At 46.3% G+C, this 71,404-nt stretch overlaps 2 protein-coding genes, 1 long non-coding RNA gene and 2 pseudogenes across 7 annotated transcripts; 4 read left to right on the plus strand and 1 right to left on the minus strand.

Annotated features, from left to right (window-relative positions):
• The first annotated feature begins 12,189 nt into the window (after positions 1 to 12,189).
• LOC123825813 lies at positions 12,190 to 25,105 on the plus strand (annotated as a pseudogene).
• Positions 25,106 to 29,409: 4,304 nt separating this feature from the next.
• On the plus strand, positions 29,410 to 33,218 carry LOC123825820 (annotated as a pseudogene).
• A 9,173-nt stretch (positions 33,219 to 42,391) lies between these two features.
• LOC123826268 (ret finger protein-like 4A) lies at positions 42,392 to 45,503 on the plus strand. The gene is made up of 2 exons (XM_045850256.1): positions 42,392 to 42,677; positions 44,938 to 45,503. The coding sequence occupies exons 1-2, from the start codon at positions 42,392 to 42,394 to the stop codon at positions 45,501 to 45,503; spliced, it is 852 nt and encodes a 283-aa protein (XP_045706212.1).
• Positions 45,504 to 46,306: 803 nt separating this feature from the next.
• On the minus strand, positions 46,307 to 53,867 carry LOC123826277. The gene is made up of 4 exons (XR_006787028.1): positions 53,732 to 53,867; positions 50,927 to 51,028; positions 47,603 to 47,712; positions 46,307 to 46,432 (listed from the first exon to the last, which is right to left on the minus strand). It is a non-coding gene; the product is annotated as an uncharacterized LOC123826277 (long non-coding RNA).
• Positions 53,868 to 61,154: 7,287 nt separating this feature from the next.
• On the plus strand, positions 61,155 to 64,306 carry LOC123825288 (HLA class I histocompatibility antigen, B alpha chain-like). Of its 5 annotated transcripts, none has more exons than XM_045848708.1 (8): positions 61,155 to 61,270; positions 61,433 to 61,818; positions 62,108 to 62,270; positions 62,847 to 63,122; positions 63,220 to 63,330; positions 63,761 to 63,793; positions 63,903 to 63,950; positions 64,110 to 64,306. In XM_045848708.1, exons 1-8 carry the CDS (start codon positions 61,189 to 61,191, stop codon positions 64,112 to 64,114), a joined length of 1,104 nt encoding a protein of 367 aa, XP_045704664.1. In that variant the 5' UTR covers positions 61,155 to 61,188; the 3' UTR covers positions 64,115 to 64,306. The 5 variants fall into 5 exon arrangements, with proteins under 5 accessions (XP_045704664.1, XP_045704650.1, XP_045704643.1 ...); XM_045848694.1 differs by having other exon boundaries at positions 61,433 to 61,759; positions 61,995 to 62,270; positions 63,195 to 63,330; XM_045848687.1 differs by having other exon boundaries at positions 61,433 to 61,759; positions 61,995 to 62,270.
• Positions 64,307 to 71,404: the final 7,098 nt, after the last annotated feature.

The raw sequence follows: 71,404 nt of genomic DNA on the forward strand, positions 1-71,404 counted from the left end.
AGGTGGCATTTAAGGCTTTCACCATAGCACAGGCTAACCTGCTTATTTCTATATTTAAATAAGTTACCATGGTTAGCATCACAAATATAGTTAAAGACACATATTCAGCAGGGCTAAAGAGGCGTAAATCACTGATGCAATCAGGTGCAAGGGAGATATCCCATCAAACCCGGGTTAAGTGGGGCTTCTGAGGCATAAACACCGTCAGTCTTCCCAGAGAGCACAGTCCCCCAGAGCTGTTTGCTGGAACATAAGAATAGACTGTCATTCCACAAATCAGAAATGATCCTGTTGGCAGCTTAACATGAGCATAAGCATAAGATACATCAGTAGTAGTGGAAAAATTCATTTTTACACCTGCTGAGAGCACAATACAGTTTTTAGTGCAGTTGACAAAAATTACACATTCTCTAGCTGGGGCTACATTAGCGACCTTCAATGAAAACATCTCCCTGTCTTTTATATTTACCAAAGGTCCCTAATTATAAATGTCAGAGTAGGTCATTCTCTTTTCAATACACTTAAACATAGTATAGTTTCTAAGGCTTTCTAAAGGGGCACAGATGCCTATAAGACATGAAGTGAAAGTCTGTTCTACATAAGTTCCTCCTGCAAGACTAAAGTCAGAAATATTCAGGACATTTTTTTGCCAAGTATACCCAGATGTTTTCAGTCCATTTGAATGGAATAAGTTGTCCATAACAAGGGGTCAAACAGGAGGTAATGAAGAGAACATAAGTCACTGTATTTCAAAGATGACTTTCAGATCTTCTTCCTGTGCTTTCTTTATTCTGGTGTGATGAATCCAGGGTTTTATCCCTGCCAACTTCACTGCAGTTGGGGTGGTGAGGAGTATATCCCAAGGTCCAGTCCACTTTTCTTCTAGTTGATTTTCTGGGGATCCTGTCCTCCAAATCTTGAGCAGCACCTTATCTCTTGATTTGAACAAATGCAGTGGACCTGTGGGAGAGAAGTCCCTAATAAAGGCAAAGTTATTCATCACAGCTAAGGTCTGATTTAAATATTGCACATATTTTTTTCTTACCTTCAGATTTTTATCTCTATACATATCTTTCACCCCAATTGTGACCTGAAATGGCTATCTGTACACAATTTTATAGAGACTCAACTGAATCCCACTTCGAGGAGCCACCTTTACCCTGAGCAGGGCAATAAGTAAAGCTTGATCCCAATGAAGATGAGCTTTTGACACTTTGGCTATATTTTTCTTCAAGGTGTGGTTCATCTTTTCTACTTTCCCAGAAGCCTGGGGTCTCCATTCCATATGGAGTCTCCACTTAATTCCTAGGATTTTACTAACCTTCTATGTGATTTCTGAAACAAAAGCAGGTCCGTTATTGCTCTGAATGCTGTCAGGGAGACCAAAGCGAGGGATTATTTCCTCTAATAATGCTTTTACTACTTCTGAAGATTTCTCTGTTCTAGTGGAATAGGCTTCTACCCATCCTGAAAAGGTGTCCACAAAGGTTAACAAATATTTCCACCCTCGGAGCTTTGGCACCTGGGTAAAGTTTATTTGCCAGTCCTCAAATGGGCACTGTCCTTAATATTGCTTTTTTCCTTTCTTTTGGTGGGGTTCTGATTTGGGGTTGTTCTTTTGGCATACAACACATCTAGCAGTTGTTTTTCTTATTGCTTTAGAAATTTCAGAACCTGTGAGCCACAATTGACATAGGTGGTTGATGAGTCTTTTCCACAGTGTGTGGCCTCGTGCAAATGCTTTATGACTGGCTCTACTAAATGTTCAGGAAAACAGTATAGCTTCTTTCTTATTCTTTTCTATTGGCTATCAGGACCTTCTTCATTAAAACTCCATTTCTTAACTTTGCTAAGTCTGCAGTCAAATATTCAGGGTCAAATTTTGACAAGTCCAGAACAAGTACTAATGACATTATAAATATTTCTTTAGCAGCCTCTTTTGTTGCCCATTCAGCCAGATTGTTTTCTTTAGCCACTTCAGTTCCCTCTCTTGGATGCCCTGGGCAGTGCATGACTGCCACCTGTAAGGGTGCCTGGACAGCCTTTAATAACTTTAGAATTTTGGCTGCATGCTTAATTTCCTTTTTATTGGAGGTTAACAGTTTTTTTTTTTAGATGGAACCATGTGCATGCAAAATCAAAAAGCTTACCTTGAGTTGATACACACATTTACTCTCTTTCCATGAGATAATTCCAGCACCCTTGTCAATGCAGCCAATTTAGCCTTCTGGGCAGAGGTTTCTGGCAGCAAGGCCTTGGCCTCCACTACTCCTTGAAGAGTCACAACGGCATATCCAGCTTTTCTGCTTCCTTTGTTTATATAACTGCTTCCATCTGTACAGAGAGTCCAGTCTGCTTCTTCTACAGGATGGTTCTATAAATTAATTTTGCTAGAATATACTTCATCAGTTATTTCAGCACAGTTATATATTAGTGCAGCCGAGTCAGGGTCTGGGAGAAAAAGGCAAGAATTACTTTACTTACAGTTTTGAGGGAGACATTGGGATTGTCGAGAAGAAAGGGCTTTGTACCTGCCCATTCTTTCAGCAGCCAGCCACATATTTCCCTTTTGCTCCAGCAGGCTCAACACTTGCTTCGACACATAACTGGCATAGGCTGCCCCAAGGCAAACTTTTTCAGTTTCCTCCAAGAGCTCGCAGGTGGTTGCCACTCTCAAGCAGGCTGGCCACCCCAAGACAGTGTGATTTAATATCCTTGACAATTATGCGATGGATTGCAAATGCCACTAAGCATTTGGGTGAGGAATTCTAGGGCAAGGCCCTGTTTCTCACACACATATCATTGAAAGGGCTCCAGTAGGCTTGAAAGCCCCAAGGCTGGTGCTGAAGCCGGTTGCACTTTCAGAGACTCAAAAGCCTGAGTGCGTTCCATTGTCCACTCTAAAGGGCTATATTCTGGTTCCTTTAGAGCCTCACACAGTGGATTAGCAGTGAGCCCAAAGCTTGGAATTCAAATGCAGCAGTCACTTGCCATCCTCAGGAATCTCCTTAACTGTTTCTTAGTGTTGGGAGGAGTTCTCTGTGGACTTTTGTTGCACAGCCTGCACTTACTCAGACTTTCTGTTCAGGGATGCCTTTCCCATTCCCTCAAGGAGGCATCTCTTATAATGCTTTAAGAGAGAAAGGCCATTCCCTTAAGGGTCCCAGTTGGGCTCAGTTATAGGTATTGCCCTGGGAAGGCCCAGAGCCCCATCTGGATTTCCTTGGTGTAACCTCCCAGCCTCTTCATTTGCCTTATCTAACATCAGCCTCTGCTCATCCCCCATACTGAAGCAAAGAATTCATTAAGGCTCCTATGTCTGCCCAATTGAGATAATAAGTGGCAAAAAAAAAAAAATGGCACGATCAAATCAGTCATTGTAGCAGGGTTATGTCCATAAGAAGGGTTTGAGCTTTTCCAGTTTAACAGATCCAATGTACAAAACAGAGTATGTGCCAGATAACATCTAGCAGATTGGCCTTCTGGCCTTACTCTCACAGAAAAAAGTCTTCAAAAAGGATATTGCCCTGCCCCGGTAGCGGCTTTTCCTCCACGGAATCTGGTTTCTTGACCTATTCAAGATAGCGATGCCAGTTCAGGCGCACTTTTTCCATATCACTCACAGGAGTGGATCCCCTGGGGCTGCAGGAACTCTAACCAGCCTGCAGCGGTTTTAATACCTAGAGCTTCCTGGCCCCTCTCCTCTGACCTATCTTTCATATGTAAATTCCATTTTCTCTGAGCTATTAACTGACTTTCCTCTCTTTCCTTTTTAACTCTGCATGCATCTTTATCATGTAAACCCAAACACTTCTGGGTAAGGCAATTTGTTCTACCCTGATTTTGACAAAACAACTTTAGTTACAGCATAATACAGTAATTTAAAGACCCATTCAGTGACCAGCACTCTCCTGAGTCTAAATTATACAGGACACAAACAGAACAGTACTACAACAAAACAGCATACGCCTCCGATATACGCTCATACGTTGATTAATTTACCAGAACCCACCCCAGCGGGCTGTTTTTCGGAACAGAGGGTCCCCCCTCCCATATTACCAGACGGAACTCCATGGAGCTCCACACAGACACCCCTTTCGGGACCAGACCAGATGTCCTTGTGGACCAGACGGAGCTCCAAACAGACGGTACCCAAACAAAACAGATAACTTAAGTTGTGACCCGGGATTTCAACCTGAATCAGAAAGCGCAACGATTCAATCCAGTGTGATGCACAACGAGAGGTGCTGGGAACAAGGGGTGAGAATCCCCAAGTGAAATCACTTCGCAGCTGCTTGGGATTCTCTGGCTCCAAGCCCCCAGGGCCCCTCAGTCCAGGCAGCCAATGGGACTCCCCGCCAAACACCCAAACTTACCGGAGAGTCCCAAAGTCTGTCCCGGCACAGAGTCGCCAAAATATGTGACCGGAAAAGACACCGGCGTTCAGGCTGCCTGTCACTACCAAATCCAATAAGCAATGGCAGTGATTGAATCTTTTATAGGCGCTTTATTCAGATGGCCGGCAATCCGAGAAGATGGCGGGTTCATACCCTAACAAACCATCTCCCTCTTTCTTTCCTGGCCAGATCTTTTATAAGGGGGTTGGGGGAGGGCAAACAAGGTGTCAGCGAAAGCCTTTGAAATTCAACAGTTGCCTCCAAGGGGGAAGGGTAGTCGCTTGGTTCTTCCTGGTACAGAAGTCTCCAGATAAGGTAATCCCCAGTCAGTGGCCCAGGAGGTCAACTGCTTAAAATTTAGGCTCCAGGATGGGCCTTATCTGTAGTTGCTGAAACAAAAACTTAACATACACATTACTTGCTAGATTTATGACTATTTACCTTAAGTTAAATTTTCCCAAGTCTTAAACCCCTATCAGTTTTTCTGGTCTTGCTGGCTTCAGCAGGCTGAGGGGTGATTGGAATGTTTTTCACCCTTTCCAATCAGCACTCAGTCAGTCTCTGGCTTACTGTCCCCAGGGCTAGCTGCGCGCTCTCCCAGGCCTGGCCTGATGCCTCTCCACAGGGCCCTGGGTGTGGGTCAGGGCGCTCCCAAGCACTCTCTCCAGAGCTCACCGCTGCAGGCTCCCAGGCTCCGGGGTCGCGCAGACCACCCACATCTTTTTTGGGTTCACAGTGTAAGCCCCGAGAATCCCGAGGGGGCACGACTTCACGGTGTAAGCCCCGGGGTCCAGAGGGAGTGCACACTTCACAGTGTAAGCTCCCTATCTCTGGGTTGGGGGTGTGGTCGCATGGCCAGGCCGCCCTTAATCACGCAGGCTGGGGCATTCACTGTTCCCAGGGCTATGTGTGGGTGCTCGCAGCCCCTGTGTGATTGTCTCTCAGTCCTCCCTGCTCCCCTCTCTGTGCCTTCACACAACAAGTCCTACCCACCCCCCGCCCCGCCCCTGCACCCCGCTGCTCAATCCTTGTTTGGCCAAGAAGGGAGTGGTTGACCCAGATCTCTCCCGAGTGCCCTGAAGCAGACTCGGGAGCACTGGGCCTGGGGCCTGCAGCCTCCCTTGTCCCCGCCCTTATTATCCTGAGGCAGTCTCCTTACTGTCTGGTTTTTCAATGTCCGCTATAATTTTTGATCTCCTATTTTCATAAATGTTGTGATATTGTTGGCCCCTTGCTCTCTTCCTGCGCAGATCAGCCAGATTCTCTACCATGCCAAGGGGGAAGGGAAATACAGTCCCTCCTGCCACATCACCACCTTCCTCTCCCAATCTTTATTTTAAGTTACAATACAACTGACACACAACCTTCTGTAAGTGTAAGGTGTCCAGGATGTTTATTTCATGCACTTGAATTCATTCATGTGCCGCCTAACAGTGGTGATCCACCCTGAGAAAGGTGTGGTTGTGAGATGCTGTGGTTGTGCAAACAGCAGAAAGGCACTCACACCTGGATGGTCTCACTACTGCTCACCTACACTGCAGGGCTCAGCCTATTACTTCTGGGCTACAAGCCTCCATAGCACGTTGTTGTACAAAACAACTTGTACAATAAATCAAAACAAGACACAATGAGGCCATCAAGAGACCCGATAAACATATGTGTGAAGCTGCTGCAGCCATAACAAAGCATACTTTTCTACTGTAAGCCTTTAAAAAAAACTATCACCCAAGGCTATGTTAATTTATTTGAGAGAAAGAGAGTGTGTGTATGAGAGAGAGAGAGAGAAAGAAAGTCAATATTCCAACCCTAGGCACTCAGACCAGGGATCAAGCCCACAACATTTGGGTACTTGTGATGACACTCTAACCAACCGCACCACCTGGACAAGGCAGGCATAAATTCTTTGGTGAGGGTCTGTTTAGAATTGTGATCAATTTGTATTGAGTTATTGTTATCTTATTGTTGAGTTTCAGCATTCTTATCAATATTCTAAAAGAATCAAATTACACGTAATTCTCCTAGTCTGTGGCCTGACCTCTTTTTACACACATAACAGCAACATTAATGCACAGATAGATTTTCCTGGGAAGACAAATTAAAAGTGACTCACTGAGATGGTTTCTCGGTAGAGGACTTAGGTGACTGAGGGGGCAGGGGGACAATGTGACTCATTTATTTTGTGTATTCTGGAGTGTCTTTTGAATACTCTTGTATGTGTATGAATAATGTTTTCAAAGAACAAATTACATAAAATCCCTTCACTTATAAATCTCCTGACAGACAATCATCATGTCACAATTTAAGATTCACACTCTGATCCTCTTCTCTAGGACCAACCATTTGCCTTAGAAATTCCAGTTCTGACAAACTTGGCTGGACTCTATCGACAAATACTCCCATTTCAGAAAACAGCTAAAAATGCCATGTGTAAGACAAAAACTGACTTCTGAAAAGCAACAGGGAGTTAACTAGATACAAATGACCACACCTCAAAAGCAGAAAGACCCAGCTTGGCCTCCACAGAGGGCAGCGCCCTGAGTGAGCAATGGGGGAAGGTGTGCAAGTTCATCATTGTCCAGAGCCCAGACATGGAGCCTAGCACTGTCAGCCCTGAGCTGAGCTCTTCACTTTCCTCTCCATCGACCTTTTCTTTTACACATGTCAACAAAGCTTTTTAAGTCAATTATGTGTAGGTGGATAATATACAATTTATTTGATGAATGCACATTCACTATAAAAATTATAAAATGTTGAGGTATCAATGACAAATTCTTACTAAATTAAAGGAGTTGATTCACCTGTGCACATTCAAGCCCAATCCAATGCAAACAGCAGTTTACAGCAAAGAAAGTAAAGGTTTAGCCCTGGTAAGTATGGCTCAGTTGGTTGGAGAATCATCCCATGACCTAAAGGTTGCAAACTGATTCCTGCTAAGAGCACACACCTAGGTTGTGAGAATGATCCCTGGTCTGCGTGCCTGTGGAAGGAAATCAGTTGATGTTTCTCTCTCACATCAATGTTTCCATCTCTCCCTTCCTCTCTCTCTGAAAGTAATAGAAAAAACATGTCCTCAGTTCAGTATAAGAAAAAGAAAGAAAGTGAGGGTTTATTTAAGGAAGTGGCACCAAACCTGGAGTCACAGGTGAGTTGTTTTTCATAGACCTGATGGCTTCTAGGGGATGTGTTGCATGAGGGATGGAGGGACTTAGGATCCAGGTCTCCACTGATTGGTCAGCACTAGGGTAGGGGGAGGTCTGTCACTGCTTCTGGTCCTATGTCAGTCGTAGGGCCGTTCTGTCTGGTTTCAAATGTTCATTCCACTACTTTCCCACAGTCTAAATCTTCATGAGCATGTTTTTGAACACATCAGATATTCAACCACTTTCACCTCTGCAGACACCTGTCCAGAGCCTTAGCTCTGGCCACAGGTGTACTGGGTCTTTGCAGACCAGGAGCCAGGTGTCCTTCACCTCATCTCAGGCAGCCCTGGCCTCTCTTGTTCTGGCTCCCCTGTCACCTGGATCCCACATATTCCTCTTGTTTGGTTTACTTCCTGATTTTCTCCACTCTTCTTGGTAGTATTTTCCAAAAGAGAACATGCAAACTTAACTATGAAAACTCTAAACACATGAGGAAACTTTAGACTTTCTTAGCCCTTATTCACACCTTGACTTGATATAGAAATCTGTTTTGCAAATATTTTTCTCTCCAGAAATGGCAAATCATTGCTTCCAGGTCTTCTGGTCTCCAGGTCCATATTTGCTGCCTCTTGAAGTTTTCAAGGTCTCTTCCATCCCCTTTCTGCAATTCCATCATGATGTGTCTGGATGTGAGTCTGTTTTTATTGGCTGTAGTGAGAATATAGTTAGGCAACTCAAACTGTAAACTTTATTCTGTAAATGTCAAGAAATATTCTTGGAAAATTCTGAAGTCATTTCCTACTCATTGTGTTTATTTTTATTTTCCCATACTCTTTTAAATCTGTCATTATTAACTTGTTGGAATCCCTTGATTGACAGATTAATAGGTGTTTTCTCCAGCTTGCCCACAAATTTCCATTTATATGGCTCAGTAAGAGTACACCTCAATCTTCTAGTTCACCTATTGAATTATTCATTTCTATGATGATATTTTTGATTTCCAAGGGAACTTTCCTGTTCTATGATTGTGTATAATTGTTCTGTTTCAGACACCATTATCTTTTACTTCTTTCAGATAATACTGAGACCACAGAAAGGGGACCCATAGGTCTCCTGGTTATCTGCTTCCACAATATCAGGAAACTTTCCCTCACAGCACTGGGTCATGATGACATTTCTCTGTGTCATTTATGCTAATGGCACATCTCCACTATAAGAGTCAGAGTCACAGAGCCAGGGTCCTACTCTGGCTCTGAATTCTGTCTCTAGACTCTAACTAATCCTGAGAGAGTGGAGGCCTTGAAACCCATGCTGGGTGATGAACTTGACTGTGGTCTGGATGGCTAAGGTAAACAGCCCCTTGATGTCCTCTTCAGCTCTTAGCCAAGCAGCCTCCTATCACAGAACATTCTAGAACATTACAACAGTTCACTTGCATGGAGTGCAGAGTCACAGCGAGGCAGGATAGTAAAAAGCTAGGAAAATTCCTGGGCCAAAGGAATGGGGAAACTGAAGCAAGAAAATTAAGCAAGGCCAAAGAGTCTGAAGAACTTACAGTCAGCTGGTGCATTGCAAGACCTTATCTCCCCTAACCAAGGACACTCCAGAACAAAAGCTTGTACTTGTCCTTCACCAAAGAATAAGTAGGTTAAATCACCTTGATCAGGAAAAATATACAACAGAGATCCAAATGAGCCCATTTGTGCCAGATGAACCCTAGGACAGCTGAACTGGTAACTTAGGAGGAAAATATGAGCAGTAAAATGATAACAAATTCACAGCTATCAACAACTGATCCTAAAAACAAAAACAAAAATGAACTAAGCAAACAACTGGAACAGGAACAGAATCCCAGAAATGGAGATACATGGAGAATTATGGGTGGGGAGGGTTATCGGTGGGGAGGGAGATGGGGGAAGAATGGGGGAAAGGTACAGGGAATAAGAAGAGTAAATGGTAGGTACAAAATAGACAGGAGGAGATTGAGAATACTATAGGAAATGGAGAAACCAAAGAACTTCTATGTATGACCCATAGACATGAACTAAGGTAGGGAAATGATGGTGGGGTGGGTACAGGGTGGAGGGGAATAAAGGGGAGAAAAACTGGGACAACTCTAATAGCATAATGAATAAAATATATTTTAAAAAATTAACAAAATAAAATAAATATAGCCTTATTAGAATAATATGTACATAATAAAAGAGGGGTCATTTATGTTTCTGTTTTTATTTTTCAGACAGAGGGGAAGGGAGGGAGAAAGGGAGGGAAACATCAATGTGAGCGAGACACGTCCATCAGTTGCCTCTCTCTCTGTGACCAGGGATCCAACCGACCTTGTTTTGCTTTGCGGGATGACACTCAACCAGCTGAGCCACACCACTCAGGACACAAAAGAGGTTTAAAAGGCCAGTTGTGGGCTACAACACCATCAAATCTCACTTATATGTAGAATCTGATAAACAAAATAGACCTGCAGCCCCAAACAGGGGCCCTCAGGCCAAATACCCTCCCAACCTTGTTTAATCCTGCCTGGCACCTTTTTTCTACCTGGTGGCAGTGCTGAGATCCTTGCCCCTAGTTAGGAAGTAGTTACATCTCTACAGTCCTAAAATCACATTCGGCCCTTTGGAGGCAACACGAGGCTGATGTGGCCCCTGGTGAAAATGAGTTTCACACTCTGAAATGGATAGAGGCATGGACACATGGAACAGACTGACAGCTGGAAGAGGGGAGGAAGGGAGGGGATGGAACAAGGTAAAGGGATTAGCCGAGACACAGACGACCTCCTGCTGAGGCCCAGAGGGCAGGGAGTTGAGCTCAGGGGTGAAGTGAGAAAAAGTGGGAAATGAGACACCCGAAACAAACTAAACAATTAAAGTAGTTAAAAAAACAAAATAAATAAATGAGGTAGTGTGAGTTCCTGGTGATTCTCAGGTGATGCTACTACCATCCACAATCCAGTGATTCCAAACATTTTTAGGCAAATCGGTCACCAACATTCCAAAGGATCCCATTTTAAAATTGAGAGAGAAAATTTTGTCAATTTTGATATTCATTTCCCTAGTGAGGACGAGAAATAATATTCAGGATCTAGTCTACAATGATTTCATGGCAGTATTTTGTTCACGTTTATTTACAAATAACTTTCATACACAACTATGTCCTTTGTTCCTGGTAAGTTCTCTCTGTGGGGTGAGAAAATCTCATTACCTGGGTGGAAATCTTATTGGAATGAGTGACACAGACAAGAAGTGAGTCAGGTGGGAGGAGGGGCCTCCCTGATAAAAGGGGCTTGCTGGTCCACCTCACTCCTGAGCTGAGGCAGCAGGGGAAACAGCTGGAGACCAGAAGAGGACCTAGTGCACCAGAGGTGAGTCCATGGTTTTGACTTTCCAGTTTCGGCAAAAGGTTCAGCAAGTGCTCTCTGAGGCCAGCTCAATGCCAGGCATGGGGTGGACATCTAGGGATGAATTCCTTTGATGGGAAGAGTGGGCAGAACTTAGATGTTTAATACCAGGTGACAGAAATAACATGGTCGTCTTTACGCTGAGTCAGATCTGAGATGGGTGAACCCTGGCAGGTAGTGAGTGGAGTGTCAGCCACTGGCTTACTCCACCCCTCAGGTTCTGCTGTGGGTCTCAGCCACACTCACCTGGGCAGTTGTAGGATTTCTGCGTCTCAACCAGCACTGTCCACTGGATATATAAAGTCACACAGAGATGTCATCGTAAATGAGGGGTTTTTTATTTTATTTTTTTTAAACTTACTGATGTGAAGGAGAAAGAACCACAGATTTGTTGTGAACTCCTTTATGAATTCACTGATTGTTTCTTCTCTGCGCCCTGATCTGGATTTGAACCTGCAACCTCAGGACAATGCTCTAACCAAGTGAGTTCCCCAGCCAAGGCTAACCTCATTTTTGAGAAGCCACATATGCAAAGTAAAAACAAACAAACAAACAAAAAACAAGCCTTTCATTATAAGTGGCAAAAGGCAGTGATTCAACATTTGATCAATTTCAGTTCTTTGGGAGGTGGCTTATATTCTCCTCTCCTGTGATGTCTTTAAATTCGAGGGTATATCTTATGCTGAACACCTTTCAAGGTGGATAAGGCCCATCCCACTGGCTCAATAGCCACTCTAGACTACAGGCTGCCACAGGAGACATACAGGTAGCCCTGGCCGGGTGGCTCTGTTGGCTTGATCGTCATCCCATATTACTGAGGGTTAACAGTTCAGCTCCACTTAGGGTGTGTACAAGAAGCAACTGATCTCACTCTCTCTTTCTCACTCTCAGATTCTCTCTCTTGCTCTCTCTATCCCAGTGTCCACTTATTCTCTGTCTCTAAAACCAATAAAAACCTGTCCTTGGCTGAGGATTGAAAAAAAAAATCACAAGTAGAGTAGAGACCATCTCACCCCCCTAACTTACAGCCCCAGGATAAAGCTTATCTTCATGCTAACTAGCATTTCAAAATCAGAAATTCCGGGCCATGAGCTATTGATGTTTATACTTGGATTGCATCTTGATTGCCTGGGACTGGTGAGTACAGGCCGCTATTCACAGAAACAGGTTGGAGTCCCAGAACCCATCAGTCCTTGTCACTCACAGTGTTCTAATGGCGTGTCCCTTCCCCCAGACAGCAAGCATGGCCCAACATTTTAAAGATATAAGCAGTTGCTATGTCTGCCTGAGCTACCTGGAAGACCCCGTGAGCCTGAAATGTGGGTTTATCTGCTGCCTCAAGTGTGTCAACTCACTGCCGAGGGGCCCTGGAGGACACGGTATTATGTGCTTCACCTGCCCTGAGGTTTCTCAGAAGAGCGACATCAGGCCCAATCGCCAGCTGGCCAGGCTGGTGTCAGAAGTCAGGGCACTGGAGCCCCAGCTGAGAGCCATCCTGAGGATGAACCCGAGGCTGCGGAGGTTCCAAGGTGAGGTCTGGGGCCACCAGCCCTCACCCCATGGAAAACAGCCACTTGTCAAAGCCCTCCAGTCAAGGTGCTTTACCTGGGTTCTGGCACCTGAAATGTTCGTTCTTTCCCCATGTGCCAACCTGGAAGTCTGCATTAAAACCATCTGTAGGTTTTCTTTCTTTTTTTAAGATTTTATTTATTTATTTTAAGAGAGGAGGGAAGAGAGTGAGACATGGTCAGAAACACTGATACAAGAGAGAAACATCGACGGATTGTTTCTGGTAATGACCCCGACCCAGGACCCAATACACAATCACCCCCATGTCCTGACCAGGAATAAAAGCAGTTTCCTGTTGCTTGGCACAATGTCTCTCAACCAAGGCCCACAGGTCAGAGCCATCTGCAGGTATCCAAGAAAATATAAGATTTAGCCATGCCTGCTGTGACTCAGTGGACTCAGTGCCAGCCTTAGGAACCAAAGGATAGCCAGTTCTATTCCCAGTCAGGGCACATTCCTGGGGTGTGGGCCAGGTTCCCAGTAGGGGGCCCGGGAGAGTCAACCACACATTGAAGTTTCTCTCCCTCTCTTTCTCCATCCCTTCTCCTCTCTCTAAAATCATAAAACAAAAGAAAATCTTAAAAAAAAAAAGAAAAAGGACATAGTCATGTACTTGACCTATCCTATCCTGTATTTTCAGTAGCCACACAGGTGGTCACCTGGAACTGGAGGCTGATGGAGTAGAAATTTGATTGATTAAGTAGAAATCGGAGGTTGGGTGTTCCATTGCCTGTATCCCTAAAATCCATCCTTTCCGATTCTTAATTGTATTTAATGCATTGGTAAACTATTTTCATTTTTAAATATGTTTGAATTTAATTACTGAATTACAGTTGCCACACAGCATTACAGTAGTTTAAAATCACAGCATAGTAATTAGATATTCATATACTTCAAGAAGTGATTCCCCATGATCAGCCTAGGCCCACCTGGCACCATGCACATTACCCCAGTATTACTGACTATATTCCCTGTTCTTCCCACTATGACCCTGGGCCTGTTCTGTTACTGCCCATCTGTACTTCCCAACCCCTTCCCCTGTTTTACCTCATACCCCAAACCCCCTCCCATTTGGCAAACATCAATTATTTTTCACTGTTTTCAACTCTAGTTGCATTCAATATTATTTTCTATTGTACACCAACTGTAACTGAAACTTAAAAAATTGTTTTAAAAATTAAAGAGCCCTGGAGGTGGCTCAGTTGGTTAAAGTGGTTCCTGGACACCACAAGGTTGCAGGGTCAATTCCCACCAGGGGGCGCACGTGAGGCAACCAATGGATGTCTCTCTCCTTCCCAACACCTCCCTTTCCTCCCTGTGCAAAATCATTAAAAACATATCCCCAGGGAAGGAAAAAAAATTAAAATTAAATTAAAAAAGGAAAAAAGAGATAAAAAAACAAAACAGGGATTGAGGAGTTTTTACTCCGGAAGGTGTCTTTCTTTCTTTTTATTTTTTAATTTTGTTAATCATTGTTCAAGTACAGTTTTCTGCCTTTTACTCCCATTCCAGCCCACCCACTCATCCCTCCCCACTTCACTACCATTACTAACCGCCCCCCCCCCAGTTTTTGTCCATGTGTCCTTTAAATTTGTTCCTGTAAACCCTTCCCATTCTCTCCTGAAATTCCCTCTTCTCTCCCCTCTGGTCACTGTCAGCCTGTTCTCTATTTCAGTGTTTTTGACTATATTTTGCCTGTTTCTTTGTTTTGTTGTTTAGGTTCCTGTTAAAGGTGAGATCATATGGTATTGGTCTTTCACTGTCTGGCTTATTTCGCTTAGCATAACGCTTTCCAGCTCCAACAGCTCCATGCTGTTGCAAAGGATAGGAGCTCCTTCTTTCTTTCTGCTGCATAGAATTCCATTATATAAATGTACCGTAGTTTTTTGATCCATTCATTTACTAGTGGGCATCTAGGTTGCTTTTAGCACTTAACTATTGTAAATTGTGCTGCTATGAACATCGGGGTGCAAAGGTTCTTTTGGATTGGTGTTTCAGGGTTCTTAGGATATAGTCCCAGCAGTGGAATTGCTGGGTCAAAAGGCAGATCCATTTTTAGTTTTCTGAGGAAGTTCCATACTGCTTTCCATAGTGGTTGTACCAGTCTGCAATCCCACCAACAATGCACTAGGGTCCCCTTTTCTCCACAACCTCTCCAACTCTTGTTTGTTGCTTTGTTTAGGATGGCCATTCTGACTAGTGTAAAGTGGTATCTCATTGTGGTTTTAATTTGCATCTCTCTGATAGCTAGTGATATTGAACATCTTTTCATGTGTCTCTGGATCCTCTGTATGTCCTCCTTGGAGAAGTGTCTGTTCAAGTCCTTTGCCCATTTTTTAAATTGGGTTGCTTGTCTTCTTAGAGTGGAGTCGTGTAAGTTCTTTATACATTTTGGAGATTAAACCCTTGCCTAAGGTATCATTGGCAAATATGTTTTCCCATACAGTTGGGTCTCTTTTCATTTTGATGCTGTTTTCTTTAGCCGTGCAGAAGCTTTTTATTTTGATGAGATCCCATTTGTTTCTTCTTTCCTTTATGTCCCTTGCTCTAGAGAACATTTCAGTAAAAAAGTTTCTGCATGAAATATCTGAGATTTTCTTACCTATGTTCTCCTCTAGGACTTTAATGGTGTCATGGTTTATATTTATTATATTTGGGCAGCTCTGTGCCCGAATCAGAGTCGGAGGGAGGCGGCGCTGCTGTCCAGGGTCCGCTGCTCCGTGTTCGGGCTCCTCTGGGTGCTGCCCCACTGAGCTGCTGTCCAGGTTCCTGCTAAGGTGCCAGCGCAGCCTAATGTCAAGAATCATAGAAAAAATACATATATACACATATATTTACAAATATATGTACAGATCTATATATTTATATATTTACATATAAATATATTATATATATGTATATATATAATTTTAATATAATTTAGACAGGGAGAGAGAGGAAACAGAAAGCTTTGATGTCAATTTTATTCTGCAACAAGTAGAATATTCTCCATCCTTTGAAATGCCTAGTTCAGGGGTATGTGTGCACAGAATCTGTGATAATTTGTATGCTAATTTTGAAAACATGAAGCAGTCATGGTCTCTTTTTCCATACGGAGTCCACACTAAAAGAAAAAAAGTCCTTAATCAACTAAGCAAAGAGCTTAATGTAGAGAGAATGTCTGTCGTGACCAAGGGCCAGTTCCAATGATAACCATTCCTTGTGTCCATGAAATCTGATGTAATTAGGGACCAGGGAAGTTCCCCAGGAAAATCTGAGATGTGGAGTAGAAGACAAGAAAGTGAATGAGTCATGTGGGTCCCTTAGGTGGCCCAGAGAGTTAGGGACAGAGCTGATGCATTATTTCTCTTTCCACAGTGGATGTGACCTTGGATGTGGACACAGCCAACAACCACCTCTACATCTCTGAGGACCTGCGGCAAGTCCGCTGCATGTACGTGGAGCAGAAGCGCAGGGTCTGTCCTGAGAGGTTCAGCGCCTCCTTCTGTGTGCTGGGTTCCCAGCTACTCACCTCTGGCCGGCACTACTGGGAGGTGGACGTGGGCACCAGCGCAAAGTGGAACCTGGGCGTCTGCAAGGAATCTGTTCCTCGACAGGAGAATGTCGTCCTCTCTTCAGAACGTGGCTTCTGGACAGTGAGCTGTAGGGAGCATGTCACCTTCCTGGCCAGCACCAGGCCGGTGACAGAGCTCATGGTCAGTCCCCGCTTACACCGAGTGGGCGTTTTCCTGGACTTGGAAATGGGAACCATTTCCTTTTATCATGTGGGCGATGGCTCCCATATTTTTACATTCCCCCGATTTCTGTGGCAGAGCCCCTCCGTCCGTTTTTTGCTCCTGGAATTCCAGAGATAGATGGCGAGAGCATCATGACGCTCTGTCCCAGGTTCAGTCCCAGCATGGCCAGTGCAGCTGGACAAGGCCACGGGGCTCTGAGCACAACAGGTACACACGCACCCTGCGTGCCCACAGCCATAGACACCAGCCTCTCGGCTGGTGACCCAGCACCCTGCAAAACATGGGACAGCTGTGAATCCCAAACACAAATTATGGGGAACTGCCACTTCCCATATTAAGTCCTGTTACGGTTGTTTTGGGGAGACTTCCTTGTATAATTGTCCAATAAATATGTTTTGAGCATTCACATCAATTGCCAAATGTTTTCCTTTACATTTACTAAAAGATCAACTGCATGTATCAGGGAGGTTGTAGACAAAATAAAAAGTGGTGTGAGCCAACAGACTGAATGGTTTTCTCTGCAATCAGAACCCAGACCTACAGAAACAGTTCAAACAGGGATGTGGCCTGGCCAGGGTGGCTGGGTTGATTGCAGTGTCTGCCCATGCACCAAAATACCACAGGTTTGATTCCCAGTCAGGGCTTGTGCCTAAGGAACATAAGGAAGGCAACCTGATTGAGCTTTCTCTCTCTCAACAACAGGAGATGTGTGTGTGTGTGTGTGTGTGTGTGTGTGTGTGTGTGTGTGTGTGATTTCTCTCAGTAACAGAAAAACACAGTTATTTCAAGTACACACAGAATGTTCTGAGACCCTAGAGGAAAGCAGGAGGACTTCAGGAGCAGCTGGACACAGGAGGTTCATGAGCTCAAAAAGAATCCTTATGTTCATTTATAATGTTTGGAGTTAGGGAGGCTCCATTAGCTTCCAGCTTGGAGTGATGAGAACTGAATAGTCAAGGAGAAAGTGTCTCAGGTGTCACAGGGGCGACTCTGCCACAGTTCCCCCTGGGCCTTTGGCCCTGGTTCCTGCCCCTTCATCACATCAGGATTGTGTTGCTTGGCTACCACCAGGCAGGTTGTCCTTGGAGTAAAACTGGCAGATTCTTGAGAGGGAAGGTTGGATGGGGCTGCAGGTGCAGCACATGGGCTGATGAGGCCAGTGGCAGATACAGGGTGGAACGTCAGCATCCTGGTGGAGTGAGGACCCCTCTCAAAGAGACAAGTCAGACACTGCGAAGCCCCCCGCAGGACCTGGTCTGTGAGACCCAGGTATCAGAACCAGCAGAAGAAGGAACCCAGAGGAATTCGCAATGGTCCCCTCCCAATCTGGCTGTAACGCCACCTCCAGCTGGCAGAGGGTGGGAGAGTAGATGTGACCTTCAGGCCATGGAGTGGCTACAACCTTGGACAGGTGCAAGGACACCCAGGTAGTACAGCAGGGCTGGTGGCCACGGGTCCTGGAAGCACAAAGAGGTGCCACAATGAACTGACAGACGGGGAACGTAGGGAAAGTAAACACTGGAGACACAAGACGAGAAACCAAAGGTAAAATGAGTAAAGAGAGTCCTTGTAGGTCAATAATCACCTGAATAGGTTGAACTCACCAACCAAAAGGCACAGAGAAGATGAATAGGTTAGAACAGAATCCAATTACGCTGCCTGTAGGAGACCCAACTCACCTCCAAAGACACACAGACGTGCACAGTGAAGGAGCAGATGAACCAATCTCCCTTTAAACTGTGCAGCCCTGGCCCAGAGGACCAGTGGGTTGGAGCCTCCTCCAGTCCACCAAAGGGCTGAGGGTTCTATTCCTCCTGGGGGCTTGAACGAGAGGCAACAGATTCATGTATTTCTCTCATGTCAGTATTTCCCTTTCTGTCTCACTCTCTCTCTCTCACTTTCTCCCTACTTCTATCTCTCTAAAATCAACAAACATGTCCTCAGGTGACCATTGAAAAGCAATGGACAGAGGACCAGAACAGACACTTACAGATTGCTAACAGAGGATTTACAGATGGCTTACAGATGGCTAATAGTCCTGAAAAAGTGCTCAATGTGTCTCTAAGAGACATGCAAATTAAAATCACAATGAGGTATCTGTTCATGTCTGTCAGAAAATCTACCTTCAGTAGAGCAACAAACCAGTGCTGGCCAGGATGTGGGGAAAAGGGAACCCTCTCACACTCTTGGTGGGAATGCAGACTGGTGCAGCCCCTCTGGAAAACAGTGTGGAGTTCCCTCAAAATAATAAGTATGGATCTGCCTGTCGACCCAGTGATCCTACTTCTGGGTATTTACCTGAAAAGATCCAAAACACTTACTTGAAAGAATATATTCACCCCTCTGTCCATCACAGCGTGATTTACAGTAGCCAAACTCTGGACACAGCCAGGTGCCCTTCAGTAGGTAAGTGCATATACAAGCTCTGGTACATTCACCCCGTGGAACAGTACGAGGCAGGAAGAGAGAATGAAATCTTGCCATTTGGGATGGCATGGATGGACCTAGAGGGTATTATGCTAAGGGAAATATGTAAGATGAGCAAAGATAAAAATCATGTGATTTCACTCATATGTGGAGCATAAAACAAAAAGCAACAAACAAATTGACAGAACAAACAAAAAGGAACTCACAGTCACAGCCAGCGCTGCCATGGTAACCAGAGGGGAAGGAAGTGGCGGGGGAAGAAGAGAGGAGAGGGGGTCACATGTGAGGGGATGGAAGGAGACCAGAGGTGAGGTGCAGAGCATTTTTATTTCCCTGCGGTCATCCACAGCTGGATACTGCATTGAAGCCCTAGATGTCCCACCTGCCTGTCTCAGCTTGAACAACCTCTGTACCTAAAGTGACAGGTCTATGTGTCCAGTGCACTGGCCATGGCAGAAGAACCAGAAGAAACAGTGGACTGTGCCCCTTGTTCCCAGTGGTATCTCAGAAGGAAGATTTCAGGCCAGTGAGCTGGCGGGTAGAGCTGGTTTCTAAGATATGATTATTAACTGGCATTTCTTACTGTCAATTGAAATGACAGTGATCAATTTTAATGTTATCGTCCTACATTTCCCCATCATTGCTTTTTCCTAATCCCAGTGTGTACGACCAGGAAGGCTTCTCCCCACAGTAATCATCCAGAACAATGGTGCAATGGGAGACTCCAGTATGAGCTCTATGAGTGATACAGAGGTATTGCAGTGTCCTTTAAGTCACATGGACAGAGGGAGACCCCAGGCCCTGAGCAAGCACACAGTGGCTTCAAGTGGAGATATTTTCCAGACTCAACACACCTCAGACTGGGAACAGCAAGCCCTGTGGAACTTGAATGCATAGGAAGACCAGCCAGGGGTCACACAGGATGACCACTGTGTGGGACCTGGGGACAGAAGATGCAGAAGGCAAGGGCCCAATGGGAAATGCTGTGACTGGAGCTCCTGCTGCAGATTGTCCCTGCACCCCAATGACAACATGACTCTTAGCTCAGATTCTCCCCAAGGGACAAGGGACACTTTTTCTGCCTCCTGCTGGCTGCTCCAGAGGGCCATTTCAGTAATGGCCATCACTGTCCCCAGTCTCTAGACCTGCCTGAGGCTGCCATCTTGTGGTCATATCATGATGTCAGGTTCTTTGTCCTTATGGTCTGGTCCAGTGTCTTCATGGTCCTTCTCCTGCACAGACACCACCAGAGGCTGCAACACATTCACATCCCACAGCCACCACCAATGCCCTCCAGAGACCAGAGCCACCCACACTGTCCTGATTCTGGTGGACACCTGTGTCACTTCCTATGTGCTGATTTCTGTGTTCACTTTAAAGTTGTTGTGTGAGTGCACCCCCATCTCTGGTGGGTGCAGACCTCCCCTAGTTGCTTTTCTGTTCTCCTGCTCATTGACCCTCACTGAGGATGCTCAGGGATCCTAGAGCTCCTGGGGTCATGAACTGTTGGAAGTGACTCTTGACAATTTCATCTGTGGATGTCAGTGTTTATAATATTCCTAATTACCTTTTTCACTGATCCTTCTGAATGCCAATGTTGTACATAAAATCCACAATGAACTTTATTTTTAAGTTAAAATATAACTGACACACCACCTTGTGTAAGCATAAGGTGTCCAGCGTGTTTATTTGATGCACTTACATTCACTCATGTGCCGCCTAATGGTGGTGATCCGCCCTGAGAAACACATGGTTGTGTGACGTTGTCGTTGTGCAAACAGCACAGAGGCTCTCACACCTGGATGGTCTCCCTACTGCTCACCTGGACTACAGAGCTCAGCCTGTTGCTTCTGAGCTTCAAGCCTGCACAGCACGTAGTTGTACAAAACAACTTGTACAATAAATCAATGTAACAGAAAACGACATCACCAAGAGACCCAGTAAAGAGACGCATATGAGGCTGCTACAGCCATAACAAAGCTACTGTTCTGCAGTAAGCCTTAAAAAAAACTCACTAAAGGCAATGTTAACTGATTTGAGAAAGAGAGAGAGAGAGAGAGTGTGTGTGTGTGTGTGTGTGTGTGACAGAGAGAGACAGAGAGAGAGTCATCAATCAGTTCCCCACCATAGGCACCCTGACCAGATATCAAACCCACAACATTTTTGTATTTGTGATGACCCTCTAAGCAATGGAACCACCTGGACAAGGCAGGCATAAATTCTTTTGTGGGATAGCATGTTCAGAATTTTGATAATTTTTATTGTTATTGTTTTCTGATTGTTGAGTTGAGGTTTGTTATGTCTTTTCTAAAAGAATTGAATTGCAAACATTTTCTGCCAGTCTGTGGCCTGAGCTCTTTTTACAGACATAACAACAACATTAATGCACAGATAGGTTTTCCTGGGAGGAGGAATCAGAAGTGACTCACTGTGAAGGTTTCCTGGGAGAGGACTTAGGTGACTGAGGGAGGAGGGAGACATTGTGACTCATTTCTTTTATATATTCTTCAGTGTCTTTTGAAACCTCTTGTATGTGCATGAATAATGTTTTCAAATAACAAGTTATACTAAAATCCCTTCACTTAGAAAATTCCTGACAGAACATTCTCACATCATGATTTAAGATTCAGATTCTGATCCTCTTCTCTAGGACCAACCGTTTGTCTTAGAAATGCCATGCTCAAAAATCTTGGCTGGACGCTGTGGACAAATCCTCCCATGGAAAATAGCTAAAAATGTCATGTGTAGTACAAAAACCAACTTCTTAGAAGCAAGAGAGAGTTGAGGAGATATGAATGACCACACCCCAGAAGAAGGGAAACACCCAGCTTGGCCTCCACAGAGGGCTGTGCCCCTGGGTGAGGAGTGGGGGAAGGTGTGTAAGTACATTGTCCAGAGTCCAGACATGGAGCCCAGCACTGTCAGCCCTGGGCTGTGCTCTTGACTTTCCTCCCCATCTGCCTTTTCCTTTATACATGTCAACAAAGCTTTTTAAATTACTTATGTGGATATAGATAATATGCAATTTATATAATGAATATATATTCACTATAAAAAATTAAAAATGTTAAAAGTTATAAATGAAAAGTATCACTAAACTAAAGGGGTTCATTCATTGTCTGCACATTAAAGCCCAATCCAATGCAAATACGAGTTTGCAGCAAAGAAAGTAAAGGTTTAGCCCTGGCTGGTGTGGCTCAGTTGGCTGGAGCATCATCCCTTAACTGAAAGGTTGCAAGTAGATTCCTGGTCAGGGCACAACCTCAGTTGTGCATATGATCCCCAGTCCAGGTGCCTATGGAAGGAAATCAGTTGATGTTTCTCACTCACATGAGTGTTTTTCTCTCTTCCTTCCTCTCTCTCTGTAAGCAATGAAAAAATAATGTCAAGTGAGTATTACAAAAAAAAGAAAAAGACATAAACAGAAAGTAAATGTTTATTGAAGGGAGTGGCACCAAGTCACAGGTGATTTGTCCCCCTAAGACCTGGTTTTCTGATGGCTTCTAGGGGATGGGTTGCAAAGGGGACTGAGGGACTTAGGGTCAAGGCCTCCACTGATTGGTCAGCACTAGGGTAGGGGGTAGTTGGTCATTGCATCTGCTCCTATGTCATCCAGTTTGGCTTCACATGTTCATTCCACTGCTCTCCCCAGAGTCTAAATCTTCACGAGTACGTATTGGAACACATCAGATTTTCAACCTCTGTCATCTCTGTAGACACCTGTCCACAGCCCTCAGTCCTGATGCAGGTGGACCAGGTCCTTGCACACCTGGTGCCAGATGGACACTCTGGATGTGTGTCACCTCATCTCAGTCAGCCTTGGCCTCTCTTGTTCTGGCTCCCCTGTCACCGGGTACCCACATGTTCTTTTTTGGTTTACTTCCTCATTTTCCCCACTTTTCCTGGTAGTATTTTTCAAAAAAGAACATGGAAAGTTAACTATTAAAGTTCTAAACACATGAAGAAACTGTAGGCTATCCTAGCCCTTATTTACATCTTGACTGGATATAGAACTCTGTGTTGGAAACTTTTTTATGCAGAAAGTGGAAGGCATTGCATCAACGTCTTCTAGTCTCCAGGCCCATATTTGCTGCCATTGGAGTTTTCAAGGGCTATCCCACCTTCTTTCTGAAATTTCATCAAATGTGTCATAGTGTGGGTCTATTTTTATCTGCTGTAACAACACTTTGATTAGGCCATTCAAAGTGCAAATTTTTATCTGTAAACTCTGAGAAATATTGTTGAAAATTTTAAAATCATTTCCTACTCATCATAATTTTTATTTTGATTTTTCCATACTATTTTAAACTATTATTATTAACTTGTTGGGATCCCTTGACTGACAGACTAATAGGTCCTTTTTCCAGCTTCCCCACACTTTTCCATTTGTATGATTTAGTGGGAGTACAATTTGAATCTTCCAGTGCACCTATTGAAATATTCATTTTTATGTTGATATTTTTAATTTCCAAGAAATCTTTCCTGTTCTATGATTGTGCATAATTGTCCTGTTTCAGATGCCATTATCTTTTACATCTGTTAGATAATATTGAGACCAGTGGAAGGGGACCCGTAGGTCTCCTGCTTATCCACTTCTGTGATATCAGGAAACTTGCCCTCACAGCACTGGGTCATGATTACATTTCTCTGTGTCATTTCTGCTGGTCCATCTCCCCCACGACCATGCCAGAGTCACAGAGCCAGGGTCCTACTCTGGCTTCACATTCTGTCTCTACACTCTAACTAATCCTGACGTGGTGAAGGCTTTGAAACCCATGCTAGGTGATGAACTTGACTTCGGTCTCGACAGCTAAGGTAAAATGTTCCTGATGTCCTCCTGGGCTGAGCCCTATCACAGAACATTCTGGAACTTTGCAAACATTCACTTGCATGGTGTACAGTCATAGTGAGATAGGATAGTAAGGAGCTAGGAAAATTCCTAGGCAAGAAGAATGGGGAAACTGAGGCAAGAAATTTAAGGAAGGCCAAACAGTCTGAACAACTTACAGACAGCTGGTGAATAACAAGGCCTCATCTTTCCCTAACCAAGGACACTGAGAAGAAATGGTTTGTTCCTCTCCTCCCTAACCAGAGAATACATAGATTAAATCTCCCTGCCTGGAGTGAAAATAAACAGCAGACACTCAATTAATGCCATTTGTGCCAGATGAACCCAAGGACAGAAGAAGTCAGGGGAACAAATAACAAAACAAAACAAAACAAAAACCATTAAAGCCAGACAGGACTAAGGGAAAATTAAAACAGTGGAGCCGACCAGAGGATAATCCCCAACCCAACTATGTGCTCATTTTGATGCATCAGTATATTAAAATCACCCCTGGAAAGCTGGTGAATATTCTGCAGACAGCCTCTCCTAAGATTTTCACACAGAGAAGAGAGATTAAAAACCCTCCAGACAGAGACCTGGGGCAGCTCACTCTAGAGCATACCCACGTCCTGTGTCAGACATGAACTTCTTTATGTCCTTCTGAGCTCTAAGGTGCCTTTGAGATTTTCAGCCAGGGGAGTGGGCAGCTAGTACTGGGCTTACCTCCATCCTGTCTCCATGGCCCCCTTTTCTCAGACTTCCCAATGAGCTGACAGTTGCCCTGCCTAGACTTTCTCCAGTTACTTCTTCTACCCTAAGTCCTTCCTTAGTGTCACTGTCCCCAGCTGTAGTGGGAGGCATTACTTGAACATCTTCTAGTCTCCATGCCCAGATTTCCTGCCTCTCGAAGGTTTCAAGGTCTCTTCCACCCTCTTTCTGAAATTCCACTGTCATGTGTCACAGTGTGGGTCTGTTTTTATCTGCTGTAGGAAGAATTTGATTAGGCCATTCAAAATGTAATTTGTTATCTGTGAACTTTGAGAAATATTCCTGAAAATGTTAAAAATCATTTCCTACTAATCATTTTTTCTAGACAGACATTATAAACTTGTTGGGATTCCGTGACTAAGAGACTAATAGGTATTTTCTCCAGCTTGTCCACACTTTTCCATTTGTGAGACTCAGTAGAAGAACTACATGAATCTTCCAGTTCATCTACTGAATTATTCATTTCTATGATGACATTTTTAATTTCCAAGAGGTCTTTCCTGTTCTATGACTGTGCATAATTGTTGTGTTTCAGATGTCATTATCTTTTACATCTTTCAAATTAGATGGAGACCAGTGGAGGGGACCCGTAGGTCTCCTGTTTACCTGTTTCCATGATATCAGGAACCTTTCCCCCACTGCACTTGGTCATGATTAAATTTCTGTTTGTCATTTCTCTTAATGGCCCGTCTCCCACACAACTGTGCCAGAGTCACAGAACCAGGGTCCTACTCTTGCTCTGCATTCTGTCTCCAGACTCTAATGCTGATGCAGTGGAGACCTTGAAACCCATGCTGGATGATGAACTTGACTGTGGTCTGGATAGCTGAGGTACACAGCCCCTTGATGTCCTCCAAAGCTCTGAGCCAAGCAGCCTCCTGTCACAGAACATTTCGGAACATTACAACAGTTCACTTGCATGGAGTGCAGAGTCATAGTGAGGCAGGATGGTAAGGAGAAAGGAAAACTAGGCAAGTGGAATGGGGAAACTGAGGCAAGAAAAACAAAGAAGGCCGAACAGTCTGAACAACTTACAGCCAACTGGTGACTCTCAAGACCTTATTTCCCCTAACTAAGGACACTTGAGAACAAATTATTTGTACATCTCCTATTTAACAGGGAATGCATAGCATGAATCACCCTGGTTGGAATAAACATAACAGAGACCCAGTTAATGGGTCTCACAACAGTTAATGTCATTTCTGCCAGATGAACCCAGGACCAGATGAAGCCAGGGGAACAAAGAACAAAAAAAAAACCCATTAGAGCCAGACAGACCTAAGATAAAAGTAAAACAGTGGAGCTGACCAGAGGATAATCCACAACCTAACTATGTGCTCATTTTGATGCATCAGCATATTAAAAACACCCATAGAAAGCTGATGAATATTCTGCTGACAGCCTCCCCTAAGATTCTCACCCACAGAAGAGAGATAAAAACCCTCCAGACAGAGACCTGGGGCAGCTCACTCTAGACCTCACCCACATTCTATGTCATGCATGAACTTTTTTCTCTCCTGAGCTCTAAGGTGCCCTTGAGATTATCAGCCAGGGGAGCAGTGGTCATTGACAGCTTGTCTCAGGCTTATCCCCCATCCTGACTTTAAGGCCCCCCCCCCTTTTCCCCTGACTATCCAGTAAGCTGACAACAGCCTGGCCTTGGCTCACTTCTATGTCCCTGAACTTTACTTCCCAGTGAGCTGAAAGCAGCTCTGTCTAGACTCTCTCTTCTACCCTAAGTGGTTTCTTAGCATCACTGTCCCCAGCTTTAATAAACATACTTTCAAAATCCTTGGATTTCTGTTATGAAATCTTATCCAGAGGAAGTCAAGCATCCACATGCCACTCACCACAAACCACATACCACACACCACACACCACAGGCTGACCTGAGGCAGAACCACTCAGGCCCAGGCCTGTCTGGTGACCACAGCTGCTAAGGGACCCAGTGAAAGAGAGTCATCAAAGATCTAAGAGAAAACAACTTGTGTTCACCACACCTTCCCCACCCCTGAACTTCTGTGATTCTCCATTCCTCTGTACCCCACAAGGATACCATATTGAGTGCCCAGTGGATTTATACTTGACCTTCTATGTAGATCCCATAGTGTTACTGCCTGAGACACATTAAGCAGTCCTCTGTCCATAGTTACCATCATTCTGTTGATTGGAGCATTTAGAGACATTCCATCCTTTTCCTCTTATAAAACCACAACACAAGAAACATCTCTGAATATATATTTTTGAAGTATGTGTAATTATATTCTTAGGACAAATTCCTAAAAAAAAGAATTTCTGTGTCAATATGTAAACACATTTAAGTTACTGAGACCTTTTACAAAAGCATCCTTCAGGAGTTTTGTCCCGGTTTTCAATCCCTTCAACCTTTATACAGAATGTGTTCTCTCCCCTCCAGGTGAAATGCCTATCATGTTCCTTCATCTTTGCCAAACAGATAGACGGTTGGACATTCGTGCTCTCACAGAACATCAGCATCAGACAAGGACATCCTGAGACCACGGAGACAGGAGACAAAACAACACCACGCTGCATGTTGTCTCAGCGCAGACAGAAAGGAGGCACCATGCAGCTCACACACTACCAAGCAGCTCCCGGGCCCGACAAACAGAAGGGAAGGCAATGTCTTTCATATCACCCCTCTCACCCTCGCTTCAGTCCTCTGCATCCCTAAGTATTTCCTGAGATGCCAATCACAGACTTGCCCGCAAGTCCTCACAATGCCAATCTACAGAGGATCCTGCACCCACAGATCCTCCTGAGGTAGCCATCCAGAGCCGACTTCTAGGGCATGTCCTATCTTCCCCGGTCCCTCGAATCTGCCCATATCCCTGGGGGGTGCAATCCCACTCCCAGGAGAGATACACACAGCAGGCTGTCTGCCCCAGGCACTCCTCCGGGTCTTTGGCGGAAGAACACTGACATACCTTACCTTCCTCTGACAACATTTTTATGCATCTTTGAGTTTGGTTATGGGCATGAGTTTGTATCTCCAGAGTGTGTGGTTCATGTAAGAAAGTTTTATGTTTTCCTTCATGGTTTTTCATCTTTTGGTCTTAGAGAATTTTTCATTCCACAATTGTAGAAACTTCATATATATTTTCATCTAGGGAGAGGCATCCAAGGGTGAAGGGAAACAGAATTGCTTGAATTCTGGGGGGAAGAGGAGGAAGACAAATTGGTAAGGAATCTAAGTTGGAACTCCAACATTTACATCTTCCTCTTTACAACTTTTTAATTATGTGTGGGGCCTACAGGAATGTGATACATGTTGTGCTCGCACATATTTATTTCTTGAATTAATAAAGATGAGTGTGCCTGCTGATGTCTCCAGGTTCACAAAAACGACACCAAGGGTCCCAAAGCAATGTGCACAAGGACCAAGTCCAGTGAGGAGCATTTCTGATCATTTAAAAAATTTAGGGCATTATATCACATTTTGGTTAATGTCTGCACACTGTACTTGTAAGCAGATATTAAGTAATCTTTCTTGAATATGCTGTATTTTGAGTGTAGTGTACATCTAAGACCCTCATAGACAAATGAAGACAGCAGAGTTGTACAGAAATTAATATAATATTGGTCATCAATAGTAAATGAAAAATTTAAAAAACTTTTAAAAAGAAGATAATTTTGTCTTGAATTCATTATACAAATGGATTGATTTCTTAACTACCTGTAATAAAAATAGAGAATAATAGAGAATGAAGAATAAATGCAGAATGGAGAATGAATGAAGAAAAACATAACTGCTATGATGACCAGGAAAGTGCACAAACACACTTCTGCTACATACATTCCTAAGTACCATGAGCCCAGGAAACTGACCTGTGAGAGCTGAGTCAACCGCTTCTTCATAGAACAGCAAGTTCACTTAAGAGAAGGAGAGACACAGAACCTGTGATGACTGAGGTGTGGTGAACTGGCGAACACTCTCTCAAATGAACATGAGCTTCTCCCTCAAGGAAAGTCAATGGGCAATTGACACCTGACAGCACTTGTTGTCTGGATGGAATGGAAGCTCTCAGGGGAAAACCAGGATTCTGGCAAACATGTGTCTCCCCACAGCAGCCAGACAGCTTCCCAGAGCTGACAACCATCTCCAGTGGGGTCTGTGGTAATGTTAACAAATGTGATTTTTGATGATGTGTCATTAAATGCATGAACACTGGGAGATCTCTATCACTTAGTGAAACAATGCATCACTTTAAATAATCCTGCATCAGTACAAGAGCCACTCAAGCAATGTACCAGAATAGGAAATACTCAATGTTGGTGTTTCAGGTTCCACTTTGCAAAGAGTTTTTCAGGAACTACCACTTGTGTAGCTTTAGGGTACAATCAAAGCTGAATATCCACACTTATCTAAAAAAGTAATTAAAAATGCTCCTCCTACATATTTCTCGGGCTGTATATTTCTTCACATATTGCCACCAAAATAACAGATTAAATGAAGGAGCAAATATGAAAATATATCACACTTGTAATGATACAGACAAGCACTGAGACTTGCAAAAAAGTAAAACTTAAGCAGATCCACTTTTCTCACTACCTCATTTATTTCGGGAATGGTTATTTTTCATGAAAATAGTTTCTCTTAACATATCACTCAATATTACTCCCAATGAATTAATTTTTCAAATTATTTTACTCCTTATATTGCTAAGCTATTGATAGCTATAACCCACATAAACGAAATTATTTTGGGGGTCGTCCCTATTTTCTAAGACTGTATAAATGGTCTGACACCAAAATGTTTGGGAATCGTTTAATAGAACAGCACGTGGGCGGGGACTCAGGGAGACAGCAGCACAGAGCTCTCCGTGCAGGAGGAGGGTTGGGGCAGATTCCCGGGTCCCCAAGCCAGGCTCTCAGGGTCTCAGCCTGAGGACCGAGTCTGGGGCGGGGACTCTCAGTGTTGGGGTGTGCCCTTCTCCTCGGGGTTTCCCTTCTCCTTCTCACAGGTCCTTCTGCCTGGATACTCCTGACGTTCTGCTGTGATTCTGGTTTGTATGTCCCAACTCTGCACGATCCAGTCGGTGTCACCGTGGTTTCGAGTATGAAGTCCTCACGTAGTACCCGAGTTCTTTCTCCTTAGACGCTCGGGGTCTGGGTCATGGGGCCCCGACCTGTGCTTCTGCTGCTCTCCGGGGCACTGGCGCTTACCCAGACCTGGACCAGTGAGTGCGGGGTCCCGGGAAGGCCTCTGCAGGGCAAGGAGGGAAGGGGACCGGCAGGAGCTGAGGACCCAGGACAGCGCACCCCAAAACCCCAGACTCCAGACCCCCACCCTCCACACCCACCGCACCCACCTCTCCTCTCAACCACCGAATCCTTTTCTGTTTCCTGGGCCACCTGCTGCTACCCCCCCCGACAAGTACCCGAGGACGCACGTCCTCCCCGTCCCCAGGCCCACACTCCCTGAGATATTTCACCACTTTCCTGTCCGGACTCAATACATTGTCACGTGGACGACACGCAGATTTTGTGGTTCGACAGCGACACCCCCGCACCCGAGGGAGTGCAGTCCCGGGTGCGGTGGGCGGAGCAGCAGTGGGTGGAGCAGGAGGATCCAGACTTCTGGGAGGAGCTGACGAGGCTCTGCAAGCACTACGAACAGGCTGCCCGAGCAAAGCTGACCAACCTGCGCGCCCACTACAACCAGAGCCAGGAAGGTGAGCCATGTGAGCCCAGGTCTAGGCATTACCCCCATGCCCCACGGACAGGCAAGAATCCCTTCGAATCTCCGGGATGCGCCCTGCCACCATGCCGGGAGGAGCTCAGGGGTTCCCAACCCATTCTTACTTCCACTCAGTTTACGTTTAAGCCCCGTGGGACGGGTCTCTGCTGCTCGCGTGGGGGGCACATCTGTCCTCCAGGGGGAACAAGTGGACTGGGCTACCTTTAGGGCGGGGTCAGGGTCTCACACCTTGCAGGAAATGACGGGCTGCGTTGTGGGGTCCTACCCACGCTTCCTCAGCGGGTACGGTCAGTACGCCTACGATGGCACCGAATCCTTCATCCTGAACTTGGACCTGCGATCTTCGACCGAGGCCAAAAAAGACCATCCCAGATCACCGTACAGCGCAATTTCCTGCAGGACGAATATATGGAGGAATGGGTCTTCCTGGAGGACACTTGCCTGTGCTGGCTTCACCTGTTCCTGGAGAAGGGGAAGGAGACGCTGCTCCGAGCAGGTACCAAAATGCGGGGCCTCCCCTAGGAGGGGATCTGTGGGCTGGGAGGGCTTCCTACAAGGAGAGGAGGGAAATGGGGCAGTGTCACAATTCCCCTCAAGGTCCAGAGAGGGAAGGGTTCCCCAGGTTTCCTTGTTCTGTGACTCACCCACGGGCCCAGCTTTCTCTAAAGGACAGTAAGGGACCCAGCCTCTCCCTGAAACACCCCACAGCAGTTCCCTTATTAGGGGTGTCAAACTCATTTTCACCAGGGGCCACATCAGCCTCAACATTGCCTTCAAACGGCCAAAAATAATTTTAGGACTGTATAAATGCCACTACTCCGTAACTGTTAAGGAGTCGAAATTACATTCAGCCCTTCGAAGGCAACCACAAGGTTGATGTGGCCTCTAGTGAAAATGAGTTTGACACCCTTGCCTCACACCCTCCAGCACCTGGTGCACCAAGCCACTCTCCCTAGTTCTCAGGCTGAGATGTTCTCTGGAAGCCTGACTCTGGCTTTTTCAGCCACTCAGCATCCACCTAAGTCTGTGTCTCCTCTTAGAGTCCTGCATAATCCTACCCTGGGCTCTCACCCTGATTCTAGAACTTTCCAAGAAATAGGAGATTATCCCCCATGTCTCTGTCCAGGCTGGTGTCTGGGTGGTGCACTCCCTTCCCCCACCCCCACTGTCCACTCTCAGGGTGGTCACATGAGCACTGCTGGAGTATCCCATGACCATGCAGAGTTCTCGAATTTTCTCACCCTCCCCTCAGACCCTCCAAAGACACATGTGACCCACCACCCCATCTCTGACCACGAGGTCACCCTGAGGTGCTGGGCCCTGGGCTTCTACCCTGCTGACATCAGCCTGACCTGGCAGCATGAAGGGGAGGACTTGACCCAGGGCATGGAGCTGGTGGACACCAGGCCTGAGGGGGACGGGACCTTCCAGAAGTGGGCAGCTGTGGTCGTGCCCCCTGGAGAGGAGCAGAGATACACGTGCCATGTGCAGCACCAGGGGCTGCCTGAGCCCCTGACCCTGAGATGGGGTGAGGAGGGGGGTGTGGGCACAGAGCCTCTCCTCAGGGTGTCCCTGAGCAGGGCTCAGGACTCAGGCCTGAGGTTGACCTCTCACCTTCCCCTCACAGACCACCCTCCTCAGACCAACATCACCATTGTGGGCATCGCTGCTGCCCTGGGTCTCCTTGGAGCTGTGGTCACTGGAGCTGTGCTGTGGAGGAGGAAGTGCTCAGGTGGGCAAGGGGCAGGGGCTGAGTTTTCCTGTCCCCCCTAGAGGGTCAAGCCCAGGTGGAAGTGTGCTCTGCCTCCTTAATGGACATCATATCCCCCACACAGGTGCTTGTCCATCTGGGGGCCTATTTGCTAACACTGACTCTTTAATGAGGCCTGTGGGAAAGTCTGGGACACATTTATCACATGATGGTTCTAGCGATAGGGACCAATTTCCAGCTGTCAGAGTCCAGACGGGAAGGTCCCTGCTCAGGACAGTTGTCCCGAGTGGTGGTAGGTCCAGTCCCCACACATGTACTTTCCCTGTCATTCCTGATCCTAACGTGAGTGTTTAATTGCAGGTCTGGAACCTTCCCTGTGCTCCCGAGTATGGGTTTTGTTTTTTTTTTAGTGTCATGGGACCCAGCCTACCCACGACTTCTCACAGAAACTTTCCTTTCCACAGACAGGGGCAAGAAGAGCTACACTCAGGCTGACTGTAAGTCTGGTTGTTGGGGAGGTGACGTCTAGGAGCCTTGGGAGAGTGTGGGCTGGAGTCTGTGGAGGGGACTCCCCCCGACCCTGTAACTCTGCTGTTGTGTCTCCCCCAGGCAACGACAGTGCCCAGGGCTCTGATGTGTCTCTCACAGCTCCTGATGGTGAGACCCTCAGGGCAGAAAGTGGGGGGCATTGGGAACAGGGACACAACTGGGATTTTGGGAATTCTCTTAGTGGGACATTTGGAGCATGTGGTGTCTGTGGGAGAATGTAACACTTCTGAGACTGACCTGAATTTGTTCACAATAACTTTCTTTCCAGAGTGACAGAGCTGCTTTCTCCAGGACTTGGTGCTAAAATAGTCACTGCAGCCTCCCCTTGGGACTCTAAGGTTCCCCGTCTGCTGTTTCTACACCCAACATCAGAACATCATTTAATCATCTCAACATCCCTGCATTATTTTAAGATTAGTGATATAAGCTCCAAGGCATGTTGTTTCTGGTAGGTGTTATTCTACACCTTCACATCATTTGTTAAGCTGTTCTAGTCACTTTAAGTTCATACACTTACCATCAGGTGTGGAGACAACCCAGGAGGGACAGACCATGTGCCATATGACAAGGGGACCACAGGACTCCCCAGTGATGTTCTCTGTGACCACCTGTGCCCCATGGGCAATTAAGGGTTCCTTCCCACACATCTGAATGTACCTTTTGGAGCTTCTGGCCATGGCTGGTTGAGTCCCCAGATTCTAATGGAGTGCCTCTTTGTAGCCTAGAAGTTACCCTAAGCTTCCAGGCCCCCAACTTGTAGATCTCAAGGGTGTCAATGTGGGATCAGAGAGCTGACCAATCTGAAGGTGAGGACACCTGCTTAAAGCAGGAACTATTCCAGCATCCACTGTCCTTAATCCACTGCAGACACTGATCTCATTCTGCAGATGCTGAGTCCTGGAAGTTCAAGGCCAAGGAGCGGAATTCCTTAGTGGCTTCCTTTAAGAGATCCTCCTCAAAATAGAGCCCTCGGACCACAGGGTCAGTCTGGCTGCTGGGCTGAGAACAGAATCAGGAGACAAGGGACCAGCGAGGCAAGAGGGAAAGGTGTGGGGAAGCTCCCAGGGTTCCAGGCTGCAGGTGCTGGGTGTTCTGATGGGGCTGTGAGTGGTGGAAACAGTGGGAAGGGACTGGACACTGAATGCATTTCAAAGATGGATTTCACAGCATTCCCTAATGATTCAATCTGGGGTGTGGGAAAGGAGTCAAGGAGGACACCCCACATTTGTACTGTGCCAGCAGAAAGATGGAGTTATATCAGCAGAGAGGGAGAAGACTCTGGCAGGAGTATGTGTGGGGGAAGGGTGGGCATTTCAAGCTTTCAGCTGAAGAGAAGGTCAAGGTGAGATGTCTGTTAGACACACCAATGAGATTTCGGGTTGGACAGATGAGTGTGGGGACCTTGAGGAGAAATGTCTGCGCTCGAGACATAGGTATGCAGGTGATGCTATGAGAATGACATTAAAGCTGTGAGCATGGATGAGGCCACCAAGGGAGCAAGGACTGCGGAAGAGGAAACAACAAGGACTGGACTCTGTACCTCCCTGTCCCAACAGTGGGGATGTTCATCCTGGTGACTCCCCAGGTTGGTGACAGTCCGGTGTCCCTGTCATACATTCAGCATTTGGTGTTTGTCATTCATTAGGAATTTATTGGGAGATATTCTGAGATTCTCCTGCTGTGCTCTTCACCACTTCTACACTCACCCTCCGTAGCTCCTCTTATAATTTCTACCCAAGTCAATGACAATGTGCTGGTTGTCCCATATCTGTCCTCAACATTTATTTTAGAGTGTAAAGTACAGCTTAGGGAAAATAGCCAATAATATTATCATAATTATGTGTGGTGTCAGATTGAAGCTAGAATTATCAGGGGATATTACTGAATAAGCTATACACATGTTTAATATGTATATATATGTTTTAACTCATGGACACAGACAACATGTAATAATATGGGGGCAAGGGTTGGTACAGGTGGAAAGGGAATGTGGGAATAAATATTGATAAAAAGATAAAAAGAAAAGAAAAATAAAATATTTTAAGTTTAAAAAGGTGCTAACTTGGACATCATGCCCAACATTCTGTCAGTAGTTTTTGAGAAATTCGAGTAGATTTTGACAAGCCCACAAGCCATCCTGATCTCAGAAAGATTTTGAACCACACAATTCTGTGATGTGGTAGGGCCCAGGGTGGGGAAAATCATTCATATGTTGTCATATGATGTGAAAGGCACAGCATTTTCTCTACTGTGGGGTAAAGTCAAGCAGAAGATTGAGAAAGTGGCTCTCAGGTCAACATAATGAAAATCTCAGAATGCACGCTCTCTGGGATTACCCCCTGAGTGATTTCTGAAGCTTAATGGTCCCCGATATTTTCTAATCAAAACATAAAAGGATTTCTATGTGGGATATTGGGGGGCTCACTCTGTTTCAGGAAAAGCCACAGACCGGACCTGAGGTGTTAGCAGCAAGAGCTGTGGGACTAGAATCCACCGGGAGACCAGCCTGGATCACAGGGATGACAGTGTGAGGGACATGGGGATGGGGTACTGAGAAGAAAAGGAGTTGAAGGAAAGGGGCCAGTGGGAAACACCATGACATGAGCTCCTGGCCCAGATGTCCCTGCATCCCAGTGACATGTGACTTTAAGCTCAGCTCCTCCTCAGGGAAGAGGGGACACTTTCTCTGCCTCCTCCCTGCTGCTCCTCAGGGCATCTCAGTACTGACCATCACTGTCCCCAATCACCAGATGTGCTTGAGGGGGATCTGCACAGTACAAGTTGCTGTAATTTAGAGACACCCCAGGATCCTCACCCAGATGGTGACACTGACAGGACAGATGACATGATAGTGGCATCTGTGTGGGGAGGTCAGAACCACACATCCTGTCCCTGTAATTGGGGTCAGGAGCCACCCTTCCTGAGGAATCCCTGCACAGAGCTGTGGAGCTCAGACCAGCCAGGTAAGGGGGCCCCTCCATCCACTCTCAGGGCAGAACCAGGAGGGTTCAGCCCAGGAGGGACTGGGACCTGTGGGTGGGCAGCACCCTGGGTGAAACTGTGCTGAGCCTGCCTGGTCCTGAGCTGCCCCTCCTGCCTGGGCTGGGCAGGTGGGAGATGGGGAAGTGCTGGGGGTGTTTCAGGTGAGGCCAGACTCAGGAGGATCCCTGCAGGTCCTTATGCCCCGGAGTCCCAGTTAGTGAGAGAAAGGGGTTGGTCCCTTGCAACCTGGGTACAGCCTTGTATGGCAGGAGCCATGGAGCTCCTCCACCCTGAACAAAATTCCACTTTTCTGAGACTTCCCAGGTTTATGGTAGGGTGTGAGGACAGGAGTGTGAATTGCCATGCAGTATTCGGTTCTGACTGAAAAATCCCGGATCATGAAATGAGATCCAATGACAGATACACACACAGCTACAGACAGAAGAACACAGAGAAGTGTCTGCCCTTCAGTGACCCCCACATACACTTGTCCTCTTTCAAATTCCCCTGCAGGAGGTGCCGGCCTCTCAGGAAGTTCTGCCAGGATGTAGTCACCCTCCCATGTGGTTTCTGTGTGTGTGAGTGTCTCTCATGTTTCTGTCTCTCATTGAATGGGGATGCCTCTCTGTCCCCCTCCTAACCTGAGGCAGCAGGGAAGGAAAAAGAATTTGGAATGAGATGAAGTCCCATTATTTTCAAAGTCTGCCAGAATTGGTGCATGTTATGAAAATAACTAATATATGGGTTGTTTTTTTTAATACAATCATGAATCACACAATTCCTTCCTCAGTAACTCAACAGTGTGCTTCACATTTGGAAATACAGTGGACTGAATGCACCTTGGGCCATACTGTGGTCTGTATGTTTGTGTCCATAAACCCATGTGCAGAATTTATAACCCCCAGCCCTAGCCGGTAGCTCGGTTGGATGTGGATTGGATCCCGGATGCATGAATAAGTTCAACAACCAACCAATGTCTCTCTGCCTGTCTGTCTGTCTGCCTCTTTTCTCTCTTCCCATCTCTGTCTCTTTCGTTCCCTCATTTTCTGTAAAATATATTAATAAATTGCTTTTTAAACAATTGATGATAAACCCCACACATGTTCTAAGAGGTGGGGCCCTGGTAGGTGCTCAGATCATGAGAGCAGAGCCGTTGTGAGTGGGATGCATTTCTTAGAGAAGAGGCTCCAGAGAGACGTCTTGTCCTTCCCCTCCTATGAATTGACAACACAGGAAGGCCCCCACCTGTACGTGGCCATGCAGGAGCCTAGATCCAGGACTCACAGCCTCCAGAACTGTGAGCCACACACAGTGTTGCCTCCAAGTCACCTGGTAGATGGAAATTTGTTACAGCCACCCAGAGGGACCAAGACAGGCCAATACTGAAAGGGGCTTGAGGGCCAAGTCCAGGCCTCCCTCAGAGGTCACCATGGGGGACAGGAGGGAAGGGTTGTGCAGGTCCACACTAAAGAAAAAGTCCTTCCACACATCCGCCGGCTCTGACGCTACCCCCACCATCCAGGGCCCGCCTTCTGCGTCTGTGGCCCTGGGCATAGGATGAACTCTGTAACACAGGCTTTTCTGTCCTCCCAAAGACCAGAACACCATTAGGTTCTTGGCTATAAATGTTATCATTTCCCCTCACCTTCTGGGCAAAGGTAATTAAAATAATCATAAAGAATACTTAGAGCCCTGGCAGATGGTTCAGTTGGTTGGAGCATTGTCCCTCAAAGCAAAAGTTGGGGTGTTGGATCGCTGGCCAGGGCACATAGCCAGGTTGCTGGTTCGATCTCCAGTCAGGTGTGTGTAAGAGGCAAATGATCAACTTTCCTCTCTCACATCCATGTTCCCTCCATGTCTCACACTCTCTCTCTCCTTCCCTCTCTCTAAAGTCAACAAAACTTGTCCTCAGGTGAGGATTAAATGTAAAAACAATGAAAGGAAGCAATACAAAATATGAGGATATTTTGAATACAAAATATGAGGATATTTTGTATCATATCTGAAGTAAAGAAACTCGGGGATTCCCCCTCCATCTGCAAGAACCAATCACCATCTTCCAAATGAACCTGTTGGCCACAAATTAGAATTACAGAGTTGTTTTTTCTTTTTCTCCACCAGGTAAAGAAAAAAAAAGACAAGATTCTGTTGGGTGTCACACAAATTGTTGATCACTGGATGAGAGGAGGTTTGTGGGGCTGGGTGGAAAAGGTGAAGGGATTAAAAAGTACAGATTGGTAGTTACAGAGCAGTCACAGGGATGTAAAGGACAACCAAGGGAATATACTCGGTAACATTGTAATAGCTCTGCCTGGTGCCAGGTGGTAATTAGACCTAATGGGGGGATCTCTTTGTAAATTATATACATATCTAATCACTGCTATACACCTAACACTCCTATAATATGGTGTGACCACTGTAAAAAAAGAAAAGAAAAAGACACTAGGATCCCTTTATTAAAAAATGCTTTAGGCCCTGGCTAGGAAGTTCAATTGTTTAGACTGTCGTCCCCATATGCCAAGGTTGTGGATTTCATCAAAGGTCAGGGCACATACAAGAATCAACCAGTGAATGTAAATGAGTGGAACAACTAATCTCTCTTTCTCTCTCTTTCTCTCCCTCCCTCTGCCTTTCTCTGAAATTAGTTTTTTAAAAAGTCTAAAAAAAGAATCAGCTAATGGAGAAAAGAGTTGTCTGGCCAAGATGGAGGTGTAGGTAGATACAGTTTGCCTCCTCCCACAACCAAAAGAAGGAAAACAACAAATTTAAAAACAAAAAATAACCAGAACTGCCAGAAAATCGAACTGTATGGAATTCCAACAAGGAAGGAGTTAAAGAAGAAATATCCATCCAGACCTTAGCGAGGGGCAGAGATAGGCAGCCTGGCAGAGAGGACTCCCTGCAAGACTGTGGGGCTGGGACTGGAGGAGCAGGAGTCCCACATTTGCATGTGGATAAAGCAGGAGGAATGACTGGGGAGTGAGATAGACCGAGCAACCCAGGATTCCAGTGTGGGGAAATAAAGCCTCAAAACCTCTGACTCTAAAACCTGTGAGAGTTGTGGTAATGGTGGGAGAAACTCCCAGCCTCACAGGAGAGTTTTTGGGGGAGACCTACGGGGTACCAGAATGTACACAACCCCCCCCCTCAACCTGGGAATCAGCACCTGAATTGCCCAATTCGCTTAAGGGAAGCGGGGGAAGTGACTGAACGTGGGACAAGAGCTGAGCAAACAGCACTGTTCCCTCTTGGACCCCTCCCCCACATGCAGGGCCACAACACAGTGATGGGGGTGGGGGGGACAGTTCCCCGCCCTAGCAAGTACCCAAGGCTCCAATCTTTACTATTTAACAAGTGAGCCCAGATGAAAATATATGACCCAAAGGAACAAAAACATCAAACTCCAAAAATAGAACTAAGCAATGAAGAGATAGCCAACCTATCAGATACACAGTTCAAAGCACTGGTAATCAGGATGCTCACAGAAATGATTGAGTATGGTTGCAAAATAGAAGAAGAACTGAAGGTTATGAAAAGTGAAATAAAGGAAGGTGTACAGGGAACCAATAATGAAGGGAGGAAAATAGGGAGTTAAATCAGTCATTTGCAGCAGAAGGAAGACATAAACATTCAATCATGAAGCAGAATAAAGAAACAAGAATTCAGAAAATGAGGACAGGCTTAGGAACCTCTGGGATAACATTAACTGTCCCAACATCCAACGAATAAGTGTGCCAGAAGGAGAAGAGAAAGAGAAACTGGAAACTTATCTAAAAACATAATGAAGGAAAACTTCCCTAATCTGGCAAAGGAAATGGACTTTCAGGAAGTCCACGAAGCTCAGAGAGTCTCAAAGAAGCTGGACCCAAAAAAGCACCAAGGCACAGCATAATTACATTACCCAAGATTAAAGATAAGGAGATCATCTTAAAACTGCAAGAGAACAGGAGACTGTTACTTACAAAGGAGTTCCCATAAGACTATCAGCTGATTTCTCGAAAAAAAATTGCAGAAAAGAAAGTGCTGGAATGAAGTATTGGAAGTCATGAAAGACAGGGATCTAAATCCAAGATCACTCTATCCAGCAAAGCTATCATTTAGAATGGAAGGGCAGATAAAGTGCTTCCCAGATAACATCAAGTTAAAGGAGTTCACCATCACCAAGCCCTTATTATAGGAAATGTTAAAGGGACTAATTGAAGAAAAAGAAGATGATCAAAAACATCAACAGTAAAATGATAAGAAATTCACAACTATCAACCATTGAACCTAAAAAACAAAAACAAAAACAAACTAAGTAAACAACTAGAACAGGAACAGAATGACAGAAATGGAGATCACATGGAGGTTTATCAGTGTGGAGGGGATCGGTTGCTATGGGGAGAGTAGGGGAAAAGGCACAGGGAATAAGAAGCATAAATGGTAGGTACAAAATAGAGAGGGGGAGGTTAAGAATACTACAGGGAATGGAGAAGCCAAAGAACTTCTATGTATGACCCATGGATGTAAACTAAGGTAGGAGAATGATGGTGGGGCAGATACGGGTGGAGGGGAATAAAAGGAAGAAAAAAGGGGACAACTCTAATAGCATAATCAATAAAATATATTTTTAAAAATTAACAAAATAAAACAAACATAACATTCTTAAAATACTACGTACATAACAAAAAAGGGGGCATTAATGTTTCTGTTTTTATTTTTCAGACAGAGGGGAAGGGAGGGAGAAAGGGAGAGAAACATCGATGTGAGAGAGACACGTCCATCAGTTACCTCTCTCTGTGACCAGGGATCCAACCGGCATCCTTTTTCTTTGCAGGATGACACCAAACCAACAGAGCCTCACCAGTCAGGGCACAAAAGAGGTTTAAAGGGCCAGTAGGGGGCTACAACACCATCTGATCTCACTTATCTGTAGAATCTAATGAACAAAATAGACCACAGGTGGCAAACACAAAGCTCTGAGGCCAAATCCGCGCTCTACCTTCTTTTACGTGGCCCGGCACCTTGTTTCTACCTGGCGGCAGTGCTGAGGTCCTTGCCCCTAGTTAAGGAGTCGTTACATCTGTACAGTTCTGAAATCATTATCAGCTCTTTGTAGGAAACCACAATGCTGAGGTGGCCCCGGTGAAATCAGTTTGACACCTCAGAAATGGACAGAGGCATGGACATATGGAATAGACTGACAGCTGGAAGAGGGAAGGAGGGGAGGGGATGGAACAAGGTAAAGACATTAGCCCAGAGACAAGGACAATAGCCTGCAGATGCCCAGAGGGCAGGGAGGTGAGGCCAGGGGCAAAGTGCCCAAAAGGGGGAAATGGGACACTGGTAATAATATGAACAATAAAAATAGTTAAAAAATTAAAAATTAAAAAAAACAAGGTAGTGTGAGGCCTGGTGTTTCTCAGATGATGCAACTGCAATCCACAATCCAGTGATTCCAAACATGTTTAGGCAAATCAGTCACCAACATTCCAAAGGATCACATTTTTAGATTGAGAGAGAAAATTTTGTCATTTTTTATATTCATTTCCCAAGAGAGGACCAGAAATGATATTCAGGATCTAATTTACAATGATTACATGTCAGTATTTTGTTCACATTCATTTAAAAATAATTTTCATACAAAATTACGTCCTTTCCCCGCCCCCCCACCCCCGGTAACCTGTTTGTGGGGTGAGAAAATCTCATTACCTGGGTGGAAATCTGATTGGAATGAGTGGCACAGACAGGAAGTGAGGTAGGTGGGAGGAGGGCCTCCCTGATAAAAGGGGCTTGCTGGTCCACCTCACTCCAGAGCTGAGTCAACAGGGGAAGCAGCTGGAGACCAGAAGAGGACCTAGTGCACCAGAGGTGAGTCCATGGTTTTGACTTTCCTGTTTCTACAAAAGGTTCAGCAAGTGCTGACTGAGGCCAGCTCAGTGCCAGGAATGGGGTGGACACCTAGGGATGAATTGTCTTTGATGGGAAGAGTGGGCAGAACTTAGATGTTTAACACCAGGTAGCAGAAATAACATGATTGTCTTTATGCTAAGTCAGATCCGAGATGGGTGGACCCTGCCAGGTGGTGAGTGGAATGTCAGCCACTAACTTACTCTGCCTCTCAGGTTCTGCTGTGGGTCTGAGCCACACTCATCTGGGGCAGTTGTAGGACTTCTGGGTCTCAACCAGCACTGTCCACTGGATATAAAGTCACACAGAGACATCATTGTAAATGAGGGGTTTTTTTAAAGTATTTTTTTAACTTATTGATGTGAAAGAGAAAGAAGCATGAATTTGTTATGATCTCATTGAATTCACTGGTTATTTCTTCTCTGAGCCCTGATCTAAGACTGAACCTGAACCTTGGGGTATCAGGACAATGCTCTAACCAAGTGAGTTCCCCAGCCAGGGCTAACCTCATTTTCTACAAGACACATATACAAAGTAAAAAAGAAAACAACAACAACAAAAAAAACAAGCCTTTCATTATAACTGGCAGAAGGCAGTGATTCAACATCTCATCAATTTCAGAAGTTCTTTGGGAGGTGGCTTATATTCTCCTGTCCTGTGATGTCTTCAAATTCAAGGGTATATCTTATGCTCAACATCTTTCAAGGTGGATAAGACCTATCCCACAGGCTCAATAGCCACTCCAGACTAGAGGATGTGGCTGAGTTGGCTTGATCGTCATCCCATATTACTGAGAGTTGATGGTTGAGCTCCACTCAGGGTGTGTACAAAAAGCAACCGATCTCTCTCTCTCTCTCTCTCTCTCTCTCTCTCTCTCTCTCTCTCTCTCTCTCTCTCTCTCTCTCTCTCTCTCTGTGTGTGTGTGTGTGTGTGTCTCCCTCTCTCCCTCACTCCACTTCCTCTCTGTCTCTAAAACCAATAAAAACCTGTCCTTGGCTGAGGATTGAAAAAAAAATTCACGAGTAGAGACCATCTCACCCCCTAACTTACAGCCCCAGGATGAAGCTTGTCTTCATGCTAACTAGCATTTCAAAATCAGAAATTCCGGGCCATGAGCTATTGATGTTTATACTTGGATTGCATCTTCATTGCCTGGGAGTGGTGAGTGCAGGTCGCTATTCACAGAATAGGGTGGAGTCCCTGGACCATTAAATCCTTGTCACGCATGATGTTCTAACGACCTCTCTCTTTCCCCACACAGGGGGCATGGCCAAACATTTTAAAGACATAAGCAGTTGCTATGTTTGCCGGTCCTACATGGAAGACCCCGTGAGCCTGAAATGTGGGTTCATCTGCTGCCTCAAGTGTGTCAACTCACTGCCGAGAAACCCCAGGGGACAAGGGACTGTGTGTTTCACCTGCCCTGAGGTTTCTCAGAAGAGTGACATCAGGCCCAATCGCCAGCTGGCCAGGCTGGTGTCAGAGGTCTGGGTGCTGGAGCCCCAGCTGAGAGCCATCCTGAGGATGAACCCGAGGATGCGGAGGTTCCAAGGTGAGGTCTGGGGCCACCAGACCCCACCCCATGGAAAACAGCCACTTGTCAAAGCCCTCCAGTCAAGGTGCTTTACCTGGGTTGTGGCACCTGAAATGTTCGTTCTTTCCCAATGTGCCAACCTGGAAGTCTGCATTAAAACCATCTGTAGGTTTTCTTTCCTTTTTTAAGATTTTATTTATTTATTTATTTTAAGAGGGGGGGAAAGGAAGTGAGAGATGGTCAGAAACACTGATACAAGAGAGAAATATGGATGGATTGCCTCTGGTAAGGGCCCCGACCTGGAACCCAATTCACAATCGCCCCCATGTCCTAACCAGGAAGAAAACCAGCATCCTGTTCTTGGAAGAACGTCTCTCAACCAGCCCCACAGTCAGAGCCATCTGTCCGTATCCAAGAAAATATTAGATTTAGCACTGCCTGGTGTGACTCAGTGGACTCAGTGCCAGCCTTAGGAACCAAAGGTTCTCCAGTTCTATTACTAGTCAGGGCACTTGCCTTGGGTGTGGGCCATGTTCCCAGTAGGGGGCCTGTGAAAGGCAACCACACATTGATGTTTCTCTCCCTCTCTTTCTTCATCCCTTCTCCTCTCTCTAAAAATAAAAAACAAAAGAAATCTTTAAAAAGATAAAAGAAAAAGTACATAGTCAATCACTTGACCTATACTATCCAGTATTTTCAGTAGCCACATAGGTAGCTGGTGGTCATTTGGAACTGGAGGTTGATGGAGTAGAAATTTGATTGATTGAGTAGAAATCCAAGGCTGGGTGTTACATAGCCTGTATCCCTAAAATCCATCCTTCCTGATTCTTCACTGTTTTTAATGTGTTTGTAAACTATTTTCATTTTTAAATATGTGTGAAGTTGATGTTTGAATTACAGTTGCCACACAATATTACAGTAGTTTAAAATTACAGCATAGTAATTAGATATTCATATAGCTGAAGAAGTGTTTCCCCTTGATCACCTAGTCCCCACCTGGCACCATGCACATCACCCCAGTATTACTGACTGTATTCCCTGTGCTTCCCACTACCACCCTGGGCCTGTTCTGTCACTGCCCATCTGTACTTCCCAATCCCTTCCCCTGTTTTACCTCATGCCCCAAACCCCCTCCCATCTGGCAAACATCAATGATTTTTAATGTTTTCAACTCTAGTTGCATTTAATATTGTTTTCTATTGTACACCAACTATAACTGAAACTTAAAAAATTGTTTTAAAAATTAAACAGGCCTGGAGCTGGCTCAGTTGGTTATAGAGATTCCTGTATACTGCAAGGTTGCAGGTTCGATTCCAGCCAGGGGGCTCATGAGTGAGGCACATGAGTGCCTCACATGAGTGAGGCAAGTGATGGATGTCCCTCTCCTCCCAACACCTCCTTTCCTCCCTGTGCAAAATCACTAAAAACATATCCTCAGGGAAGGATTAAAAAAATAAAAATTAAATTAAAAAAGGAAAAAAATAGAGATAAAAGAAACAAAAATGGGGAGTGAGAAATCATTATTCTGGAAGGTTTCTTTCTAAGGTTGAGCCAACCCCATATAGGGGTCACCTTAGACACAGAACTCTGCACCCGAATTATAGTCAGAGGGTGGTGGTCCCACAGAACAGGGTCCCATGCTCCACGTTCAGGCCCCTCCAGGTGCTGCCCCAATGAGCTGCGGTCCCGGTTCCTGCTAAGGTGTCACAAGTCCTAATGTCAGGACTGTTAGAAAAAAATACATACATACACATAGATTTACAAATATATGTACAGATTTATATATTTATATATTTATATGTAAATATATTATATATGTATATATATAATTTTAATATAATTTAGAGAGAGAGAGAGGAAACTGAAAGCTTTGATGTCAATTTTACTCTGCAATAAGTACAATATTCTCTATCCTTTGAAATGCCTAGTTCAGGGGTAGGTGTGCAGAGTCTGTGATAATTTGTATGCTAATTTTGAAAACATGCAGCAATCATGGCCTCTTTTTCCATGCGGAGTCCACACTAAAGTGAAGAAACCTCCTTCATCAACTAAACAAAGAGCTTAATGTAGAGAGAATGGCTCTCATGACCAAGGGCCAGTTCAAATGATGACCGTCTAGTTGTGTCCACGAAATCTGATGTAATCGGGGACCCAGGAAGTTCCCTCAGGAAAATCCACAGTGTGGAGTAGAGGACTAGGAAGTGAATGAGCCACGTGGGCCCCTGAGGTGGCCCTGAGGGGCGGGGACAGAGCTGACAGATTATTTCTCTTTCCACAGTGGACATGACCTTGGATGTGGACACAGCCAACAAGTTCCTCTACATCTCCGAGGACCGGCGGCAAGTCCGCTGCGTGTACGTGGAGCAGAAGCGCAGGGCCTGTCCTGAGAGGTTCAGCATCTCCCCCTGTGTGCTGGGCTCCCCGCAGCTCATGTCGGGCCGGCACTACTGGGAGGTGGACGTGGGCACCAGCGGAGAGTGGAACCTGGGCGTCTGCAAGGAGTCTGTTCCTCGGCAGGAGGACGTCATCCTCTCTTCAGAACATGGCTTCTGGATCGTGAGCTGCAGGGAGCACGTCACCTTCCTGGCCAGCACCACACCAGTGACAGCTCTCATTGTCAGTACCCACTTATACCGCGTGGGTGTTTTCCTGGACTTGGAAATGGGGACCATTTCCTTTTATCACGTGGATGATGGCTCTCACATTTTTACGTTCCCCCCAATTTCTGTGGCAGAGCCCCTCCGTCCATTTTTCGCTCCTGGAATTCCAGCGATGGACCGTGGGAATTTCATGACACTCTGTCCTGGGTTCAGCCCCAGCCTGGCCAGTGCAGCTGGGCTCTGAGCACAGCAGGTAAAGATGCACCCTGCGTGCCCACAGCCATGGACACCAGCCCCTCCGCTGCTGGCCCAAAGCCCTGAAAAACATGGGACAGCTATGAATCCCAAACACAAATTATAAGGAAATTCCACTTCCCATATTAAGTCCTGTTATGGTTGTTTTGAGGAGGGCTTCCTTCTGTAATTGTCCAATAAATACCTTTTGAACATTCACATCAATTGCCAAATGTTTTCCTTTTTATTTTCTAAAAGATCCACTGAATGTATCAGGAAGGTTGTAGACAAAATAAAAATAAGGATGTGAGCCAACAGACTGAATGGTTTTCTCTGTGATAAGAAACCAGACCTATAGAAACAGATCAAACAGGGATGTGGCCTGGCCAGGGTGGCTGGGTTGATTGCAGTGTCCGCCCATGCACCAAATTACCACAGGTTTGATTCCCAGTCAGGGCTTGTGCCTAAGGAACATAAGGAAGGCAACCTGACTGATGTTTCTCTCTCTCAACAACAGGAGATGTGTGTGTGTGTGAGATTTCTCTCAGTAACAGAAAAACACATTTATTTCAAGTACACAGAATGTTCTGAGACCCTACAGGAAAGCAGGAGGACTTCAGGAACAGCTGGATACAGGAGGTTCATTGGCTCAGAAAGAATCTTTATGTTCATTTATAATGTTTGGAGTTAGTGAGGCTTCACTAGCTTCCAGCTTGGAGTGATGAGAACTGAACAGTCAAGGAGAAAGTGTCTCAGGTGCCACAGAGGCAACTCTGCCACAGTCCCCCCTGGGCCTTTGCCCCTGATTCCTTCCCCTTCATCACAGCAGGGTTGTGTTGCTTAGCTTCCACCAGACAGGTTGTCCTTGGAGTAAAACTGGCAGATTCTTGAGAGGGAGGGTTGGACGGGGCTTCAGGTGCAGCACAAGGGCTGATATGCCTATTGGTGGACACAGGGTGGGACATCAGCATCGTGGTAGAATGAGGACCCTCTTAAAGAGACAAGTCAGACACTGTGACGCTCCCTGCACAAGCCTGTCTGTGTGACCCAGGTGGGAGGGTGTCCCAGAGAAGTCCCAAAGGTCCCAGCCCAATCTGGCTGTAAGACCCCCGCCAGCCGGCAGAGGGTGCGAGGGTAGACGTGACCTTCAGGCGATGGAGTGGCTAAAACCTTGGACACATACAAGGACGCCAAAGTAGTAGGGGTGGGGGGAGGTGAGGGGCTGGGGACCATGGGGAAAGGAGGCACAGAGAGCCTAACAGACGGGGAACGTGGGGAAAGTAAACACTGGAGACACAAGGCAATGAGAAACGAAAGGTAAAACGAGTGGAGAGAGTCCCCATAGGTCAATAATCACCAGAATGGACATGGACCGAACTCACCAACCAAAAGGCACAGAGAAGATGAATATATTAGAGCAGAACACAATTATGCTGGCTGTAGGAGATCCAACTCACATCCAAAGACACACAGACCCACACAGTGAAGGGGCAGATGAAACAATCTCCCTTTAAACTGTGCAGCCCTGGCCCAGAGGCTCAGTGGATTGGACCCTCCTACAGTCCACCAAAGGGCTGAGGGTTCTATTCCTCCTGGGGGCTTGGATGAGAGGCAACAGATTCATGTATTTCTCTCACGTCTATGTCTCCCTTTCTCTCTCTCTTTCTCAGTTTCTCCCTTCTTCTATCTCTCTAAAATCAACAAACATGTCCTCAGGTGAGCATTGAAAAGCAATGGGCAGAGGACCAGAACAGACACTTACAGACGGCTAATGGAGGACTTACAGATGGCTTACAGATGGCTCATAGTCCTGAAAAAGTGCTCAATGTGTCTCTAAGAGACATGCAAACTAAAACCACAATGAGGTATCAGTTCCTGTCTGCTGGAAAATCTACCTTCAATAAAGCAACAAACCAGTGCTGGCCAGGATGTGGGGAAAAGGGAACCCTCTCGCACGCTTTGTGGGAATGCAGACTGGTGCAGCCCCCTGGAAAACAGTGTGGAGTTCCCTGAAGATAATAAGTATGGAACTGCCTGTGGACCCAGCTATCCTACTTCTGGGTACTTACCTGAAGAAATCCAAAACACTTCTTGAAAGAATATACTCACCCCTCTGTCCATCACAGCGTGATTTACAGCAGCCAAGCTCGGGAACAGCCCAGGTGCCCGTCAGTGGGTGAGTGGATAAACGAGCTGTGATGCATTCACACCGCAGAACACTATGAGGCAGGAAAAGAGAATGAAATCTTGCCATTTGGGATGGCATGGATGGACCTAAAGGGTATCACGCTGAGGGGAATAAGTCAGATGGGAAAAATTAAAATCACATGATTTCACTCATATGCAGAGCACAAAACAAAAAGCAACAAACAAATTGACAGAGCAAACAAAAAGGAACTCACAGTCACAGCCAGCCCTGTCATGGTCACCAGAGGGGAAGGAAGTGGCGGGGGGAGAAGAGAGGAGAGGGAGTCACATGTGTGGGGACGGAAGGAGACCAGAGGTGAGGTGCAGAGCATTTTTATTTCCCCGTGAGGGGCTACAGCTGGATACTGTATAGAAGCCCTAGATGTCCCACCTGCCTGTCTCAGCTTGAACAACCCCTGTACATAAAGTGACAGGTCCAGGTGTCCAGTGCGCTGGCCATGGCAGAAGGACTGGAAGAAATAGTGGACTGTGCCCCTTGCCCCCAGTGGTATCTCAAAAGGAAGATTTCAGGCCAGTGAGCTGGCTGGTATAGCTGGTTTCTAAGATGTGATTTTCAACTGGCATTTCTTACTGTCAATTGAATATTGCAGTGACCAATTTTAATGTTATCTCCCTGTATTTCCCCATCATTCCTTTGTCCTAATCCCAGAGTGTATGACCAGGAAGGCTTCTCCCCACAGTCAGCATCCAGGACATGGAGACAGGCTAGTCCAATGGGAGACTCCAGTATGAGGTCTACGAATGATAGAGAGGTATTACAGTGTCCCATATGTCACATGGTCAGAGGGAGACCCCAGACCCTGAGCAAGGACACAGTGGCTTCAAGTGGAGGTATTTTCCAGACTCAACACACCTCAGACTGGGAACAACAAGCCCTGCGGAACTTCAATGCCTAGGAAGACCAGCCAGGGGTCACACAGGATGACCACTGTGAGGGGCCTGGGGACAGAAGAAGAAGAAGCTGAAGGCAAGGACCCACCAGGAAATGCTGTGACTGGAGCTCCTGGTGTAGAGTGTCCCTGCACCCCAATGACAACATGAGTTTCAGCTCAGATTCTCTCCAAGGGACATGGGATACTTTTTCTACCTCCTGCTGGCTGCCCCAGAGGGCCATCTCAGTAATGGCCATCACTGTCCCCAGTCTCTACACCTGCCTGAGGCTGCCATCTTGTGGTCATATCCTGATGTCAGGTTCTTTGTCCTAATAGTCTGGTCTGTCCAGCGTCTTCATGGTCCTTCTCCTGCACAGACACCACCAGAGGCTGCAGCACATTCACACCCCACAGCTGCCACCAATGCCCTCCAGAGACCAGAGCCACCCACACCGTCTAGTTGCTGGTGGATACCTGTGTCACTTCCTATGTGCTGATTTCTGTGTTCACTTTAAAGTCATAGTGTGAGTGGGCCCCCATCTCCGGTGGGTGCAGACCTTCCCTGGTTGGCTTCTTGTTCTCCTGCTCTTCACCCCTCACTGCAGATGCACAGGGATCCTAGAGCTCCTGGGGTCATGAACTATTGGAAGTGACTCTTGACAATCTAATCTGTGGATGTCAGTGTTTATAATATTCCTAATTACACTGTTTACTAATCCTTCACCGAATGCCAGTGTTGCACATAATATATACCATGAACTTTATTTTAAGTTACAATAGAACTGACATACAACCTCATGAAAGTGTAAGATATCCAGTGTGTTTATTTGATGCACTTACATCACTCATGTGCCGTCTAATGGTGGTGATCCATCCTGAGAAACATGTGGTTGTGTGATGCTGTGGTTGTGCAAACAGCCCAGAGGCTCTCACACCTGGATGGTCTCCCTACTGCTCCCCTACACTGCAGGGATCAGCCTATTACTTCTGGGCTACAAGTCTCCACCGAATGTTGTTGTACAAAACAACTTGTACAATAAATCAACACAAGAGACAATAATGCCATCACGAGACCTGATAAACACAGGTATGAGGCTGCTGCAGCCATTACAAAGCATTCTTTTCTACTATAAGCCTTTAAAAAAACTGTCACCCAAGGCCATGTTAATCTATTTGAGAGAAAGAAAGTGTGTGTCTCAGAGAGAGAGTCAATATTCTGCCTGTAGGCACTCTGACCAGGGATCAAACCCACAACATTTTGGTACTCATGATGACACTCTAACTAACAGAACTACCTGGACATGACAGGTATAAATTCTTTGGTGAGGGTCTGTTTAGAAATGTGATCCATTTTTATTGAGTTATTGTTGTCTTATTGTTGAGTTTGAGTGTTCTTATCATATTCTAAAAGAACAGAATTGCCAATAATTCTCCTACTCTGTGGCCTGAGCTCTTTTTACAGACATAACAACAACATTAATGCACAGATAGGTTTTCCTGGGAGGAGGAAGCAGAAGTGACTCACTGAGATGGTTTCCTGGGAGAGCACTTGGGTGACTGAGAGGGCAGAGGGACAGTGTGACTTATTTCTCTTGTGTGTTCTTGAGTGCCTTTTGAATTTTGTTGTATGTGCATGAATAACTTTTTCTAAGAAGTTACAGTAAATCCCTACCATTGTAAAACTCCTGACAGGCCATCCTCACATCACAATTTAAGATTCACACTCTTATCCTCTTCTCTAAGGCCAACCATTTGCCTTAGATATTCCATTCCTGACAAACTTGGCTGGACTCTATGAACAAATCCTCCCACTGAAAATAGCTAAAAATGATGTGTGCAATACAAAAACAGACTTCTGAAAAGCAACAAGGAGTTCACTAGATACTAACGACCATGCCCCAGATGGAAGGAAAGACCCAGCTTGGCCTCCACAGAGAGCAGCGCCCTGAATGAGGAGTGGGGGAAAGTATGCAAGTTCATTGCCCAGAGTCCAGACATAGAGCCCAGCACTGTCAGCCCTGAGCTGAGCTCTTCACTTTCCTCCCCATCTGCCTTTTCTTTTATACATGTCAACAACATTTTTAACTTAATTTTGTGTATATAGATAATCTGTGATTTCTATGATGAATGCATACTTACTGTAAAAATCATAAGATGTTAAAAGTTGTAAATGACAAATTCTCACTAAACTAAAGGAGTTCCTTGACCCGTGCACATTCAAGCCCGATCCAATGCAAACAGCAGCTTGCAGCAAAGAAAGCAAAGGGTTAGCCCTGGTAAGTGTGGCTCAGTGGGTTGGAGAATCATCCCATGACTGAAAGGTTGCAAGTAGATTCCTGCTCAGATCACGTACCTCAGGTGTGAGAATGATCCCTGGTCTGCGTGCCTGTGAAAGGAAATCAGTTGATGTTTCTCTCTCACATTAATGTTTCTCCCTCTCTCATTTCCTCTCTCTCTGAAAGCAATGGGGGAAAAAATCCTCAAGTTAGTATTAAAAAAAAAAAGAAATACTTGATTTCTTTAAGGAAGTGGCTCCAAACCCAGAGTCACAGGTGAGTTGTTCCTCTAAGATCTGGCTTCCTGATGGCTTCTAGGGGACGGGTTGCATGGGAGACTGAGGGACTTAGGGTCAAGGTCTCCATTGATTGGTCAGCACTAGGGTAGTGGGTGGTTGGTCATTGATTCTGGTCCTATGTCAGTCATAGGGCCATTCTGTCCAGTTTCACATGTTCATTCCACTACTTTCCCCACAGTCTAAATCTTCATGAGCATGTTTTTGAACACATCAGATATTCAACCACTTTCACCTCTGCAGACACCTGTCCAGAGCCCTGGCTCCAGACACAGGTGCACTGGGTCTTTGCAGACCAGGAGCTGGATGTCCTTCACCTCAGCTCGGGCAGCCCTGGCCTCTCTTGTTCTGGCTCCCCTGTCATCTGGATCCCACATATTCCCCTTGTTTGGTTTACTTCCTGATTTTCCCCACTTTTCCTGGTAGTATTTTCCTAAAGAGAACATGCAAACTTAACTATGAAAACTCTAAACACATGAGGAAACTTTAGACTTTCTTAGCCCTTATTCACACTTTGACTTGATATAGAAATCTGTTTAGGAAATATTTTTCTCTCCAGAAACTGGCAAACATTGCTTCCATGTTTTCTAGTCTCCAGGCCCATATCTGCTGCCTCTTGAAGTTTTCAAGGTCTCTTCCATCCCCTTTTTGCAATTCCATCATGATGTGTCTGGGTGTGGGTCTGTTTTTATCTGCTGTAGTGAGAATATAATTAGACCACTCAAAATGTAAATTGTTATCTATACACTTCAAGAAATATTCTTGGAAAATTCTAAAATCATTTCCTACTCAGCATGTTTCATTTTCATTTTCCCATACTATTTTTACTGTTATTATTAACTTATTGAAATCTCTTGACAGACAGACTAATTGGTCTTTTCTCCAGCTTGCCCACACGTTTTCATTTATACCACTCAGTAGGAGTATACCTTGAATCTTCCAGTTCACCTATTGAATTATTCACTTCTATGATATTTTTGATTTCCAAGTGATCTTTCCTGTTCTATGATTGTGTATAATGGTTCTGTTTCAGATGCCATTATCTTTTACATCTTTCAGGTAATACTAAGACCACAGGAATGGGACCCGGAGGTCTCCTGGTTATCTGCTTCCATGATATCAGGAAACTTTCCCTCAGAGCATTGGATCATGATTACACCTGTGTCATTTCTGCTAATGGCCCATCTCCCCCACGACAGTGTCAGAGTCACAGAGCCAGGGTCCTACTCTGGCTGTGCATTCTGTCTCCAGACTCTAAATAATCCTGACACAGTGGAGGCCTTGAAACCCATGCTGGGTGATGAACTTGACTATGGTCTGGATGGCTAAGGTACACAGCCCCTTGATGTCCTCCAGAGCTCTGACCCAAGCAGCATCCTATCACAGAACATTCTGGAACATTGCAACAGTTCACTTGCACGGAGTACAGAGTCACAGAGAGGCAGAGTAGTAAGAAGTAAGGAAAATGCCTGAGCAAAAGGAATGAGGTAATGGAAGCAAGAAAATTAAGGAAGGTCAAACAGTCTGAAGAACTTACAGCCAACTGGTGAATTGCAAGACCTCATCTCCCCTAACCAAGAACACTGCAGAACAAAAGGTTTGTACCTCTCCTTCCTCACCAGAGAATAGGTAGGTTAAATCACCCCAATCGGGGGGAAATATACAACAGAGACCCAATTGAGTCCATTTGTGCCAGATGAGCCCTAGGAAAGAGGAAGTTAGGAGGACAAATAGAGAAAACATTAGAGCCAGAGAGACCTAAGATAGAGGTAAAACAGTGGAGCTGACCAAAGAATAATTCCAGATCCCCCTTAGTGCTCATGTTGATGCATCAGCATATTAAAAACACCCCTGGAAACCTGGTGAATGTTCTGCTGAAACCCTCCCCTTAGATTCTCACACAGAGACAAGAGATAGAAACCCTCCACACAGAGACCTGGGGCAGCTCCCTCTAGTACGTACCCACAACCTGGTTTCAGACATGAACTGCTTTCTCTCCTTCTGAGCTCTAAGGGTCCACCTGAGATTTTCAACCAGGGGAGCAGTGGGCTGCAGCAGCTTATTTTGGGCTTTTTCCCCATCCTGCCAAGAAGGCCCCCTTTTCCTCTGACTCTCCAGTGAGCTGACAGCAACCCCACCTCAGCTCACTTCTGTCTCTGGGAGTTTTACTTTCCAGTGAGCTGACTGCAGCCTGACCTTGACTCACTCATTTCCTGTAACATTTCTAGAAACCAGAGCAGCCCCACCTAGGCTCTCTTCAGTTACTTCTTCTACCCTAAGTCCTTCCTTAATGTCACTGTCCCCAGCTTTAATAAACATACTTTCAATATCCCCTGATTCGGGCTGTAGAATCTTATCCTGAGAAATCAAGCACCCATACACCACACACCACACACCACATACCACAGGGTGGCCTGAGGCAGAAACGCTCAGGCCTGGGTCCTTCTGGGGACAACAGCTGCCAAGGGACCCAGTGAAAGCGAGTCATCGAGGCCCCCAGAGAAAACACCCTGTGTTCACTGCAGCCCCACCACCCCCGATCATCTCTGAGTCTCCTGTCCCCCACAAGGATCCCATATCGAGTACCTCATGAGTTTGCTCTGAAGGTTACACTTGACCCTCTAATGTAGATCCCAGGGTGTCACTGCCTGAGACACGTTGAGCGATGTTCTGTCCATCGTTACCATCATTCCAGTGATTAGAGCATTTAGGTGCATCCAGTCCTTTTGCTTCTATAAAACCAGGATAGAAGAAACATCCATATATACACACACATGTGATTATCTTCTTAGGATAAATTCCTAAGAGAAGACTTTCTGTGTCAAAATGTAAGCACATTTGAATTCCTGAGACCTTTTACAAAGGCATCCTTCAGGAGTTTGGTCCCATTTTTCAATCCCTTCAACGTCTACAGAATGTGCTCCCCACCCTCAGGCTGATATGCTCTTCATTTTCTTTCATCTTTGCTCAACTGATAGATTTTAAAATTTTATTTCCTATTTTCCTTATTCTACATTCTCATTTTTGTTCACAAGTATTTATTACAAATACAATTAACACTGGCATTTCTTCTTTTGCAAACTGTTTCTTAATATTCTTTATGCTTGACTGAGTTGTAAATATTTTTATATATTCAATTTAAGAAGGAAGGAAAAGCAGCCCCAACATGAGAAAGGGTCTGGCGCTTAGACAGGGAGGCCCAGTGTTACCCGGAGCCGGCCTGGCGTGCTCACTGCTGGGCCGGGTTACTCTCCGGTTGGACATTCGTGCTCTCACGGAACATCAGCATCAGAAAGGAGCATCCCAAGACCATGGGGACATGAGACAAACCCACACCACACTGCGTGTTGTCTCAACATAGACAGAAAGGAGGCACGGTGCGGCTCACACACTACCAAGCAGCTCCCAGGCTGGCTAACAGAAGGGAAGGCAGCGTCTTTCCTATCACCCCTCACCCTCGCTCCAGTCTGTGGCTTCCGGAGGTATTTCCTGAGATGCCCAGTCACAGACTTGCCCCCACGTCCTCACCACACCAATCTAGAGGGGCCCCTGCTCCCACAGACCCTCCTGAGATCGCCATCCAGATCCAGTGTCTTGGGCACGTCCTGTCTCACCCCGTCCCTCCCAGCTGCCCACACCCCCAGGAGTGCGCTCCCCCTCGCAGGAGCGATGCCCACCACCCGCTCTCCTCGGGGTCTTTAGCGGAACAACATTGGCACCCATTACCTTTCCTGTGAATATTTTTATGTGTCTTTGAGTTTGGTTGTGGGCGTGAGTATGTATCTCCAGAGCGTGTGGTTGACATAGAAAAGTTTTGTTTTCCTTCATGGTTTTTCATCTTTCGGTCTTGCTTAGAAAAACTTTCATTGCGCAATTGTAAAAATTCTAGATATATTTTCATCTAGAGGAGAGAGGGCCAAGGGTGAAGGGAAACAGAATTGTTTGAATTCTGGAGGAAATATTGGGAGGAGTAACATGTAAGGAATTCCAAGGTGGAATTCCAGTGTTTACCTCTTCTGCCTTACAATTTTATGAGTATGGAGGGGGCCTGCATGTATTTGATATATGTTATGTTCAACAAATATTTTCTCTTGAAGTAAAGATTTATGTGCCTGCTTATGCTCACCAGCATAACACAAACAACACCAAGGGTCCCAAAGTGATGTGCACAAGGACTAACTCCAGCAAGGAGCGTTTTTGATCATTTACAACGTTAGGGAGTTATATCACATTTTGGTTAATGTCTGCACACTCTAATTGTTAACTACATAAGAAGTAAACTTTCTTGGACAAGCTCTATCCTGAGGGTGCATCTAAGACCCTCACAGACAAAGGAAGACCCATCATTCCATATGAAGATACTGTTAATGTACATCAATCTATGAGTCACACAGTGTCTTTGAGGGGTAGGCATATACTGCAAACTAAAACATTCCAGAAAAGCACTGTTTCATGTGGCAGCTACAGATGATTATGGCTTTTAAATTAACAGGAAATAAAAGTAAAAGTTCAACTGCTCCACACACAGGCTGCACTTCATGTTCTCAACAGCCAACTGCAGCCAGTGGCTGCCATGTTGGATGTGCAGACACAGAACAACCCCTTGTTCCAGAACATTCTGTGGGACAGAACTGCTCTTCATGTTGTCTAGGCCTCCAGTTAGAGCACTAGACCCATGAAAAATGAAAGGGACAACATCATCTCTCTGACAGACGACACCAGATTTCTGTCTGGATTGTGAATTCATATTAAGCTGGTGTATAACAAACACAACTAGGTTACCGGTGGGTTAGTGCCTTCAGCACACTCTGTTGCCAGTTCCAAAGAAGAAACATCTGTCCCCACACCTCCCTTCCAAGACCAAGGACAGTCTTGTCTGAAATCTCATTTCTAGGGGGTGAGCTTTCTTCTAGACGAACCCAGGGGCAATGCTTTCAGCCAAGTGTGGGGAGGCAGGGATCCCACATCAGGGAGAGGGATTCTAGGAAGTGAGGGGGGTGCAAGACATGGGGCCAGTGGGGAGACTCCCCCCAGTTTATCCAGAACAACCATTCTCAAAGTGTGCTCTGTGGAACACTTGAAGTTTCTAAGAGCCTTTCATGGGATCTATGAGGTCAAAACTATTCTCATAGATTAAGGACATCCTTTGCCTTTTCACTGTGCCCACATTTGCACTGAGGTAAACTTAGCAAGAATGGAGGCTGGGACACCCAACTGGAACAGCAGGCATTCCTCACCACCACCCCTCACACACTAGAAAACAAACCAGTGTCACTTTAACAACATGTTTAAAGGATCGAAAAATATTATTGTTAGTAAATCAGCAAATTTAAATCAACATTTAAAAATATCTTTGCTTCCAGTCAAGATGTTTGTGTAGGTAAATTTAGTAATGTCTTTGCACCACTACCTCATCAAAATTACATCTACACTACAAACACCCATCATTCAGAACTGCCTAAAATCTAGCTGAACAAACGTCCTACAACTACAAAATTAAAGAAGCCCCACTGAGACTGGTAGGAGGGGTGGAGATGCTGAGCAGACTGGTTCCACAACCATGTGTGGTAGATAAAAATTTGGAGAGATATGTCAGCTGTGAGGGTTCTGTCCAAGGAGGGAGCTGTCTCAGCCTGACACTAAGACCCCCAGACGATGCTTCCAACACCAGGAAGACAGGTCTCCCCACAATTCGGGTTGTAAAAACTAGCAGGGACTGAGGCTAGTGATGCAAAGGGCTTCTGCAGTCCTGGGCATTCCTTTTAAAGGGCCAGTGCATGGACTTACTCAGACACACTCCTCTGAGCTCCAGCCCTGGGACAGCAACTCAAAAGACATGAGGAAAATATAGAGAGAAATTAAATTGTCTGGCATCAGGGCAAGAGCTGGGAGGGGGGCTGCTTTCTCTCAGACAGAAGGGCTGACAGAGGCCATTGTTCCTTTGATGAGCCCTCCCCCCACAGAGCTGCCAGGTGTGCACTGTGTCTGAGTGTCCATCCCCCTGGCTCACACTGTCCACTCTGCCCTGGTGATTCCCTGAAACCCTGCCTCACCTACCTTTCAGGCTCACTCAAGCCCTTTCCAGTGACTTTCCATGCAAACAACCTCTCTTGGATGAAGCCGTGGACTTTTCTAAAATATCTGAAATAAGCCTCATCTGGCTGAGGCACACTCCATTTCTACTGCTAAGTGGCCCCAGGCCCAGGACTAGGGGAAGTTGGCCTTGGTTCACAGCTTGGCCTCTCCCAGGTACCTCCAAGCCCAGCACAAGAAGCAGCCATGTACAGATTGATTTATAGCTTATGCCAGGTGGTTCTGCATAGGACACAGGTGATGGCTGAAATTGGCCTGCACCTCCCAAGAGACCCCACAGCCAGCACACATGTGGACAGCTCTGACCACAACAAAACACCACCCCACCCCCTCCACAGCAACCCACTCATGGGGCAGACTCAGCAGGCACCAGAGCCTCCACAGTGGCTGCAGCCAGACCTCAGAGCTGATCAGCCTGGGGATAAATCCCTTCCATTGCCAACAGCCATCCTGACTCAACCACAACAGCAAAGTGCACATGGCCCACAAGGGGGCACACAGGAGTGCCCAGGTTGGGATGTCAGGGAAACCGCACCACTGGGCCCTACACGACACCCACAACACAGGGACACTCTACCAGGACAGGAGACAGCAGCTCTACCTAACACATAGAAACAATCACAGGAAGACTGCCAAATTGAGGAGACACCAAAGTGAAAGGACAGAACAAGACTTCAGAAAAAGAAGTAAACAAAATGTAGACAAGCAATCTAATAGATGCAGAGTTCAAAACATTATAAAAATGCTCAATGAGCTAAGGAGACAAGTAGAAGAACTTAGTGTGAATGTCAACAAAGGTATAAGAAACATAAAAATGGAGAAATAAAACAAAGAAAACAGTCATAAATGAAGGACACAATAACTGAAATGAAGATACATTACAGGGAATCCACAGTGGAGTACATGAAGCACAGGATCAGATCAGAGATTGGGAAGATAAAAAAGCAGAAAACAACCAATCAGAACAGCAGGGTGGGGAAAGAGTCCTAAAAAATGAGGATAGTATAAGGAACATCAGGGACAACTTCTAGTGTACCAACATTTGCATCTTGGGGATGCCAGAAAGAGAAAACAGAGCAAGGAATTGAAACCCTATTTTTAAAAAACAGTTATGGAAAATGTCCCTAACCTGGTGCAGGTAGTACATATAAAAGTCCAGAAAGTGCAGAGTCCAAACCTGGTGAACCCAAAAAAGCCCACACACAACACACATCATAATTAAAATGCCAAAGATTAAAGAAAAAAGAGAGCATTTTAAAAGCATCAAGATAAAAGCAATTAGTTACCCACAAGAGATCTCCCATAAGACTGTCAGCTGATTTCTCCAGATGAACTTTTCAGGCCAAAGGAGATTGGCAAGTCTCATTTTTTAAATTTCTTTTGGCAAGTAATATTCAAAGTGATGAAAAGCAAGGATCCACACCAAGATTACTCCACCCAGCAAAACTATCATTTAGAATCACAATTCAGACAAAGAGCTTCCCATACAAGAAAAAGCTAAAGGAGTTTATCACCACCAAACTGGTATTACAGGAAATATTAAAGGGTAAGATAAAAGAAATAATATGAAAACTAAAAGGGTAATAAAAGCTTATCTGTCAAAAACTACTTTAAATGAAAATTAATTCATTGCTCCAATCGAAAGACATGTGGTAGCTGACTAGATGAGACAACAAGACCCTCACACATGCAGTCTACAAGAGACTCAGTTCAGATCCAAAAACACATTGACTGAACGTAAAGAGATGAAAAAGACATTTCATGAAAATGGAAACAAATAAACAAAAAGAGCTGTGGTAAAAATACTTATCCTAGACAAAAAAAGACTTTAGAACAGAGGCTATATGACAAGAGAGAAAGAAGGACCCAGCCACTGCACTTCTGGGTACTTATCTGAAGAAACCCAAAACACTAAATAAAAGAGACAAGACACATTCATATGTTCACTGCAACATTATTTACAAAAGCCAGATAGGGAAGCAGCCTAAGTGTCCATCCACAGATGGTGAGATAAAGAAGTGGTGCACATGCACAACAAAATCTGCCTCAGCCACACACACAAAAAGAATGAAATCTCTCCATTGGCAACACCATGGCGGAGGGCATGGTGCTGAGTGAAATACATTAGACAGAGAAGGACAAATACCAGGTGACTGCACTTACATGCAGAATCTAAAGAACAAAGTATTCAAGCAGAACAGAAACAAACTCATACATTCAGAAAAACAGACTGACAGGTGCAAGATAGAGTGGGAGTTTGGGGGCTGGGTGAGAAAGGAGAAGGGATTAAGAAGCACACATTGGTGGTTACAGGATAGTCATGGGGATGTAAAGTGCAGCACAGGGAATACAGTCAATAATATTGTAATAACTACATACGGTGTCAGCTGGGTACTGGATTTATGGGGGGATCACTTTGTAAGCATATACATATCTAATCACAGAGTTACACACCAGAAACTAATATAATAATGTAGATCAACTGTAATTGAAAAATAAAAAATAGTTTTTAAAAAGATAAATATATCTTGAATTCATTTACAAATGGATTAATTTCCAAACTGTCATTCATGAAAATGGAGAATAAAATGGAAAATACCTCCTAGGATGACCGGGAAAGTGCACAAACACACTTCTGCTACATTCATTCCCAAGTACCATGAGCCCAGGAAAGTGACCTGTGAGGGCTGAGCCAGCCTCTTCTTCATGGAACAGCAAGTTCACTTAAGAGAATGAGAGACACAGAACCTGTGATGACTGAGGTGTGGTGAACTGGTAAACACTCTCTCAAATGAACCTGAGCTTGTCCCTCAAGGAGAGTCAACAGGCAGTTGACACCTGACAGCACTTGTTGTCTGGATGGAATGGAAGCTCTCAGAGGAAAACCAGGGTTCTGGCAAACGTGTGTCTCACCACGGCAGCCAGACAGCTTCCCAGAGCTGACAACCATTTCCAGTGGGATCTGTGGTAATGTTAACAAATGTGATTTTTGATGATGTGTCATTAAATGCACCAACACTGGGAGATCTCTATCACTTAGTGAAACAATGCATCACTTTCAAATAACCCTGCGTCAGTACAAGAACCACTGAAGTAATGTAACAGTAGGAAATACTCAATGGATTTGTTTCAGGTCCCACTTTGCAAAGAGACTTTCAGAAACTACCGCTTTGAGGCTTTAGTGTATGATCCAAGATGAATATCCACACTAACACAGTTTTAAGAATGTTCCTCCTACATATTGGTATGAGGCTGTATATATTTTCATATACCGCAACAAAAAAAAACTTAAATGCAGAAGCAAATATGAAAGTCCAGTGGACTTCTAATGATACAGACAAGAAGTGAGACTTGCAAAAATGTAAAATGTGAGCAGCTCCACTCTTCTCACTGCCTTGTGTATTTGGGAAAATATTATTTTTAATAAAAACTTTATTCTCTTAACATGTCATAGATTATTAATATTAGCCTAAATAATTTTTTAAAATTTCTGTTGTATTCCTTGTATGGTAAATATTAGTAGATGTAACACACACAAACAAAATTATGGCCCGGGTCCGGGCCTAGTTTGTGAGACTGTATAGATGTTCTGATACAAAATGTTTGAGAGTCGCTGAATAAAACAGCCCATCGGCCAGGACTCAGGGAGACGAGGGGACAGAGAGTTCACCCTGCGGGAGGAGGGCTTGGGGCAGAGTCACGTGTCCCCAGACTCGCCTCCCAGGTCCCAGCCCAGGGCCATATTTGGAGCGAGGACTCTGTGACAGGGAGTCCCCTTCTCCCTGGGGGTTTTCCTCTTCCCTCTCTCCCCTCCTTCTGCCTGGATACTCACGACGCTTCCCCCGATTCTCACTCCCATTGGGTGGAGAATTCCACTGAAGCCAATCAGCGTCACCGTGGTTCCGGGTATCAGCCCACTCCAGGAACCAGACAGAACACATTCACCCCAGATGCTCAGGGTCCCCATCCTGGGGCCCCGAGCGCTGCTCCTGCTGCTCTCGGGGGCCCTGGCGCTGACCGAGACCTGGGCCGGTGAGTGCGGGGTCAGGAGGGAACGGCTTCCGGGGAAAGCACGCCTCCAGCACTCCCGACCCAGACCCCAGACCCGACTCCGGAGTCGCCCCCTCCCCCTTCCCTGCACCCCATCTCAACCACCGCCCCCTTTTCGGTCTCCATGGCCCCCGGCCCCTACAGGAACCACCTCGGACCAAGAACGCGCGTCCTCCCCGCCCCCAGGCCCTCACAGCCTGCGATATTTCAGCAACGCCGTGTCCGGACCGGGCCGCGGGAAGTCCCGGTACATCGGCGTCGTCTATGTGGACGACACGGAGGTCGAGCGGTTCGACAGCGACGCCCCGAACCCGAGGATGGAGCCGCGGGTGCCGTGGATGAAGGACCCGTGGGTGGAGCAGCAGATGCCGGGGTATTGGAAAGAGCGGACGGGCGTTTGCACGCACTACGCGGAGATTAATGGAGGGAAACTGAACAACCTGCGCGGCCACTTCAACCAGAGCGAGGACGGTGAGCCGCGCGCGCGATCCGCATCAGAACAGAGGGGCCCGGGTCCCCCGAGTCTCCAGGTCCGAGCCCTACCCCGAGGCTGCGGACCCGCCCGGCCCCCAGCTGGGGAGGAGCCCGTGGGTACTTTGGCGGGTTTGAATTTCTCTTAAGGACCCGACTCTGCTAGGGTCGGGTCCGCACTGGTGGAAACCGGGTCCGGGCCAGCGCGGCGAGGCTGACCTCGGGGCGGGGTCAGTGTCCCACACCTACCAGGAAATGTATGGCTGCACCGTGGGGTCCGACGGGCGCTTTCTCAGCGGGTACCATCGGTTCCTCTACGACGGCACCGAATACCTCGCCCTGAACCAGGACCTGAGCTCCTGGACCGCAGCGGACACAGCGGCCCAAGTCACCTGGCGTGAGGTGGTGCGGGTCCCTGATGCGAAGGACCAGAGGGCTTACCTGGAGGGCGAGTGTCTGCACCGGCTCCACCTGTACCTGGAGAAGGGGAAGGAGACCCTACTGCGAGCAGGTACCAGGATGTGGACCTCCTCGAGAGGGGATCTGTAGGTGGGGTGGCTTCCTGCAAGGAGAGGAGGAAAATGGGGCAGTGTCAGAATCTCCGCCCCCCCCCACCCCCACCCTTCTCGGGAGAGGGAAGAGTCCCCCAGGTCTCCTTCTTCTGTGACTCACCCCTGGGCCCAGCTTTCTCTAAAGGACAGTAAGGGACCCAGCCCCTCCCTGAAACACCCCACAGTGGTTCCCTCACACCCTGCAGCACCTGGTGCACCAGGACGCTCTCCCTGGTTCTGGGGCTGAGATCTTCTCTGGAGACCTCACTCAGGGTTTCTGAGTCATTCAGCCTCCACCTGAGTCTGTGTCTCCCCTTAGACACCCTAACACTCCTACCCTAAGTTCTCAGCTTTTTTCTGGAACTTTCCCAGAAGTAAGAGATTATCTCAGAAACCTCTGTCCAGGCTGGTGTCTGGGTGTTGCTCTCCCTTCTCCCACCCCCACTGTCCTGTCCACTGTCAGGGTGGTCATATGAGCACTGCTAGAGTGTCCCATGACCATGCAAACTTCCTGAATTTTCTCACCCTCCCCTCAGACCCTCCAAAGACACACGTGACCTACCACCCCATCTCTGACCACGAGGTCACCCTGAGGTGCTGGGCCCTGGGCTTCTACCCTGCTGACATCACCCTGACCTGGCAGCGTGATGGGGAGGACCTGACCCAGGACATGGAGCTTGTGGACACCCGGCCTGCAGGGGACAGGACCTTCCAGAAGTGGGCAGCTGTGGTCGTGCCCCCTGGAGAGGAGCAGAGATACACGTGCCATATGCAGCACCAGGGGCTGCCTGAGCCCCTGACCCTGAGATGGGGTGAGGAGGGGATGTGGGCACAGAGCATCCCTCCAGGGTGTCCCTGAGCAGGGTCAGGACTCCGGCCTGAAGTTGGCCTCTCACCTTCCCCTCACAGATCCCCCTCCTCAGACCTCCATCACCATCATCATCGTGGGCATCGCTGCTGCCCTGGGTCTCCTTGGAGCTGCAGCTGCTGGAGCTGTGCTGTGGAGGAAGAAGTGCTCAGGTGGGCAAGGGTCAGGGGCTGAGTTTCCTGTCCCCCTGGGGGTCAAGCTCAGGTGGAAGTGTGTTCTCCCTCCTTAATGGGCATCATGTCCCCACATGGGTGCTTGTCTATCTGGGGCCTATTTCCTAACATTGACTCTTTAGTGAGGCCCGTGGGAAACTGAAGAACACATTTGTCTCCTGATGGTTCTAGGGATGGGGACTGATTCCCAGCTGTCACAGGTGAGAGGGGAAGGTCCCTGCTGAGGACAGATGTCCAGAAGGGCAGTTCGTACAGTCCCCACACATGTACTGTCCCTGTATTTCATGACCCTAACTTGGGTGTTGTCACAGTTATGGAAATCTCCCTGTCCTTCAGGAGTGTGAGGCTCTTTTAGAGTCCTGGAATCCAGCCTTCCCCTGACTTCTCACAGAACATTTTCTTCCCTCAGGCAGAGGCAGGAAGAGCTACACTCAGGCTGCCTGTAAGTCTGGGTGTTGGGGAGCTGACATCTGGGACCATTGGGAGAATGTGGGCTGGAGTCTGTGAGGGGGACTCCCCCACCCATAACTCTGCTGTTGTGTCTTCCCCAGGCAGCGACAGTGCCCAGGGCTCTGATGTGTCTCTCACAGCTCCTAAGGGTGAGACCCTGAGGGCAGGAAGTGGGGGGATTGGGACTGAGAGACAAACTGGGTTTTGTGGATTCTCAGAGTGGCACATTCTGAGCATGAGGTGGGCTGTGGGAGAATGTGACACTCTAAGACTGACCTGCATTTGCTCATGACAACTTTCTTTCCCAGTGTGACAGAGCTGCTTTCTACGGAACCTGCTGCTGAAACAGTCATTGCTGCCTCCCCTTGGGATTTGAAGGATCCCTGACTGCTGTTTCTGCAACCAGCATCTGAACATGCCTACATTGTATTCAAATTGGCTATATATTTATATACATAATCTAAACAGAAGTGATTTAGATTAAAAATGCCAAGTTGTATGGTTTCCACTAGTGGTTTTCTATCTGTACCTTCACCCCATTTGTTAAGCTGTTCTAGTCACTTTAAGTTCATCAACTTACCATGAGGTGTGGAGACAATCCGGGAGGGACAGACTGTGTGCCATGGGACAAGGGGACCTCACGGCTCCCCAGTGATGTTCCTGTGACCACCTGTGCTCCATAAACAATTAAGGGTTTTTTCCCCGCACATCTGAATGTACCTTTTGGAACCTCTGGCTTTGAGGGGTGAGTCCCCTGATGCTAACCAATTGCTGTTTTGTTGCCTTGGACTTGCCCCTAGCTTCCAGGACCCCCTCTTGTAGTCCTCAGGGGTGTCTGTGTGGGGTGCAGAGAGCTGACCAATCCAAAAATGAGGAACACCTGATTTTATTAGGAACACCTGCTTACTGCAGGAACTGTTCCAGGGTCCACTGTCCTTAATCCACTGCAGACACTGTTTTCATTCTGTGGATGCTGAGTCCTGGAAGGTCATGGCCAAGGAGCCCATGTCCTTAGTGGTTTCTTCTGAGAGTTCCTCCCCAAGGGAGAGCCCAGTAGGCTACAGGGTCAGTCTGGCTGCTGAGCTGAGAACAGAATCAGGAGACAAGGGGCCAGCGAGGAAGGAGGGAAAGGTGTGGGGAAGCTCCATGGTTCCAGGCTGTAGGTACTGGGTGTTCTGATGGCGCTGTGAGTGGTGGAAACAGTGGGAGGCGACTGGACACTGAATGCATTTGGAAGATGGATTTCACAGCATTTCCTAAGGATTCAGTGTAGGGTGTGGGAAAGGAGTCAAGGTGGGCACCCCACCTTTGTACTGTGCCAGCAGAAAGATGGGGTTATATTAGCAGAGATGGAGAAGACACTGGCAGGAACATGTCTGGGGGAAGGGTAAAGAGGTCAAGGTGAGATGTGTGTTAGAAACACCAGTGAGGTATCAGGTTGGACAGATGAGTGTGGGAACCTTGAGAAATGTCTGGACTGGCAACATAGACTTGGAGGTGATGCTACAAATATGACATTTAAATCTGTGAGTGTGGATGAGGCCACCAAGGGAGCCAGGACTGTGGAAGAAGAAACACAAGGACTAGACACTGCACCTCCCTGTCCCAACAGTGGTGACATTCATCTTTGTTACTCTCCCAGGTTGGTGACAGCCAGTTCGCCCCATTATAAATTCACCATTTGGTTAATGTCATTCATTAGTAATTTACAGGGAGATATTCTGAGATTGTCCTGCTGTGCTCTTCACCACTTCTAGACTCATCCTCCTTAGTCCCTCTTATAACTTCCACCTGAGACAGCAAAACTATGATGGTTGTCCTGTATCAGCCCTGGATACTTATGAGTAGGGTGCAGAGTACAGCACGGGGAAGATAGTGAATAATATTGTTGTGACTACATATGGTGTCAGACAGGTACTAGATATAATGGGGAGATTATTTCATAAGCTTAATACATATGTTTAATCATTCTGTTTTACAGCTAAAAATTAATATAATGTATATTAAGTATAATTAAAAACTTAAAAGAATTAACTCATGGACACAGACAACAGTGTGGTAATTGTGTGGGGGAGGGATGGGTGGAGGTGGGAGAGTGTGTGGTAGGATAAACAGTCATGGAAAAAGAAAAAAAATAAAATAATTGTTTTAAGTTTAAAAAAAGTGCGAAGTTGACCAGTAAGAGGGACTTGGGGACAGAGTTTGGACAAAAGTAGGAGCTGAAGGAAAGGGCCCAGTGAGAAACACCATGAAGAGAGCTCCTGGCCCAGATGGCCCTGTATCCAATGACATGTGACTCTAACTCAGCTTGTCCCCAGAAACAGGGGACACTTTCTCTGCCTCCTCCCCGCTGCTCCTGAGGGTGTCTCTGTAATGGCCATCACTGTCCCCAGTCATCAGATGTGCCTGAGGGGGATCTGCAAGGACAAGTTTCTGTAATTTAGAGATGCCCCAGTCCCCTCACACAGATGATGTCACTGACAGGATAGGTGATGTGATAGTGACATCTCTGTGGGGAGATCAGGACCACGCATGCTGTCCCTGCAACTGGGATCAGGAGCCACCCTGCCTGAGAAATCCATGCACAGAGCTGTGGAGCTCAGACCAGCCAGGTGAGGGCTACCTTGTGTCCATTCTCAGGGCAGAATCAGAAAGGGTCAGCCCAGGAGGGACTTAGAGCTGAGGGTGGGCAGCATCCTGTGCGGGACTGTACTGAGCTTGCGTGGTCCTGAGCAGCCCCTCACGCACAAGCTGGGCAGGTTTCAGGGGGAATGGCAGGGTGTTTCAGGAGGGTGCCTGCAGGTCCCTGTACCCTGGAGTCCCTGTTAGTGACAGAAAGGGGTGGGTCCCTTGCAACCTGGGTGCAGCCTTGTAGGGCAGGAGCCATGGAGCTCCTCCACCCTGAACAAAATCCCTCACAACCCTGGGTCATGATTACATTTCTCTGTGCCATTTCTATAATGGCCCATCTCCCCCACCACGGGGTCAGAGTCACAGAGCCAGGGTCCTACTCTGTCTCTCCATTCTGTCTCTAGACTCAAACTAATCCTGGCACAGTAGAGGTCTTGAAACCCATGCTGGGTGATGAAGTTGACTGTGGTCTGGATGGGTAAAGTACACAGCCCCTTGATGTCCTCCAGAGCTCTGACCTGAGCAGCCTCCCATCACAGAACATTCTGGAACATTGCAACAGTTCACTTGCATGGCATGCAGAGTCATAGTGAGGCAGCATAGTAAGCTAGGAAAAGTCCTAGGCAAGAAGAATGGGGAAACTGAGGCAAGAAAATTAACCAAAGCCAAATGGTCTGAAAAACTTACAGCCCACTGGTGAATCACAAGACCTTATCTCCCCTAACCAAGGACACTTGAGAACAATTGTTTGTACCTCTCCACCCAAACCAGAGAATGCATAGCTTAAATCACCCTGGTCAGGGGGAAATACACTAGAGAGACCCAATTAATGCCATTTGTACCAGATGAACCCAAGGACAGAAGTCAAGGGAGAAAATAACAACAAGAACAACAACGACGACATTAGAACCAGACAGACCTAAGAAAAAAGTAAAACAGTGGAGCTGACCAGAGGATAATCCCCAAGCCCCCATGTGCCCAGTTTGATGCATCAGCATATTTAAAACACCCCTGGAAAGCTGATGAATATTCTGCTGACGGTCTCCCCTAGATTCTCACCCAGAGAAAAGAGATAAAAACCCTCCAGACAGAGACCTGGGGCAGCTTGTTCTAGAGCACACCCACACCCCCATGTCAGACATGAACTTCTTTCTGTCCTTCTGAGCTCTAAGGTGCCCTTGAGATTATCAGCCAGGGGAGCAGAGGGCAGTGGCAGCTTGTCTCAGGTTTATCCCCCATCCTACCTTCAAGGCCCCCTTTTTCCCTGACTCTCCAGTGAGCTGACAGCTACCCTGCCTTTGCTCACTTCTGTCTCTGGGAGTTTTACTTCCCAGTGAGTTTATTGAAACCTGATTTTGACTCACTACTCCTGTAACATTCCCAGGAACCAGAGCAGCCCAACCTAGGCTCTCTCCAGTGACTTCTTCTACCCTAAGTCCTTCCTTAGTGTCACTGTCCCAACTTTAATAAACATACTTTCAAAATCCCCTGGACTCGGGCTCTGAAATCTTCTCCAGAAGATGTCAAGCACCCACACACCACAAGCTGTCCAGGTGGAAGTGTGCTCTGCCTCATTAATGGGCACCGTGTCCCCACATGGGTGCTTGTCCATCTGGGGCCTATTTCCTAACACTCACTCTTTAGTGAGGCCCGTGGGAAAGTGAGGGACACATTTATCACCTGATGATTCTAACCTTGGGACCTGATTCCCAGCTGTCACAGACCAGATAGGAAGGTCCCTGCTGAGGACAGAGGTCTAGACAGACGGTTGGTCCAGTCCCTGAACATGTACATTCCCTGTATATCCGGATCCTACCCTGGTGTTCAATTGCAGTTCTAGAACTTTCCCTGTGCTTCAGGAGTATGGGGTTCCTTCAGGGTCATGGGACCCAGCCTTCCCCCTGACTTCTCACAGCACATTTTCTTCCCACAGGCAGAGGCAGGAAGAGCTACACTCAGGCTGCCTGTAAGTCTGGGTGTTGGGGAGGTGACGTCTGGGTCCCTTGGGAGAGTGTGGGCTGGATCTGTGAGGGGGGCTCCCCCACCCGAAACTCTGCTGTTCTGTCTTCGCCAGGCAGCGACAGTGCCCAGGGCTCTGATGTGTCTCTCACAGCTCCTGATGGTGAGACCCTGAGGGCAGGAAGTGGGGTCATTGGGACCGAGGAGCACAGCTGGGTTTTGGGGATTCTCAGAGTGGGACATTCTGAGCATGTGGTGGCTGTGGGAGAATATGACACTTCTGAGACTGACCTGAAGTTTCTCATGACAACTTTCTTTCCCAGTGTAAAAGAGCTGCCTTCTATAGGACCTGCTGCTAAAACAGTCACTGCAGCCTCCCCTTGGAACTTTAAGGATCCCTGACTGCTGTTTCTGCAACCAGCATCTGAACATGTCTGCATTATATTAACTTTAGCTCTATATTTATATACATAATCTAAACAGAAGAGATTTAGATTAAGAGCTCCAAGGTGTATTGTTTCTGGTAGGTGTTATTCTATCTCTATCTTCAGCCCATTTGTTTAGTTGTTCTAAGTCAATTTACATTCATAAACTTACCATGAGGTGTGGGGACAACCTAGGATGGACAGACTGTGTGCCATGGGACAAGGGGACTGCACGGCTCCCCAGTGATGTTCCCTGTGACCACCTGTGCTCCATGGGCAATTAAGGGTTTCTTCATGCACATCCGAATGTGACCTCTTAGAGCCTCTGGCTGTGGCTGGTTGAGTCTTTTGGTTCTAACTGAGTGCCATTTTGTTGCCTAGAAGTCACTCCAAGCTTCCAGTTCCCCCTCTTGTCGACCTCAGGGGTGTGTGTGGATTGCAGAGAGCTGACCAATCAGGTGAGAACAGCTGATAAAGCAGGAGCTGTTCCAGCGTCCACTGTCCTTAATCCACTGCAGATACTGCTCTCATTCTGCAGTTGCTGAATTCTGGAAGGTCATGGCCAAGGAACCAAATTCCTTAGTGGCTTCTCCTAAGACTTCCTCCCCAAGAGAGAGCCCTCAGGCCACAGAGTCAATCTGGCTGCTGAGCTGAGAACAGAATCAGGAGACAAGGGACCAGTGAGGCAGAAGGGAAAGGTGTGGGGAAGCTCCCATGGTTCCGGGCTGGAGGTGCTGGGTGTTCTCATGAGGCTGTGAGTGGTGGAAACAGTGGGAAGGGACTGGACTCTACATGCATTTGGGAGATGGATTTCACAGCATTTCCTAAGGATTCAATCTGGGGTGTGGGAAAGGAGTCAACAAGGGCACCCCACATGTATCCTCTGCCTGAAGAAAGATGGGGTTGTATCAGCAGAGAGGGGGAAGATTCTGGCAGGAGAATGTGTGGGGGAAGGGTGGGCATTTCAAGCTTTCACCTGAAGAGAAGGTCAAGGTGAGATGTCTGTTAGAAACACCAGTGAGGTGTTAGGTTGCACACCTGTGTGTGGGGACCTTGAGGAGAAATGTCTGGACTGGAGACATAAATGTGGAAGTGATGCTACAAAACTGACATTTAAATCCATGAGCATGGTTGAGGCCACCAAGGGAGCCAGGACTGTGGAAGAGGAAAGACAAGAACTGGACACTGTACCTCCCTGTCCCAACAGTGGGGATGTTCACCCTGGTGACTCACCCAGGTTGGTGACAGCCAGTTCTCCCCATTATAAATTCACCATTTGGTTAATGTCATTCATTAGGAATTTACAAGGAGATATTCTGAGGTTGTCCTGCTGTGCTCTTCACCACTTTTACACTCACCCTCCTTAGCCCGTTTCATAACTTCCACCCAAGTCAATGAAAATATGATCGTTGTCCTGTGTCATTTGTGGACACCTATGAGTAGGGTGTAGAGTGTAGGGTATAGGGTGTAGAGGATGGACTCTGTAGCTGGGCTTTTCTGTTCTCCCACAGACCGGAACACCATTAGGTTCTTGGCTATAAATGTTGTCATTTCCCCTCACCTTCTGGGCAAAGGTAATTAAAATAATCATAAAGAATACTTATAGCCCTGGTGGGGTGGCTCAGTTGGTTGGAGCATTGTCCCTCAAAGCAAAAGTTGGGGTGTTGGGTCCCCAGCCAGGGCACACAGCCAGGTTGCTGGTTTGACCCCCAGTTGGGCGTGTGTGGGAGGCAAACGACCAACTTTCCTCTCTCACATCCATGTTCTCTCCATGTCTCATTTTCTCTCTCCTCTTCGCTCTCTCTAAAGTCAACAAAACTTGTCCTCAGGTGAGGATTAAATGTAAAAACAATGAAAGGAAGCAATACAATATACGAGGATATTTTGTATCACATCTGAAATAAAGAAACTCGGGGCTTCCCCCTCCATCTGCAAGGACCAATCACCATCTTCGAAATGAATCGGTTGGCCACAAGGTAGAATTACAGAGTTGTTTCTTCTTTTTCCCCACCAGGTGAAGAAACAAAAAAAGAGAAGATTCTGTCAAGTATCACACAAATTGCTGATCTCTGGATGGGGGGAGGTTTGTGGGGCTGGGTGGAAAAAAGTGAAAGGATTCAAAAGTACAGATTGGTAGTTACAGAGCAGTCACAGGGATGTAAAAAACAACCTAGGGAATATACTCGGTAACATTGTAATAGCTATGCCTGGTGCCAGGTGGTAATTAGACCTAATGGGGGGAATCTCTTTGTAAATTATATAAATATCTAATCACTGCTATACACCTAACACTCCTATAATATGGTGTGACTGCTATAAAAAAAGAAAAGAAAGAAACACTAAGATCCTTTTATTAAAAATGCGTTAGGCCCTGGCTGGGAAGTTCAATTGTTTAGAGTGTCGTCCCCATACGCCAAGGTTTGAGATTTGATCCCAGGTCAGGGCATGTACAAGAATCAACCAGTGAATGTAAATGAGTGGAACAACAAATCTCTTTCTCTCTCTCCCTCTGCCTTTCTCTAAAATCAATTTTAAAAAAAAGCGTTTAAAAAAAGAATCAGCTAATGGAGAATAGAGTCATCTGGCCA

This window comes from Phyllostomus hastatus, unplaced genomic scaffold, assembly GCF_019186645.2.
Source record: "Phyllostomus hastatus isolate PE091 unplaced genomic scaffold, TTU_PhHast_1.1 phas_contig_133, whole genome shotgun sequence".
Lineage (NCBI taxonomy): Eukaryota > Metazoa > Chordata > Mammalia > Chiroptera > Phyllostomidae > Phyllostomus > Phyllostomus hastatus.

Bases quoted from the DNA above. Each gene is read 5' to 3' on its own strand.
- LOC123826268 (XM_045850256.1), top strand. From the start codon at position 42,392: ATGGCCAAACATTTTAAAGACATAAGCAGTTGCTATGTTTGCCGGTCC. The intron at 42,678-44,937 runs GTGAGGTCTGGG...CTCTTTCCACAG, and splicing joins GAGGATGCGGAGGTTCCAAG to TGGACATGACCTTGGATGTG.
- LOC123825288 (XM_045848687.1), top strand. From the start codon at position 61,189: ATGCTCAGGGTCCCCATCCTGGGGCCCCGAGCGCTGCTCCTGCTGCTC. The intron at 61,271-61,432 runs GTGAGTGCGGGG...CGGCCCCTACAG, and splicing joins GCTGACCGAGACCTGGGCCG to GAACCACCTCGGACCAAGAA. The intron at 61,760-61,994 runs GTGAGCCGCGCG...GGGCGGGGTCAG, and splicing joins CTTCAACCAGAGCGAGGACG to TGTCCCACACCTACCAGGAA.